This window comes from Triplophysa dalaica, chromosome 25, assembly GCF_015846415.1.
Source record: "Triplophysa dalaica isolate WHDGS20190420 chromosome 25, ASM1584641v1, whole genome shotgun sequence".
NCBI lineage: Eukaryota > Metazoa > Chordata > Actinopteri > Cypriniformes > Nemacheilidae > Triplophysa > Triplophysa dalaica.
Genome location: NC_079566.1, coordinates 15,987,205 through 16,055,310, shown reverse-complemented (window position 1 = coordinate 16,055,310; position 68,106 = coordinate 15,987,205). Strand labels below are relative to the sequence as shown.

Below are 68,106 nucleotides of genomic sequence, written 5' to 3'. Positions count from 1 at the left end.
GCTCTGATCAACTCCATTCAGTCTCTGATAGATGTCATCAGTCAAATACAGAGACACACACAGGTGAACTCTCATCACAAAACTCAATCACTCAATAACCTTTGAAATGAAACCTTGTGTTTGTGTGTGTGTGTGTGGTGATGCTCACTCTGCTCATGTGTGTGTGTGTGTGTGTGTGTGTGTGTGGTGATGTTCACTCTGCTCATGTGTGTGTGTGTGTGTGTGTGTGTGTGTGTGTGTGGTGATGTTCACTCTGCTCATGTGTGTGTGTGTGTGTGTGTGTGTGTGTGTGTGTGTGTGTGTGTGTGTCGTGTGTGTGTGTGTGGTGATGTTCACTCTGCTCATGTGTGTGTGTGTGTGTGTGTGTGTGTGTGGTGATGTTCACTCTGCTCATGTGTGTGCACAGGTTGATGGTGACTGGCGTGCAGATCTCCTGTCGGCCATTCAGCAGGTGTTTGTTAGAGAGCGAGACGTGCTGAAGAACTTTCTTCACTCTCACGTGGAGCGTCTGGACTCAACTGATGTAGTCATTCATCTCAACCAAATGCTGAGAGAGATTACAGAACAGGTCACACATCACTCACACCTCTCACAATCATCAGAATACAAACATGACAGATGGACAGACAAACATAGAGACAGGTGTCATGAGGTGATAATTGTGTTGTGTTGTGTGTTCAGGATGTGCGTCACAGGGATGTGATGGGTTTGTTGTGTACTGCGGACAGAAACAGTCTGATCACAGAGATCCATCAGCTCAGAGCTCAGCGCCACCCTGTGGACACCAGCGGTATGACATGTGATGTGTGATGAGTTTCTCCAGTCATCCACTGCTGTTCTCTCATCCTCACTCTCTTCAGCAGGAAACAGAGAGAGAGAGAGCGAGTCAGAAGAGCTTCACACTGAACTCAAACAAACTCAACTAGATCTGGAGAGCTCACTGAAGTCTCAACACAGACTCATGAAGGATCTCGACACAGTCAGGTAACAACATTACACAAAGAAAGATGAGAAGACATGATGAATGATGTGTGTGTTTGTGTGTGTGTGTGTGTGTGTGTGACTGATGCGTGTGTGTGTGTGTGTGTGTGACTGATGCGTGTGTGTGTGTGTGTGTGTGTGTGTTTGTCTGTCTGTGTGTGTGTGTGTGTGTGTGTGTGTGTGTGTGTGTGTGTGACTGATTCGTGTGTGATTGATGTGTGAGTGTGTGATTGATGTGTGAGTGTGTGTTTGTGACTGTTGTGTGTTTGTGTATCAGGGCGGAGGTGTTGCTGAAGACCGCTGAACTGGACACACTGAATGACACGCTGGCGAGCGAGCAGAAGAGAGTCAGAGAGCTGCAGTGGCTCTATGAGAAAGACAAATGTAAAGCTGACAGGAAACAGGAAGCAGAGAGAGAGGAAGTGGAGGTATGAGCGGCCTGTCAATCACTCATGGTTTTATTCTATATACAGTATCTCACAGAAGTGAGTCCACCCTCACATTGTAGTGATATTTTATAATATCTGTCATGTGACAACACTGAAGACATGACACTGTGCTACAACGTAAAGTAGTGAGTGTACAGCTTGTGTAACAGTGTACACGTGATGTCTCCTCAAAATATCTCAGCCCCTTCTTCTGGGGTGGTTCTCATGTTGGAATACTCTCTGAAGGGAGGAGGTCATGCTCTGCTTCAGTATGTCACACTACATGTTGGCACTCATGGTTCCCTCAATGAACTGTAGCTGTGCAGTGCCGGCAGCACTCATGCAGCCTCAGACACTCCCACCACCATACAAGACTGTAGACAACACACACTAGTCTTTGTACTCCTCACCTGGTTGCAGCCACACACACTTGACACCATCTGAACCAAATAAGGTCTCATCAGACCACAGGACATGGTTCCAGTATTCCTTGTCTTCAGCAAACTGTTTGCATGGTTTCTTGTGCATCATCTGTAGGACGACAGCCATGCAGAGCGATCTGATGCAGTGTGGGGCGTATGGTCTGAGCACTGACAGGCTGACCCCTCACCCCTTCAATCTCTGCAGTAATGCTGGCAGCATCTCCCAAAGATGACCTCTGGATATGACACTGAACACATGCTCACAACTCCTTTGGTTGATCATGGCGAGTCCGGTTCTCAGTAGAACCTGTCCTGTTAAACCGCTGTGTGTTCTGAAGCTCACTTTTAGGGTATTGGGAATCTTCTTCTAGCCTAGAACCTTGTAACTCTAACAAATCACATGACACCGGGGAGGGAAAATGGCTAATTGGGCCCAATTTAAGATATGTGGGCCCAGCGGTCTAAGCCGCTGTCACGCTTGAATTAACCCTCCATTGACTCAGATTCATACGCATGTGACAGACCGCAAACACAAGCCTGTGCGAAAATATTTTGCATTTCGCTGCGTAGCAAAGTTAAAGTTTGGTGAATTTTGACCTGCAAATATATCACGTGAGTGCGTGAGACCAAAAGAAGATCAAAACATCATAGCGTGACCTCTTGGTGCCAAAAATGTCCTAAATGGAGGAATCGCTCATAGAAAAAACGTCTTCAGTGTTGTCACATGATAAGATATCATCAAATATTGACTGAAATGTGAGGGGTGTACTCACTTCTCTGAGATACTGTAGATCACGTGTGACTTGTGTCTCTGCAGGACCTTAAACTGATGCTGGAAGAACAGCGAGCTCGTGTGTCTGAGCTGTCGAGTGCTCTGGAGAGAGAGACACAGATGAGCAGAGACCAGACAGACGGAGAGCAGGTGTGTGAGGTCAGCATCTCCTGACATCCATCATCATCATCTGTCTATACTCACGACTCATGACAGCAACATCTACATTTATAACTACACGCGTGTACTTTCATGTTTCATGTGCAGGTGCAGTTAGAAGCTCAGAGGTGTCATGCTGCTGAGATCAGCAGTGCATTAGAGAGAGAGAAACATCTGAACGCGCAGCTGATGCAGCAGATGCAGACCAGCGTCACTCCTGCAGCTGGCACACATGACACACTCATGCAGGCTGAAGCCACCTGCAGTCAGGTAACACACACACACATTTACATTTATGGCAGACGCTTTTATCCAAAGCGCCATACATTGTATTGTCCTATACATTTTGTGTCTAAGTATGTGCAATCCCTTGGGATCAAACCCACGACCTTGTGTTGTTAATGCAATGCTCTTACCACTGAGCTACAGGAAAGCAACACACACACACACACACAGACACACTGGACTGCATGTGTGTTTGTATGACATGACATGTGTGTGTGTGCAGGTGGAGTCTCTGCTGCAGACGCTGCAGTCGCAGCTGGCCGAGAAGCAGACGCAGGTGGTGCAGCTGATGGAGCAGATGGAGAAACAGAAACTGGACGAGCTGCAGCTCAGACGACAGTTTGAGGAGGAGAAATCCTCTCTGACCCGCTCCGCCACGCAGGACCAGAGCGAGATGAGGGCGGCTCGAGACTCCGCCACTCGTCTGGAGAGACAGACGGACGACCTGCGCATGCAGCTGGACGCAGAGAGAGACGACCTGCAGAGGCTGGAGACAGAGCGAGACGGACTGCAGGAGAGAGTGAGACAGCTGGAGGAGAAATTAAGACTCATGGAGAATAAGGAGAGTGTGCGGTCAGACGGTCAGTCTGCAGATCGAACTCTCGATTGGGTGTTACAGCAGAAGACCAGTGAGACGCAGGACTCCAGCACACCGTCAGGAGCCAATCAGAGTTCAGATCCTAAACATGTCAACAACATCCTGAACCGACTGCAGCTCATCGCTGCTAAAATCACCAGTCTGACCAGTGACATGTCTGACAGGTGTGACATCACGCTCAAACATCACCTCACCTCAGCTCTGTTTGTGTAACACGTGGTTGTGTGTTTGTTGTGCAGGTTATCTGTTGAAGCTGCGGACCGGGACAGTTTGACATGGCTGCACAATAACGTACAGGATGTGATGTCACTGTTACAGCATATCCCATCAGCCCCCTCTGCCCTCCCGGAGGTGAGTCAAACTGTCAGGAGCATTTATTTCACATACACTTATTGTGTAAATGTGTCCTGATGTGTGTGTGTGTACGTACAGAGCGGTGGTCTTCTGATGGGAAGTTCATCCAGTCTTCTGAATGAGCGTTTACTGAGACAGAATGCAGAACTCACAGGTTTCGTCAGTCGCCTCACAGAAGAGAAGAACGACCTGAGGAATCAGTTACTGAGACTGGAGGAGGAGCTTCACCGACACAGACAGAGGAACTTCAACTCGACCACAGTGAGTGAGAGAAAGAGAGAGAAATAGAATTTGAAAAAATACTTTATTACAAAAATGTTATTCATCAAACATTTGTCCAGTCATTAACAAAAGAAAAGAGAAAAACACACTTTTGAGTGAGAGAGAAAAATAGAGAGAGAGAGAGAGAGAGAGAGACTGAATCACACACACTGATGAGAGAGAGAATACACATTCAGCTTCTCTCTCTCTCTCTCTCTGTCTGTCTGTCTGTCAGGTGTCTCTCAGGAGCAGTGCGGAGCGACACGACAGTGAGCGAGACGTCTGGATTCACGAGAGGAGTCGTTTAGAGAAATCCCTCCGTCGGGCTGAAGCTGAGCTGAGTCGTGTCAGAGCAGACGTTCGTTCTGATGCGCTCCGAGATCTCACAGGATCTGATGTGGACAGCAGCGCTCTGAAGGTGAACCGCTTGACACACATTTCCTGAACAACAGACAGTGAATCGGTTCATGAGTTTATTTGACTCTTTATTAAGAGAGTCGCTTCATAAGAGTGGGTTTGTGTGTCTGCAGAAGATCTACTGCAAATACCTGCGTGCTGAGAGCTTCAGGAAGGCTCTGATTTATCAGAAGAAGTATCTTCTGCTGCTGCTGGGAGGATTTCAGGAGTGTGAGGAGGCCACGCTGTCTCTCATCGCCCGCATGGGCGGCCACCCCACACACACCTGTCCGGAGTCTCTCGGCCATCGACGCAGAGGCTTCACTCGCTTCCGATCCGCTGTGCGCGTCTCCATCGCCCTCTCCAGGTACTGATGCGCTACTGCAACATGATTCACTTCACCGCAGATTAACAAGCTTTATATGTCGAGTACACTGTGACCAGACACATCTGCTGTGCGTTGGGCTAGAAATGTAGGTTTATTCAATAATGAGTGAGCGACTTGTTGTTCAGGGAGCTCTTGGCTTGAAGCGTTGAGTTGTGTTTGTGTCGTGCAGGATGAAGTTTCTGGCGAAGCGGTGGCAGAGAGCAGCTGGTGGTTCCCTCACGTCTCAGATCATCAGCAGGAACGGTCAGATGACAGGTGACGATCTCACTGTAAACAGCACTGATACACATGTACTGTCACTTTCTGATTCCTTCATGAGGATTCGCTCAGAAGGATAACGCTGTAACCATTCACCATGAGCCGGTTGAAAATAGATTATAATACGTGACGATTTATGTCGGTCGAGACGTTATAAAAATGTGTTTACTGCAAGCTTGGTAAACGTGGATAAACTGATATTTCTTAAAAAAGTGAAAGTTAGGAAAAGCTCAAAGTCTTAGTTTGTTTATATTAAAAAGATTTTGTATTATTCATTTTTTATTTGATTTGGATTTTGTTTTAAAAATTAAATTTAGTTTAGATTTTTTACATAAAATATATTTTTATTGTTCATTATATTGTTAAGTAATAAAAGGGCAGTTGTTCATTTAGAATTTTCCTCAACTCATTCTGTAAAGACATGGGTATCGTTAAGATTTTATTGATACCGATATTGATACTACGCTCTATAATTTGATGCAGAAACACATGGTGTGAAAAGAGGAAGTTTCGTTATTACATTAGAGCTTTAGAACTGCGGTTTACAAATGCTTCTGAGCAAACAGTAAGTATTGCTAAGCAAGTAAAATGTTTTAATTAGATGTACTATTTTTATACTTTTACTAGCACATTTACTCCAATTTAATAAAGTGATTAAATAGACTCCGTTGACTTGTTCTCAAATAAAGGACTTTTATTTTGACGTGTTGCCGCAAAGGGGAGTTTGACAGAAGGTTCCTTGTTGTGAAATGCAGATGCTGAAAGCTCCACAAGCATGCCACTCTTTCACTCATAAATATGATCAGCTTACATATACATTGGCAGAAGTCATATGCCTGTAGATATCACACATACCACGAGCAAACTTCAGCCATTCAGACATTATTCAGAGCCTCTAATTCACCCTAAAAGAAATCGGGATTAAATCGCGGCGTGAGATCAGAACCGTGAATCACATGCCATCGTGAGCTGAGGGAATCCTTACATCCCCACCGCTGAGGACATGTGTTTGTGTTGAAGGAGCCGACGTGAGGAACGAGTCTTCATATCTGCATCCAGGCGGTGTGGATGTGTTCAGAGAGAGACGAGCGGGCAGCCGCGGGCGCACAGGACGAGAATCACCTCGATCTGCAACGTCGGTCACACACAGGTACAACAGCCGAGCGCTCACCATGACATCACAACACCAGGACTGCGGAGAACTGACAAACTCTCTCCTCTCTGCAGGTATCACAGTATGGCCGGTGACTCCGGAGGTTTGTCTTGTTCTCACCTGCAGAACTACGACCCCGATCGAGCCCTCACAGACTACATCTCTCGTCTGGAGGCCCTACAGAGACGACTAGGAAGTGTGCAGTCAGGTAACCACCAACAGATGTAGAATGAAAGCGTGAAGTGAGCGGGGTCAGGGGTCAGTCATGTTTGTCGTTTCACCCGCAGGTTCAAACGCTCAGATGCACTTTGGAGTCAGAAGATAGATGATCTGCGTTCACATTTATAAACTGGGTTGCCTTCTTTCCTGCTGAGCTGCTGTGCTTTTGTATTCTTCACTATGATGTGGAATGCTTCGTGGGACCAAAAAGGCGTTTTGTTTGCGTGTCGTCTTATAATCAGGCTTTCTGGCAGCAGCTTCAATGTCTGTACACTAGTTCTGTTTGATTTGTTGTTGATGAAAACCAATCCTGCTGTTGATGTATATTTGTGGAGTTGATTTATTTAAGCGTTTGAGAGAGTTTGGTGGATCAGGTGGGCTGCTATCGGACTCTTGATAACACACCTGCGTAATAAAACACTAAGAGAACGTGACGTGTGAATGTTATTTATATCTGATGAAGAGCGCCGTAGTGTTGTGTTATCAGATCCTCTACACACTGTGTTTTATTCGCTCCCATGAACAGACCACAGAGGACATTTGTAGAAGACATATTTTTGTAAAGGTAGGAGCTTTGGATTTTATGGGTATTTTGTCAAAACTGAAATAAAGATTAATATAATATTGCAAAACTGCGTTTGTCTGTTGTCTTTTTACATCGAGTCATGTAGCAGATGCTTTTATCCAAGGCGACTTCCAAATGAGTTTAACAATGGAAGCAATTGGAACAGGAAAAAGCATTAGTGCAATAAAACTGGTCTCACAAAGCCTACCACAGTATACAGAGCTGAGTTTTTGATTTTTGATTTAGAAAGAGTAGAAATGAGATAGAAGTAGGGCTGGATGATAAATCCAAAAGTAATTGAAACCAACACTAAGAAGCTCTAACTCAGGTCATTTTTTAATTGTCGGTTATTTTGATTACTTTCCCTTAAATATCCATGTGGACGTGTGCGCTGCCTCAATTTTCTTATCAGAGCAAAATAACATAAAATATTCAATTTATTTGGGTATACACATACATTATTTAAAACTGTAAGTTGTCCACTTAAACGTGTGTGTACGCTTGCAATAATGTCAAAGCGTTGTTATCTTGTAAAATAAACGGATTATTTTCTGATTTGTGTTGAAATGTTTCATTAGAAAAAAACAACACCTTTAGTTGGGCATATTTACACTACAAACACTTGTTTGTCAGTGATCTACACGTGCAAAAATTAAATTTAAAATAATCATTCAGTAATCGTAATCGAGAGAAAATGTTCAATTAATCGAAATTTCAGGCCAAATCGCTCAGTCCTACATAGTCAGAATTGATCGGACAGGTGCGGACGAGTGATGTGTTTTCAGCTGTTTTCATTCACTTGTTTTGTGTTTGAATCAAGAACCTTCTTTATGCTCATTCATCAGTGAAAAGACACAAACATTTCTCAATCGTTTAAATTCCTTTTACTTGGAACATTTTATCAAAATCATTTTCTCTGTCCACAACAGTACAAGTTACAAAGGTTTGTAGCTCATCACACTGTTGAAAGCGTGACATCGTGACATCGACACACACACAGTCATGAAAGGTGTGATATGAACACAGCTAAAAGCAATATTATGGCTTGTTTTAGAAGAACTGCAGTGTAAACACCATTTAAGATGTATTATCTCCTCTTTGCACCGCCTCTCTGAAACAAAACTCATGGCTCTGAAAAGCGTGGTGTGGTGTGATTGGTCAGTTCACCAGTGTGTAGTGATTGGTGGAATACTGCAAGCTTGTGAGGGAAATGTAACGCCTCTGACCATATTTGGAACATCAGGTTCCTCTTCAACTGTACTGACAGGTACACCAACTTACTTGAGTATACATTTGGGCGGTCTTAGTCACATCTACCACACTTTCATTTCTGCTATTTGACGTGTCTAATACATGCATGAGCAACTTATAACACACCAAAAATAAATGCCACATGCCATGTGACCCCTTTAATATTTACATTTAGGCATTTGGCAGACACTTTTATCCAAAGTGACTTACATTGCTTTATCCTATACATTTATACATAGGTATTTGCAATCCCCTGGGATCAAACCCACAACCTTGTGCTGTTAACGCAATGCTCTTACCACTGAGCTACAGGAAAGCTAATATTCATAACGTGAACTGCAGCACTCGTGTGTGTTCACTTTTGTAATGAAATCCTGAGACGTCTGATGTTGTGATAATGTCCACAGAAAAAAAAATCAATTGTATTTTGATCTTTTACAGATGATTCTTCAGTTTTTAACATTTTAATTTTGTTAAATTTGTGACATTGTCAAAACATTGTGTGCTTTTACAATCATCAGAAACTTTACCAGATCACAGAAGTATCAAGATGAGATCTCAGTTATTTCTCCTAGACATCGAATGATATGATATTCGAAACTTCTGCTGAAGTCTCATGTGTGTCTCCAGAAAAAGAGTCAGAAATCTGACAAATGTGTCTGTCATGAGAGTTTGAGAAGAGATGTCAACAATGTGATCTCAGATTTGTCTCGTCTAAAGTCGACATTATTGAAGATCTCAATGTGAACTTATTTCTCATCACATTTACTAAAATCCAGATGATTTCCCCTCTAGAATCTACATCATTTACACCTTCAGACTCTTCATGTGTTCACACAATCACACTCTCATTTGATTATCTTTATATTTCTCCCATAATCGATCTAAAGAGAAACACATGAGACTAAATTGATTCTTGAAATAGAACACAACAGAGAACTCCCAGGAATCTCCCGAGCCATGAAAGAAAAACCTTTGAGTGATACCTGGAACAAAAACAAAACTTATTTCCTGTTCACACGCTTGCTCAGGTCAGAGCAGAATAAAGAAAACAGAGAAGAGTTTCTACAAACGCATGAATGCGCAGCTGACGTTTCTTTAGACCACAAGAGTAATATAAGACCATCTGATAGGTTTCTTTACAGTCTGCTGTTGTTTCTCTCATGTGTTTTTGTCTGAATGTTTGACACGAGATCCCAACGACCGTTGAGTCAAATTCAGTATGATGTCAGTCCTGTTATTAACCCCAGTACCATGTGTTGAGATCATTCACTGTCTGGTAGTTTCTGTTTCTTCTGATGTGATCACAGGACCGGCACGCCTGCTCAAGACCGAACAAGGTTCCTCTCACAGCGTAACTTCCTCTCCAGCCGAAATACTTCATGTACATGTCTGTGTTTTGATGGAGGACTTTGAGATGTTGTGCAAGTTCTCCGGCGGTTTTGAAGTCGTCCACATGTATAAACGAATCTGCTGGTATGAATCTCTCATAGTTCTTTCTGGATGGACCGAGGACCACCGGTACGGTGCCGAGCGTCATGGGGTTGAAGAGTTTCTCTGTGATGTAATCTTCATGTTTGGAGTTCTCGAAAGACAGATAGAATTTACAGCTGGACACCAGTTTTGGATAATCTCCATCACTGATGTATCTGTTGAAGGACTCGCCGAAGGTCTCCACGCTGACGTGTTCCTTCAATTTGTCGTAGTATTTCGAGCGCTCATGGTCTGGGTTCCAGTTAGACACAATCCAGCAGATGAATTTCTCCTTCTGCGGTATTTGATATGTTCTGTCGTCAGCGCTTCTCTCCGAGGTCTGACCGTACGGGACGGTGATATCAGAATCTCTCCTGTAAGATGTCGTCAGGTTAAACAGATCATTCAGACGAGGTATGAGGCCAGAGTTGCTCGGAGACTCCATGTTCATCCAGACCCATTTCTGGAAGTAAGGCCGCGGCAGCGTCGGCATGTTGGATAAGTCCTGGTGGATATCTCTGTGATGAAATAAGATGCCATGTGCTGTATTAAACAGACTCCTGTCTTCCGTTAACTGACATCCCTCGATCTGAAACAGTGAACTACAGGATTCCAAAGCAATGCTCCGCCCGAACGGAGGCGTCCAGATCAACAGAAGCGTCTCTGTTTGTGATGGACTTGATGGTTTAGCTTCTTTGAGTTGGTTGTTGAGGACGGTCAGGTTCACATCACAGGTGTTATTTCTGATCTGGGTGTGGTTGATGCATGCGTCTGCACAGTCGTTGTGTTTGGAAACTTGAAGCGCTGGACAATGTAGACGGTTGATTGTCGGGCTGTGGTACATGTAGAAGATGGCAAAGACACATGACAGAAAGACGGCAGCGATGAGGATGTGCTGACACAATCTTTGAGTCTCCATCATCTGCCCTTCAGAAAAAAACATAAAAAAAATATATATACTGCTTTTATGACAAAGCCGACTTGTATTGTAGATATTAAAGCAATAAACCCCAAGAAGCCGTGGGTTACAGTGCATTTTATAACAGCTAAGGGAAGTTGTTAGGCACGACGCCTAAACCCCCTTAGCTGTTATAAAATGCACTGTAACCCACGGCTTCACGGGGCTTATTGCTTTATAAAACAGTTACTCCATATGCTTAGCAAGGTTTCACTAAATAAAGTAAATAAAAAGATATTTAGTCTATGTGGTGCAGTCAGCTGTTATATATCGAGGTATTTTATAACGGCTTAGAACTCCGCTCAGCCAATCAGAATCAAGGACCAGAACTGACCGTTTTATAATTTAAAATATATAATAGCTTTTAGTATGGGGCTCATATTTTAAAACATAAAATTGTACATAATTTTTTTGTACATTATGTATGTATATGAGTGTGTCTGTAAGCACTTTGGGCCTCATTCATGAAACATTCATAAATTGTATAGTAAATTCCGAGTCATTTGTGCATAAAATAGACCTTCCCAAAAACTTTCCTGCGGATTCAAAAATACTACAAAACGTCAGATTTGGTAGTGAAATGTGTGTGTGCTAATGAATTACAATCATTCGTTTACAGGGCGCCTATCTACGCTCATTCACAATTAGCATAATCCCCATCTATGAATTACAGCTACGCAAATAAGTGTAAATATGATGCATCAAAACGCAGCCTCAAATAATCTAATATATATTACACAAATGTGTAATGACTTTACAAAGATTTTAATCAAAAAGTGGTTCTCCGCGTGTGTGATGAATAAAGCCCAATGTTTTTCCATCACACCCAGTGTGCACATGCTATAGATGAGTCATAGATGTAGCTATGTAGTCATAGAATATAGCTCAGTGGTAAGAGCATTGCGGGTTTGATCCCAGGGGATTGCAAATACCTATGTATAAATGTATAGGATAAAGCAATGTAAGTCACTTTTGATAAAAGCGTCTGCTAAATGCCTAAATGTAAATGTAATAAGACACTGAAGTCACAGCTTTAGAATTGGGTTTTTAGGTCATGAGTACAATTAACCAGTGATTCAGTCTAGTTTTTTGTAGTGTTTTCTCCCCACCCACACGCCTGATCCAGATCGACCCATGAGCACCACCGCACTCATTTCATCGATGTCAAGCCGTGTTGAATGTTTGGCCATCTTTGGGGGATGGCTGCTAGTGTGTTCAATGCAGTGATCTGTTTTTCTTGTTTGATAAGGAAATATAACTGTGATAGGTCGATCTTGCTGTGTTAAAATCTCCAAAAGCATTATTCACAGTCGTTAAGGGAGTGTGATCCTTCCAAGATGGCGACGGCACCGAAACATGCAACATAGGGTGTGACGTCATCTTCACATTCTCTTAAAGAAAGATCTATTGCGATCAAGACTTGCTGGTTTTGTTAATCACTGTCTCTCAGCCAGTTAAGAGTTACATTTAGCCTTTGATGGTATATGTATACAGTCCATAAAGCACGTTTTTTATCAGCTGGCAATTTTCAATGTACATTTGAGATCCAGTCTCATTTGAGAACCCAGCTGTAAAAACATTTATTAGTGATATACTATTTCTACATAAACCCTCACATAAATTCTAGTGGTTTCACGGCTGTGTCGTTTCGTTTCACATGGGACACAAGTTTCGTATATTGTTGACATTGATCTTTAACTATAATAATCAACAATGAACATTTGATCAGTTTTATTAAACATCCGTTGCACTTCTTGATGCTGTCAGTGTCTCTAGACTGTCACAAGTCTGATCGTGAGTTCTCATCTCTTAATAATAAACATTGAATTGTACGTTTTCTCTCCCTTTCTCCCTCGTTTATTGATTCAGCACACAAAATAAGCTTTGTGCAGTTGGGTAGTTATATACAATTTAATATGCCAATAATCCTCTTTTAGAGTCCTGTGGTAATGTGACCCAGCGCAGCTGTACTCACAAAAACACTGAAAAGGTTTCACATCTCCCGATTGCACCAATAGTCTAAAAGTAAGTGTGTCTGACATAAACAATGTTGTTACGTATCTTGTGCTTTGTTTTAGTGGGTATACGGAAATCCTTGATCTTTTCTAGTAAGCATACGGTGTATACCTGCATCTCACGTAGACTCCACTGCAATAAACTACAATGAATGATTGCTTCAGGGTTTAGATTTACATCACTTTCCAAAGCAAATATCAATTCAACACAGATGATGAACATTTTGGATGGATGACACAAAGTTACATAAGAATATCAAAAAAGTTCCAGAATCTTTTACAGTTTCTATGTGATTAGTATTAGTAGCAGCAAAGTGTCTCACCTGTGTTATTCTCTACAGCATCATCTTCCTCCGTCTCTGTTTCTATAGCAAAACAGCACCTGAGCGCCCGAATCTACACCCAAAAGAATACAATATTCCACAGGGTAGAAGTGATTGAGGACTGTGATTGTTCGTGTCTCAGAACACTCTCTCTCTCTCTCTCTCTCTCTCTCTCTCTCTCTCTCTCTTTCTCTCTCGTATGCATGCATGTTTAGATGCATTTAATGCGAGTGTGTGGTTGTGTTTTCACCTCAGTGTAGTTTCTTCTCTAAATGTCAACTTGCAAGTGTATTATTCAGCCACACGGCATCACAGAGTCTGTCCCAACCTAGCAATTTACTTTTGTAGGTTTAGCAACATTTCAGACTTACTGACAAAACCTTATTTTCAAAATGCACCTACAGCAACACATTTTTCTTATTTCTAGCAACTTTTGAAAGTTGACTCAAACAACAGAATCAAGCTTTTTGTCCTCAAACTGCAAAAAGTGTTTTATGTCTCGTTTTCAGGTACAAAGGGGTGAGAAAAATAAACTTGCGTAAGGTAGTTGAGAAAAAGGTCACACTAAATTAAATAAAGTGTATTTTTCTCTCCCCATTGGTAGATTTGTTTGCTTAATTTTAAGCAAACATTTTACAAAAATGGTCGAAAAGATATTTTTGACAAAAAACAAGAGAAAAATGCTTAATAAGAATGTTTTTTTTTTGCAGTGTACTCAAAATAATAATCCTCAATGAAGTCTCTTGTATGTTTGGCTGTAGAGGTCTGTAGACACGCGCTTATCAAACAAGTCCTGGAGGACTGTCAGCTGTCTGCAAAATGGAGAAGAGGTTTAAGATAAAGCATGCTTACACTGTTAAAAGAACTTTCTTAGTCTTTTTTTCTTGTTTTATGGGAAAAAAATAAATAGAATCTTGAATTAAGGATGCTCTTTTCCTTATTCACTCAATTCAAGATTCATTTTCTTACCCTATTGGGAGATTTTTTTGCTTGTTTTAAGCACAAATTCACTAAAATTTCATTTTCTTAACTAAAATCAAGACTTATTTTCTTAGGTCAGTCTCAAAAAAATGCTTCTTGATTCAAGAATGTTTAGACATTTCAACTGGAAAACAAGACAAGAAAGAATGTCATTTTTTGCAGTGTAAAGATATATTAAGGTATAATAATGTTAATGTGATTTTCTGCCATCTAATGCAAATAAATATAACTCTAGTAAACATTACATATGAAAGAATGAGTCAATAAACACTTCAATGGAAAGAAGATCTGTATTTTGTCGCATGAGTAGGACAGACAATGGCCACAATGCTGTCTGGCCACAGCCGCCACTTCTGCTTCCTGTAAGTTTGTCTCAGTGCAGGTTTTGCCTACACACTTTTCTATAACAAAAAAACTTTTAATGCATAGTAGAAGTAGAAGAATTGGGATGCAGAAAATGGTTTTACTACAATTAAAACTGAAAAACCATGGTTACTGTGGTAAACCAATGATTTTTACAAAATAACCATGATTTTGAAAACCATGTTCTTTGTAAATACAATTGTAAACAATGATTACTGTAGTAAAACTATTGTTTTACCCCAAGAAATCAATTCAGCAAAAAACATGGTTACTTCACTTATACCCCAAAAACCATGGTTATGTTCCATAAGCGTTCACTACATAATTTAGCAACAAGTTGACCTGTCTTTAGTCATTTTTGCTGAAAATGAGCTTGCAACAGTGCTCGGTGTGAAGGCGGCACGCGCGGGGGGTGAAGGGTAATGTTCTTTGGCCGTAGGGGATGAAGTACGTCAAATGATTTGTGTTAGTGTCATCCAAAATAAATATATAATGCTATTGTTCTTTTTTGAGTAGATAAAGTGACTTGTCAGGCAGTGGTACGGGCAGAAAGCCCAGAGGGTGATTTTTTACATTATGTGCAAGTGAAACCTGAGGTGAGAGCTGTGGGGGAATTCTCTCTGTCCGTTCTTGGTGTGTGGAAGGGTAGAGGTTCCGTGGGTGATGGGTTTTACCCGCCGCTGCTCTCTAAAACAAATCAACAGCAACACGTTCAAGTGTGCTTTATTGTCAATTCTTCCACATGTACAGTACATACATACAGAGAATCGAAATTGCGTTACTCTCAGACCCGTGGTGCATACAAATAACATTAAACACTGACAGTAGACGTTGAAATAAAGATAAATACGATTTAACCATATGTACATATAAACTATATGGATATACAAATGAGGACATTGTAGAACAATAAAAAAATAAAAATAAAGAGAGATAAAGTGACAATTGGCACATGGCAGATAAAGTGCAAACCAGTTGAATAAAAATAATACTGTGCTGATGAGAGTAGTGCAAGAAAAGTCTTTTTATCAGACTGTCAGAAGACGTTTCAGACAATGCTGGATGAGGTAGAGATTCAGGCAAAAGTGACTGGTGCGGGTCACAGTTGTAAAGGGGGGGGGGGATCGTAGAGTCAGAGTTCAGTGTTGCTTGGGGTTAAAGAGGGGAGGGGGGGCAAGGACGGGAGGGAGTTCAGCTTCCTGACAGCCTGATGGATGAAGCTGTCCTTCAGTCTGCTGGTCCTCGCCTGGAGACTCCGCAGTCTCCTCCCTGATGGCAGCAGACTGAAGAAGCTGTGTGTCGGGTGGGTGGGATCGCCTGCAATGCTGAGGGCTTTGCGGGTGAGACGGGTGCTGTAGATGTCCTGGAGGGGGGGAGAGAGACACCAACGATCTTCTCAGCTGCTCTCACTATCCGTTGAAGGGACTTGCGGCAGGACGCATTGCAGGCTTTGCAGCTAGTCAGGATGCTCTCGATGGTGCCTCTGTAGAAAGTGTACATGATGGGGGTCGGGGCTCTGGCTCTTCTGAGTTTGCGGAGGAAGTAGAGACGTTGCTGTGCTTTCTTGGCCAGTGCTGCAGTGTTGTTAGTCCAGGAGAGGTCCTCTGTGATGTGCACACCCAGAAACTTAGTGCTGCTCGCTCTCTCCACAGTAGCACCGTTGATGGTCAGAGGAGCATGCTGAGTGTGCGCTCTCCTGAAGTCAACAACAATCTCCTTCGTCTTCTCCACATTCAGAGAGAGATTGTTGACCCTGCACCACCCAGCCAGGCGGCTCACCTCACTCCTGTAGTTTGTCTCATCTCGGTTGCTAATGAGACCTACCACAGTCGTGTCATCCGCAAACTTGATGAAAAGGTTTGAGTTGTGTGACGGTGTGCAGTCGTAACCAGTGGAGAACAAGCTCACCCTCTCCTCTTCTTCAGCCGCTTCTATCGGGCGAGCTTGATGGGGAGCAGGTGCCAACGATTGGGCAGTGTGGGGGCTAAATTGTGCCGTTGCCTTGGCAACGCTTATTTGACATTGGCCCACTCGCCACAGTCAGACAGGGTGACCCAGTCCAGAAATGTGACCTCTGAATGTGACCCATCCAGAGAACGGTGAACACACACACATCTGGAGCAGTGGACAACTATCACTGCAGCGCTCAGAGAGCGAGTGTGTGTACAGTGTGTAGAGCAGCTCAGTGTTTACCCGTCAGCGCTGAGAATCAAAGCAGAAACATTCTGATCACGAGTCTCACTCTCGAACCATCAGAACACGACTGCTTGTCATTGGTTAGCTGTGAAGAGGTGCTTGACGTAGGGCGTTGATCTTTTTTCCAACTTAAAAAGTCGCCGCCGTTTAAAAAGGTGCTCAGGATGTTTTTTAAAAGCACTGTTTACTCCACAGGATTATAATGTAAAACAGACGCCAGCAGCTTTGAAAAAGAAGTCAAGTGTGAACATGGCCTTAAAGAGTTATATCCTTACTTTCCAACATTACACTTTGTGTTGCGTAAATGTAAAGTTTTCTAACCTTAGATGAATATAAACAGTGTTGGGAAAGATCCCCTATTTCTGTTATCTTTCTCAGCAGGTAAACTTCATACAAACTTTAGAAATACTCATGAAGGAAGCAGTGGTGGAAAGTAACTAATTACAAATACTTTCGTTATAGTACTTGAGTAATTCTTTCTACTTTTTTATGTATAATTCAATTGTAGTACTTTTACTTTTACTGAGTTGTTAGAAAATAAAGCATTCAGCTTTGTTACATTTGCTTTTTACAGAGTAAAAAATATCTACATTTATTTGTGAGATTTATTAGCCAATCAGGTCGCTTCCAGGCTCCAGCAAAAAATATCTAGATCTGGCGCCAGTTCACGTGAAGTGTCAGTTGAGTTCAGAGATCATCAAAATGTCTGCAGAGGATTCCAATCAGTTGAAATAATGAATTTTGTCAACAGTCAATTTGTAAATCAGTAGATCCAAGTCTGATTTATCTGTTAATGCTTATGAACACTCTTCGTCAGGGGTTATCATGCAGTGAAACATGACATTAGCAAATCCAACATTTCTATAAGTAAAGAAAAGTCAAACCCCAAAAAAATTTATGGATTTATTTGAAATATATTCATTTAAAAGGCGTATTTGACATGACATTTTGGACATGTAACTGTGGGACTAATGTTTCATTCTCTAGCTCTGTCACAGCACAACTTATGTGTGGTTATGACAACTGTAACAGTTTCCACAATGATCAGATTATGAGGGACTGTTAAGAATAATTTCATTGCAAAATCTGCTTCTCAAATCCAACAAAATTGGCTTTTTTAAAAAACAAAATATATAGTAATGAAATACATGTCAAATACACTGCATAAAAATATAGTCATTGGAAAATAATGCTTAAACATCTCAACAAATCTTTCATTGAAACTGAAAAGTTGTTGTTTCTCTTTAAAAGCAGCAGCACATTTAAACCTTGTGTTGACATTAAACACAGAGAACAGCTTATTGCACTTGCACATTGAGCTTTAACCAATGATTGGTTCAGTACTGTCATGATGACCAGAGCCATTGATAGAGAGAGTCACGTCTTCTCCGTTGACTTCAATGGTCGAGGTCATAGTTACCAGTAACTCATGGAGCTGTGACTAAACAGACCAGCTGAGGTAAACTTCTAATCCATTTAATGAAGAAAAAATGAAAGAAATAAAAGCATTTAAAGAGAAAACATCACTTCCTGCAACTATCTGAAGGCTGCATGAATCACATGACACTCCAGTATTTCGTACTTCTGTTGGCAGAACTCTCTCTCTCATTGGCTCTGTCAGTGACCGGATCACCGACTTGTCATTTTCAGTTCTGTTTCTATGCTTTTATTTTGAAGTAACGAACATGCTTAAGGAAATGTATCAAAGTCAAAGTCTGCAGAAATATAAAGACTAAAGTAAAGAACATGTACTTCCAAAGAATACTTATATAGGGTACTTAAGTATTTTTGCTTTGTTACATTACAACACTATTCACTTCCATCAGCACACTGGTTCAGATAAACATCAACAAAGAAATGTGTCACTGAACACAAAATCTAGATCCGGGGGCTGTTTCAGAAAGCAGGTTTAGTGAAAACTGAAAGAGTATATTAATGAGGGAATCTCTGCTTGTGAGGCATGACTGTAATGTCAAACATGAGCAAGGGGTTGTTACTCAAGTCCAGAGGAAGAAATTGACTCAGAGGTGTTTTTCATGCGAATGAAGCTATAGAAAGTGTTGAATACAAGATCGCCGATAACAGCGGAGGGCACTGTATATATATCAATATTATAATTCAGTCAAACATTCATTCCAAGAATAAAAATAATTCTAAGGAAATAGTGAAGAAAGCAGGTCAATGGGAAACACATTTCATATTGATTTATTTTCTCAACACAGATCTGATAATCACGCTTTTCTATTACATTTAACCTGTCAGTGTTTCAGTAGATGTGGCAGATAAAACAATATCTCATTTGTTTAGACGTTTTAGAACTTTTGATTATAAATTCCAGATTTCCTTCAGTCCCTGATACAAACGAGAATCATGTGAATATTTTTCAAGAATGCTGTAGGAGTTAATGTTGTTGTGTTTGTGAGTTTCTGAGTGTGTATCTGATGATGGGATTGTACGGCGTGTGTATCATGGTTGTGTAGTTGACTGCAGGAAAGTGTCCGTCCACCAGCTCAAAGTCAAACAGTCTCAGTAAAGTCGACCAGATGGTTTTAATCTGAACGTAAGCAAAGTTTTCCCCGATGCAGCGATGGCGTCCTGTCAGACATGAAGCACACACACACACGTCAATCACTTCAAAGCTAAATGTCACGTTTATAAAGTGCCTGACGCTCAAACTCACCTGCTCCAAAAGGAATATAAGCAAACTTCTCTCCAGCCGCAGGGTTATCATTCAGATAACGGTCAGGATTAAACTCCAGACGATCTGACCAGGTGTCCTGAAGACGATGGTTGACTGTGGGAGACACACACACCTGATGTCCTGGAGGAATGGTGTATTCACCTACAGTCTGACCACAGAGAGATTTCAGACAGTTGTCACATGATGAACACAACATTAACAACGGTGTGTATAAAAAACACACAATACAATCTGTGTGTGTGTGAGAGAGAGAGAGAGAGAGAGAGAGAGAGAGACAGACACCTGTGGGGTTTTGGCCATTCTCATCATAGTCATGATAGGAGGTCGTAGCCGGAGTGTTTCCTTCAGACAGCGATCCAACAAACTCAAGTCTTTCAGCTGCGTCACAAAACCACAAACACAACATGAGAGTGTTTAACTGCATCTTTACAAAAAGAACACACCACCTTACTTGAATGTACATTTGGGCGGTCTTAGTCAAATCAGACCACCAACTGATGTAGATTTGAGGGGATGTGGTTACACCAGGCGTCTCATTACTGTTACATAGAATGCATCTTTGGTTCTCACACTTTAATTTCTGCAATGTCACGTGTCTAATACATGCATGGGCAACTTATAACACACCAAAGACACAGAAAAACACCTGTTCACGCCATATGACCCCTTTAAATTGTAGAACTGAGACTTATATTCTGAAAATTCTGATCTTGAGAGAGATTTTATATATATTATATTTCATATGTTTTCTATTTGATCCGTTACTTAGCCCTAGAGTTATCGAGAATATTTAATTTGACTGACAATTAATTGTCTAATAAATCATTGCGATTGTGACAATGAATTGTCTGTATTAGGGCTTTGACATGTAATTCTAATAGATTTTTTAATTTGGCTTTGAAATGAACATATTGTTCTAAATATAAGACTTTTTTGGAAATACATTGGAGAAAATTAGGTCAACATCAAGGTGTAGGCGTTTACGTGTGAATAATACAACCGCCAAATACTTGCAAAGTGAGTTGAATTGAAGCCGCCATTAAAATGTTATGAGTCATAGAAAGTTTCTTTCTCACTTGCAAGACCACAATAGCATTTTCCTTCTTTGTTGAAATTTTGGTAGACTGGTTTTCAAACTGAGAATATCTTAAATAATATTAAATTGTACTGGAGGTTATTTGTATGGTATGTGGGCAATTCCAGCGTTATGGACGTGACATAAAAATGCTTAGAGAATGAATTTGTTACGATTATATTGAATCATCTGTTTATATTTTACTGAACCCTTGTTGATAGAATCTAAACATAAAAAAATGTCAGTCTGTGAAAAAAATATATATTTTAAAAAGGGAAATAAACATGCTTTAAAGTGAGGGTATCACCATACTTCAGTTACAATATACAGAGTAAATGCAGGCACTACAGCTCCCCCTTGTGTCTTCTATGGAGATGTGCAATAATTGTGATGATCTAAAACCATGGATGAGACGATTATTTAATAATGGAGACATCCATACTTAACACCTTATTTCAATTCCACTTTAATGTCTTATTGTTTGTCTTTTGTTAGATGTTTTAAAGAAAGAGAGAGAGAGAGAGAGAGAGAGAGGACGGGTCACCTGATCATAGTCAAGAGGTGGCAGATCTTCTCCACAGATGGTTTTCTGTTCGTTATAACAGCATTTCTGCAGCGCTCTGTCTCGAGCGAGGAAGAAGCCCATCCACGCGCTGGTGGTGGAAGATGTGTGCTGTCCCGCCAACAACAGACCGATCAACATCCCTGCGATCTCATCGTCACTGAGAGGACGTCCATCTCTACGACAGACACAGACACGTCACTCCTGACTCCTTTCTCAGATCAACAACACTTGATTTAATGTAATGGCTGTCTTGGAGAAATCAGTAAGATCTGTGATGTCGTGTGTGACTCGACGGGTTGACATGAGTGCAGATGTTGAACAGGTTGATGTCAGCGTGTGATGTCATGTGATGTACTTGTATGTGGCGTCTACGAGCGTCTGCAGCATGTCGTCGTCTTTCTCTTGAGCGTCTCTGCGCTTCTTGATGACTTTGTAAAAGATCTTCTTGATCTCTATGTGCGCTTGATCCCTCCGTCTGAAAACAAACAGAGCACAACGCCGTCATGCTTGTGTAAGATGATGACGTGTTTCATGAGGTGTTTGTGTTCGTGCGTGGACCTGAAGCTGGGCAGAGGCAGCCAGCCGGGCAGCAGCCAGGCAGCATGTGTGAATCCTCCGTCCAGATCTGCGTAGAGCTGCGCGACTCTCTCGTCCAGCATGCTGCGGATCTCAGGGCCGTGCAGGCAGCGGCTGGCCGTCAGGATGATCAGTTCTGATAAAGCCTCGAACAGATCTGATGTGACACAGACCAACGCTTGAAACATCTGAAACTAGTCAAGCTGATTTTGTCAAACCATTCAGAGACGGAGTTGTTTTTAAACTTGTTACCTCTCTCTCCACTGCGTCCCCATCGCTTGAAATACTCTTGAGTTTCTTCTTCGATTACTTCCACGTGCTTCTTGAAATGAGCGATGTTCAGTCCTGTCTTTAACATTTTCTTCTGCTCCAGGAACAGCTGAGAGTTTACAAACACACAACATGTTGTTATTACTTTGGATAAAAGCGTCTGTTAAATGTAAATGTAAATGTATGTGATGTAAATGTCTACACTTAAAACTAGAGATGCTTTAGAATACTGTCAGGTGGGACACGCCCACAGTCTCATCACGTGATCTTACAGGATTGGGCACGTCGTAGGCGACACCCTTGCCGAACACAGGTGTGGTGAGGCGCGCGTACACATCCTCGGCGTTCAGATCTTCATTCTTACTGTTGAACATCAGCGCGGCGGTGTCGCTCCCCAGCAGATACGTGAAGGTTTTTCCAACCATGGTGAAGCTGACCACAGGACCGTACTGAAGACACAAACCAGACTCAGATCATCATCATCATCAGGTCACATGTCAATCATGTCACTCACCTTCTCATAGGCCTGCTCCAAAAACTCGATAGGACTCCGACCAAAAGCCACAGCGTGACCCAGAAAAGGAACACTGGACGGAATATGAGGAGGATATTTCTGAAAAACACACAAACGATTATTACAGTCAGATTTAATGAAGCAAGATTATTTTATACTATGTCTTATCACGACTCTTAATGTGTATATCTTGTGTGATACATGTGTGTGAACAGCATTTAGAACTGAAGCTGCCGTTATTGTATAACTTTATTATTATTATTATTTAATGCCATAAAGACGAGCTGTAGTACAAAGATGGCAGAAAGAAACATGAATAAAATAAATACAAATAGTTTGCAGCTTTTTAGAGGATTGCTTTTATTTCGTCGTTTTTCTGTTTTTATTTGTTTAGAAATATAATTGAAGTCATTTATGTGACGAATGTGGTTTGCACAGAGCACTCTTCTGCTGGTATTTTCCTAACAATATAAACAACTGCACAACATATTTTGTTCTTCCGTTTTTGGAAAAACTTTCCATTTGTTTAATACTTAACAGATACATTTAAATTTAAAACAAAAGGATCATTAAATACAATCAGTAAAACATATTTTTAATCTCGATAGAAAAATACAAAGATAATATGTTCAGTTAAACTGAAAGGTCTTTGAGCAGCAGCTTTCTTTATTATTATTTAACCAAGTTTTCTTCAGTTTTCAATCATTGTGCAACACAGTCCTGACTGGTCGCTGCATGACGTCACCACACACCGTCAAATCCGTACCGCTCAGTGGAAACGATATTGAATTTCTCACGGTATGAGTGTCAGGTAATGCTGACGTAAGTTACTCACTGCGTGTCCCGCGTGCTGCTGTTTAAACATCAATTTGCCCAAATATCCCACAGTGAGCGTGAACACTGACGTAGCGAGCACCAGTGACGTCAGACTCAACTTCTCCACAGCGCGCTCCAGAACCTGCCCGCTCATTTCAAATAGCGTCATCTTTATCGAAATATTTAATCGAACAAATTGGGGACGCTTCTATCGTGCACGTCCGCGCCTAAATAAGTTACGATACTGGGCAGGGGCTCCTCGCTCACTTGATTTACTTTTATGGATCTCTTTCCTGGAGCGCACGGGGTTGCGCGCTGGCACGGTCCCGCCCCCGCGTGATGTGAGCAGGTCGGTCATTGGAAGTCTGAGTGTGTCCATCAAGTAACTCCATGCGCTGCGGCCGTTTTCTCGTACGCTGATTGGCTGTCGCTATCTGAACCGATGTCTGCTTATATGATGTCACCAGAGCCGCTTTTGGTCCAGGTGTATGTTGCACGAACATTGTCTTCCCAACCTTCTTACTATTTTATATTCTACTGTATATGTACTCTTGCTTGAAATGTATAATTACTTTACTTCTGCTTTTTTGTATTTACACTTGGCAATAAAAAGAAGTATCCTGCACCAGCAGGCATTTTAAAGGTAAACACCTGAAGTGAGCCGGACAGTTAAATCTTATGGTAAAATTGCACTTAGAAACTAAGATTTTATTACAGTATATAAGCCTTTATGATTAATATATTTAAAACATTAACAACATTTTATCTTATCCCGAAAATCAATAAATACGCGTAGAGATATTCATATCACCCAATTTTATTGATATTTACATTTAGGCATTTGGCAGACGCTTTATCCAAAGCGATGTACATTGCTTTATCCTATACATTTTACATAGGTATTTGCAATCCCCTGGGATCGAACCCACGACCTTGCGTTGTTAACGATATGAAGAGTTTGGTTCCAAAATGAGATAACTACGTTTTATTTTATTTTTTTACTCATGTTTTTAATATGTTATCATGTGTTTCTTGTGTTTTCTTCTTTTATTTATCCCATTTTGCAACCAAACTCTTGGGCTTGGGACGATAGCACAATAGTATCCAGCTGCACACGCAGCATCAAACTTTTATTTTGAAAGTGTTTCACGTCGAAATTTGCGTTTGACGTCACACCGGTTCCTAGTGTTTGAGGAAGTGCGTTGGGAGCAGCAGCAACAGCAGCACATGATTTGTTTGTAAAGTATAAAGATGACAGTGTGCAGTTTCTTTCTTCAAGGCCGCTGCAGATACGGAGATAAATGCTGGAACGAGCATCCGAGAGGCGGAAGAGGCGGAGATTACGGAGCAAACCACCATCATCAGCAGCAGCAGCAGCACCACCAACAGCCGCAGCACCACCAGCACAGCAGAGGAGGTCAAACACACATCCATCATCATGTCTATATAAACGAACAGTGTGTCAATGATGTAAAACAGCATTAAGTTCCGTATTATACTCCAGTGTGTACTGATGTTTATCAATCTATGTAGATAAAACTACAAAATACTGTAGAATATACTGTAAAATGTACTTTACGTGTCCTGCCGATTTCAACAGAACCTCTCCAGTCTGTTGACACATGTTGGATTTTCTCTTCAGGGTTCGGGAATCGTGTGTGGGTGAACCCATCTCAGCGCTCCGGTGGCGGTTACATCCAGCCCTCCACCTTCTCTCGTGATGGTTCAGACTGGAGCAAAGGAGACGTGAAGAGCTCTGAATTCAGCTTCTCCAACCAGAACAGATTCTCAGCACTAAACCCTCAAGATAACAATGATAAAGGCGGACAAACACCAGCCGATGATAATAATAATCATGTGTAAGTGCATCTTTGAAGGTTATCTGTTCATTACTTAGGTTAGACCATGGCAGCACATCATAGTTTCATAACAAACCAAAAATATTTCACACTTCTCATGATAATACAAAATATAAATGAAGTAACATTTGCTTCAACTCCAGCACTGTTTCCACAGACTGCTGTAGTGTCGTAAAGTCCTGTGGGAAACACAGATTAAGATTATTTTGATAGGACGTGTTAATTCTCTGGTTTGTGTGTTCTGTAAATCAGTGTGATTCCAGATAAATGAACGTCATGCAGAGAGTCAAGGGTTGAAGCTTTTCGCTGCTCATCTACATCTAGAGAACATAAATGCACTGAGTGTGTTTCAACATTTTTCTTCTGTATTTTTCTAATGAAGTGATACCATTCAGAAGGACATGGAGGTCTGGCAGAGTTCTGGCCAGTGGCCGTTTTCCTGTTATTCTCTCCTCACCGTTCAGATCTCAGGTAAGAAAACATATTGGCCAGATTTTCTTTTTTCCATATCATGACATTTTTTTAACTGAACATGATGAAATGGGAAAAAAATCATGTGTCTGTGGGCTGCAACAATCAGAACAAAACACTTTTTATTTACGTGGAATTTAATTCATTTCTATTTCTGCTGAAATTCTCATAACTAAAAGCATCTTGATTTGTCTGAGTGCATAATATGATGTAATTTAAACAGAGTAAAATTCAAATATTCTAAAAAAGACAATTTGATGTTCTGTGTTCTCAAATGACAAAAGACTGTACAGTATTAAAAAAATGAAGAAATAGTTAAGAAAAGACGTGTCAATGACCTTTATTCTTATCCTCCGCAACATTTGTAAAAGAATGTTTAAACACACAAGTATATTTACACTCAGTTTGATTAACCTATAAGGTTTCTTAAATGTTTACTTAAAGGAGAAATCATACAAGCACTTTCAACAAGTTTGTATGATTTATTAGGGTCTTCATGAAATGTCTGGAACATATTTTGCTTTAAAACACTCTATGGCTGTGTAAACAAAGCCCTTATCAGTGGAGAAGCCAGAAAAGAGACTCTGTGTGAGCATTTGAAGAACTGGGTGTGCCACATTTATTAACAGATTAAAGTGCAAAAAACCCAACTCTGCATATAATGTTACAGAATACACTGGGCTGATGTGTAAAACTAAACTTGTCACATATAAATAAAAACTATATACATTTTATATTTATATAAATTATCAAATATAACTATTCATTACATTCAACAACAACAACGCCATGACACATAAACAGTACCGTTAATAATGCCTCAAAGGGGGGAGGGCGTGGCCTGACCGTGAATTATTCAATCATGTGATCTGAGTCCAGTGTTTCTGTGAACTCTCGTTCAAACGGGCTTTTTACTCAAAATAATTAAGTTAACATCTCTGTGACATTTTGCTCGCTAGTAACGTTCAGTCAAGGACTCTATGCGCGCGGATGACGTCTCCCAGGGGGCTAGGGTGAGGTCACGTGAGTCAGTGCGTGTTTGCGGAATGGGGTTTAATTGACTGTCCGAATGCTTTTTTACCAAAATAATTAAAATTAACAAATATTGTACGTAAACAAAATGAGCACGAGTATAATTTTTTTGTTAAAACCCTTTCACACGTAAGTTTAACATTTTTCAGAATGACTCCCTGGCGTGAGATGCTTTCAAGGCAACCGTTAAAACGTATCACTTTAATATCTCCATGGCGACGCGGGACTGCTTATCACGTGACCGACACACCTCAGAACGACAGCAGCTGTATGACTGATGTATTGCTTTAACGTATTTTTTATTCAAAATATTCACAAAATTGTTATCTATGATATGAACTATCTGATATTCCGATTTTTAAATGTGTATATGAACGTGTTTTGTTGTTTAAACACTTTTATAATGACCGCGTTAGTTGATATGACAGTTATAAGCGGGCGCTGTCATGTTTGTTTGTGCCGCATTTACAGGACGTGAATTTAAATGTATGAAGCCTAAAATGAACATTATGTGATTGATAGGACTGCATACATGTGATATATGTGAGAGGATTGAGTAAGTCTGTCACTGGCTCAGTCCCGGCCAAAGGGCCGAATATTCTACACCGGTGTGATCGTAAACGCGCCAAAGGCTTAATTTAAAATCTGCATTTATTTTTTGGCTCCTCTGCGCTTATTGTTTCGTCATAAACAGCTCTGCTCACAGCAACCCGTTTTAGTGCCTGTCTCTTTAAATGATAATGAGTAACAGTGAACTCCACCCCCTTCCGTCCGGCTTGTCGTCACACGTGTAGTCCTGACCTGCACTGGTTTAGCTAAATTATATTTCCCGAATTCCTCTGCGGTTAGTTTCGGCTTAAACGTCTCAAATCATTCGTCCGGAGACAAAAACATCTGTCACAGCAGACAGCGCTCACGACCTGCGTGTATGTTTGCATTATATTGACGGATCGCAGCGGAATAACGTGGATTTAAGCGCTTGTCGTTGACATGTTACGTTACACACACAACGTGAAAGTTTATCTAGTTGGCTGTGAATTATTTTTCGTCCTAAGCACGAGTGATTTGAGACGTTTGAAACGAAACTAACCTGCAGTGTTCGCACCTGTTCATTAATAAAACAAACAGCTTGCCGCAGCTAAACATATTAACGAACATAATGTTTTAACATTCATACAGTTAAACTCCAAGTGTCCATCTGCACTTTAACTATAGCGTTATCCTCTATAACGTTATCCTCTAAGCACTATAACGTAAGTTTAACACACGGTTTAACACCGTGACTGACTTGGGTCCCTTCGCTAATAAGCTAACGTTATCCTCCTATATGTACGCTAAATTTACGTCAATTCAGACTGTTGATAAATATTTCTCACATCGGCAGTTTTGTCTCGTTCAGTCGGTCTCGATCCCTCTTGAAGAACAACTTTGAAGCTAATCCTGCTTGTACTTTCCCAGGTTGAAAAAGCACTCCGGCTTGAAGTGATTCGGGCAAACAAGCTTGTTTTTACTTCTGGTTTCTGAGGGATTTCCACTAAAAATAAAATAAATCCACTCCTGTCTCCTCCTAGGTTGGACTCTGTGCAGCGACTACGTTGCATGTTGTCACGAACTTTAGCCATGACGTCACGTACATCGCGGTCGCTTGTGAAAACAACAATGGCGTCAGCGCGGTGGGCGGTACTGTGTAGATTAAGGGGCGGTAACATTTTAATAAAATCTGCTTTGGACATCACAACCGGAGCGAAATCTGAACTACTCGATTTCTCACATGCTTACAGGGAAAGGCACACTAAAACAAACTTACTGGGTTCTTAGTTTTCATGTTTTCTGGGTTGATAGATGCACGGGGCCCCCATTATAGCACTTCAACACAGAGCGAGTGGGTTTTTCATATGATGTCTCCTTTAAAAACCTACATTTCTTTGTCATGCTGTGTGCGCTGTGTTTTCTATCCTCATGACTGATACAGGAAGTTTTTCTTCTTTTTTTTTACATATTGAATTCATATATTATTCATCCATGTCTTATTATAAATGATTAATTAAAACTTTCTTAGATGTCATGGCTTCAGTTTTTTTTTCCACCAAAAATGCTATGGAGTTGACAGTTTTAAATGGTTATGAGGACTTTTAAGGCCTTTTTTTACTAAATTTGTTACACATTTTGTTAAACTGTCGGTAAAAGTTAATGTTCTTAAAACTTTGCTTTTAATGAATAAAAATGAAATTTATTTTAAGAAAATCATGTTTGACATCTTGAAATTGATCGTGATGACATGTGGTGTTATTTAAAATGTCATTGTTTTAATAGCTTGATGAAGTGTCAGTGTGAGGCTGAGCTGTGTTCACTGTCTCACAGGGTTTGTGGAGCTGAGTCCTGAAGAACTGAGACTGGAATATTACACCCACAGAGCATCTGGAGATCTTCAGCCGTATGTAAGACAGTGATGTCACTTCCTACATAAACATGATCATATGTAAAACGCATCTTAAAAACGGCTTTGATCCTCATGATGTTTTGTTTGTTACAGGTGAACTCTGTACAGCAGCTGTCCAACCAGTGGAGCAGCAGAGTTCAGGAGCTTCAAACCATGAACAGCTCCACTCAGATCAGTGTGGTGAGATGATGCTCATACGTGTCTGATCTGCATGTGTGTGTGCACCAGACTCACAGAGAAATACGCTGACTGCTGTTCTTTAAAACATGTTGTTGTGACTTGATTCTCAGATATCAGAGCTCAATAACACAAGTCCTCAGACATCATCACAGGGATTAGGCTCCAACTCTGGGTTCAAATCAGCATCCGGGTTCGGATCCACAGCGGGATCCGGGTTTGGATCCACGTCAGCATCCGGGTTTGGATCCACATCAGTGTCCGGGTTTAAATCAGGAGGTGAGTTGGCAACATGTAAAACTAAACTTCAAAATTATTTTCTTCAGAAATGCAGCATGCAACACATAAATTCATCAACCTTTTTGCTTTGGTTTATTCCCAGGGTTTGGTTCCAGTTCTCAGAGCAGTAACACTTTCAGCTTCGCCTCATCCAAAGCTGGTTTTGGATCATCTGATACTCAACAGGCCCTGGGTTTCGGCAGCGCATCAGTCGTTCAGCCTCCTTCAGGCTTCGGTACCGCTCCCCCGTCCGCTGCCACCTTCTCTTTCGCTGCTCCAGCTGCAGAGAACACACCTAAAACCGGCGCATTTGCCTCCGCTGCTGGCTTCAGTTTCAAATCATCCTCATCCAGCTCATCCGCAGGTGGATTCAGCTCAGCGTCAGCATCAGTAGCGGGCAGCGCTGTCAGTGGAACTGGAGATGTTGGGGACCGATTGTTCAGTGCTCACAGTGATCTGACAGCTGAAGAACTGGAAGAGTTCAGAGCCAAACACTTCACATTGGGACAAATCCCCCTTAAACCACCTCCCGCAGACCTGCTCGTGGTCTAACACTGACTCTGGGGGTTTTGGAGCGGGCTCATATTTTAATGCAATGTGAATAAACATGTTTATAGAAATGATACATTTGTCCTTGAGTTTTAAATTAAATAACTTTAATAGAAATTTAACAGAGCTGAACTAACCAGTCATTTAACCCAAATATGTATTACTAGTTACAATAAGTAAGGACAGATAATATTATTATCCTTTAAATAAATAATAGGATGTGAGGCACTAAAAACGTGACAGAATTTTAAATAGTACATTTTTATCAAGAATATCTTTCAATATGGCTTTAAAATGGAGCAAACTATTTTACACTAACCGCAAAAGATTGTCTTAAAGTTTATTTCAATCTTCGTAGATTTACATTACAGCATGTTAAGGCGAAAGTAAGGGCGGAGCTGTGACGTTAGAGAGGAGGAGTGGTATATCCGTGATTTGTGCTGTGATTGGTGGAAACTCATCCCGAGCGGCGGGAACAGTGGGGCCATAGATATAGATAACTAGATGCCGACATTAGCAGCTTTTTCTGTGGGCCGCCATATTGGCACGGTACGAGCCGGCCTGTGTTGCCTAGTCTGGTTTTCCCCTTGGAATTGGGTTCGTTTTTAACCGTTGCTGTGTGGTAGTCTTGGAGTGGAAGGATTTTGTTACTTAGCTGTCAATCTTAAAATGATTTTATTTGTGAACGTTAAATTCTGTTATTTGGACTAGGTGCATTAGGCTCCTGATGAGTGATTTTGTTTCACAGGTCTGGAAACCTTGGCAAGCCGGTCCTTAACGATCAAGAGGAAGCTGACAGTCGGTGCGTTCCAAGAGGGAGATATATTTCCCATACAAAACTTCACTCCGAATAAAGAGAAGATGACGTTGATTTTATTGCTCATTTTGCCAAGAAAATTTTAAACTGACAGATTAGGAGATACAATTGAGTTTTTCCCTATAGAGTTTACACATCAGAAGCTTGAGTCTTCTAACGGAATGGGGCCGAAATGGAACGCGGGGTGTGTGTGTATATGAAAACTAATATACTGTTGTATGAACTTAAACATTGTATTTGCTACAATAACACATTTCAACAACGAAAGGGTATCTTTCGGGAATTTAAATCCCGTGCTTTTCACACTCAACCCATGGCTGCGCAGTGTTGTGGCGTTCTTGCCAACTGTGAGTGACGTAAGCGGACCGTTCCAAGATGGCGGACACGTCTACGTGCCTGGAGCGCTTGAATGAGGCATCCTTGTCTAGTTATGTGTGTATCTATTGTTAGGACGCCAGTAGCGCGAAACATGAACAGACGCAGAGACTTCATGGCTCAATGCGACGCGACAGCCTCCGGTTTAAAGCACGCGCTGGATATTCTGCGCTCTTTATATCCGCTCGTGCAGACGCTCGAGGAATTAATTAAAGGAATCGTGTTTTCTGACGGCCGGAAGCCCGTTCTGACGGATGACAGTGACGGCGCGCGCTTTCAAACCCTCGCCAGAGGACTGATGATATGCGCGATCACGCCACTGCAGCCGGTGCGCGCTCCCGTGCAGGTACTGTATGATTATTACGATACGTAGAGTACAACTTTATTATGTGTCTAGTTGCTTCATATCTCGATAGTTATAGCCTACTTTAAAATGAATGGTTGTCATAAGGAAATGTGAAATCCATTATTTGTGCCTGTTGTTCGTGAGAATCCACCAGATGGGAACATGTTCAGTTAAAAGTTATAGACAAGGCAATCATCAGAATAAATAAGTACATTACAAACTAGTCGAGAGTAAAACACTGACATGTAGAGATTGTTTCTGAGATGTATTTGAATCGTCGAACAAAGCACCCAATTTACCTTTTATATATAAATCGAATGTCTTTCACTATGGAAATGGCTTTTCTGTAGTAATTTGAGACATCTTCAAAGATTAAAGATGTTCCTTTATTGATCCAATAAAACTGTTACAGCAAAATTAAATCCGGAAACAAAAGACACACGATTGTAAAACCATGAATGTGAGGAGGTAACTACAAGCAGCTGACATGTTTTATGAATCATTTCCATTAAAAGTTCTTATTTTCTTTTGTTCAGCTCGGCACGCTGCCGGAGGTTTTGGCCTTTTCACTGAATCACATCAAACGTAAGAAGCTCAGGAACGTTCTGGGATTCGGCTATCAGTGCAGTGACGTACCGGCCTGCTCGGACCCCTTCAGATTCCACGGCGATATTTCCCAGAGCGCCGCTTACATCAGCACCAGTCAGCTGTGGAAGAGGATCAATCAGAGACTGGGGTCAGAGGTCACCAGGTATCTGCTGCAGGACTGCGCCGTGTTCATCACCGTCCCACCGTCCTGTCTGCTGCAGGTGTGCGGTGAACCCGTGTATGACCTGCTGCGCTCACGACCCTGGTCTGGATTCAGTCTGAGTCAAAACTCCCTTCACGTGCCCATCAAGAAACCCACACGGAAAACGCCCGTCAGGACGGGTCATGGCAGGAACAAGAGGAAAGTAGTTCCGAACAAGACTTCGAAGAGAGCGAGAGATGAAGATGTGGCACGTGATCACGTCCCTGTGATGAAGAGGAGGCGTCTGAGTGTTGAATCTGAGCGGGGCGACGAAGATTCGGGTCAGCCGGCCAATCAGCCCTTGAACGCCTGTCCACAAAGTCACGGAGCTCAGAGCTGGAAACCTGGCGATCAAACGCCTCCTCGCCCATCTCACTGTTACATCCGTGTTCCCAGCATGCTCTACAACGGGCGGGGCATGCAGGGCTTCCTCCTCAACAGGAAGTTGAAAGCAGGCGCGGGTGGGCCGAGGCGTCTGCAGGGGGCAGATCTGGTCCGTATCGTTTTCTTTGGAGGAAAGTTGCACCCGTCTGATGAAAAGGCCAAACCCAAGAAACTTCCCAAGCGCTTCTTCAACACCGTGCCAATGTTCGCTCGACTCCTGCAGCAGCACAGGAAGTGCCCGTACACCCTGTTCCTGCAGACCAAGTGCTCCGTGAACACTGAGAGCGAGGAGATGGAGTCTTTACTGAGAAGTCACTGCTCACCCTACAGGGTTTATCTGTTCGTGAGAGAATGCTTGAGTTACGTTATTCCAGACGAGCTCTGGGGCTCCCGTCAAAATCAACTCCACTTCCTGTCCAACGTCAAGGACTTCCTGCGGCTCGGCAAATTTGATAGCGTCTCATTGGTCCAGCTAATGTGCAGGATGAAGGTTAATGACTGCCATTGGCTGGGACTCAAGAAACGTGTGTTCTTCCTCTTCCTCACGTTCATCTAAACCTGAACGGCTGCCTCTCATTAGAATGATCGTACAATAAGATCAAAGTCATACGTGTTTGAAGTGACATGTGTTTATTTGTGTGTGGTGCAGGTCAGTGTGCGAGTGAGCACAGGTATCGTGAGTGGATCTTTGCTCAGTTTCTGCTCTGGATGTTAAATGATTTCGTGCTGGGTCTGGTTAAAGCTCTCTTCTATGTCACTGAGAGAATGGGACAGAAACACACGCTCACGTTCTACAGGAGGGAAATCTGGACCAAACTACAGCAAATGGCCTTCAGGTAAGATGGTTTCCATTAAAAGTCCATTATGAACCATTAGCTTTTCCATTAAAACCATTACAAAATTCATTTTTTGATCATTATTCCACTAGAATTTAACATCCCACCAATAGAATCCATCACATACCAGTCAAACCATTACAGTTTCCATTAAAACCAATACAAATCCCATTAACACACAAAATATTGAGTAAGGACTGCAGTGATCTGAAGTGTGATGATTTGAAATCTTGATGTGCTGTACAGTGTAAACTCAGGTGTGGATTTGTCTTTTCTTGTATAGAATGCACTTGTCTAAAGGCCAGTGGAGGGCGCTGTCTGCTCCTGAGAGCATCAAATCCCCAGAGACCACCATAACATCACGCATCAGATTCATCCCCAAGGTGAACAGCATGAGACCCATCACACGCCTCACAGGACCCAGAGAATCACTGCAGGTGTGACCCCTAAACTCATGCTTTCATCATGTGATGTGACTCTATCATATATTAAGAGTTAACACCCGTGTTTGTGTGAGATTGTGTCATGTTCTGTGTTTTGTGCAGCATTTTCAGAGTTGTGTGCGAGTCCTGCAGAACGTGTTGAGCGTGTGTGTGAAGGAGACTCCGGGACCCATGGGCTCAACAGTTTGGGGTTGGCAGGACATCCACAGAGTTCTCAAAGACGTCACCCCTCAACAGAAGTGCTCACCGCGACCGCTGTATTTCGTCAAGGTATGACACACACGTGTATGAGCTAACGTTCCACATGAGCTGAAACTGTGTGTCTGTGTCAGGTGGACGTGAGCAGAGCGTATGACAGTCTTCCTCATGTGAAACTGGTGGAGGTGTTGAGTGAAGTGTTGGGTCCGTTCGCTCAGCAGAGCTTCTTTCTGCGTCACTACGCTCGCCTGTGGCTCGACCCAAACCAGGGTCTCCGGAAGCGCTTCTGCACGAAGGTAAAACCCCACCTCACACCAAAGTTATTTTACTTGACTAAAGTTCTAACTTTGAAATCGTCTCTGTTCATTGAAATCAAATCAAATATTGACCTAAAAATAATTGGAAACACTTATCTTAAGGAAAATTGAAAATGTTGCCTAAAAAATAAACTGAAATAAGTTTATAGCACTTAAATTATAAATAATATAATAAAAAATCACCAAAAATAAATATAGTTAAGAAAAAGCAAAAAATCAGGCTTGTCCTTTATATGGTTTACTCGCACACTTTATCCTCACAGACGAGCAGATGTGTTTCCTCTCTGGAGACGTGTTCAGTCTTTGTTCTTGCAAATTTCCGCCGTGTAAATAGCGCGAACGCAACTGTTTCTTTAAGAGAAAGAGAGATGGCGCACTGATTGGTTTACCTCATGTAACGCCCAAGAAACGCCAATTACTCATTAAGAGAATCAGGATGACCCGTTTAGATCATGCGCCTGAGCTTTTTCCCTTCGTTAAATTAGAAAAAGTGGATCCGGACACGCCCCGAGTGCACCTGCACCGTGTGCATTAGACCATGTGCTTGATCCTTAAAACAGGTCCGGCGTCTCTCCTCGTTGTGATGCAGGAATGATGTGTTTTCAGACCGAGATAACCGAGCCCATGAACATGAAGAGTTTCGTTCTGGATGAACAGGCCGGCGGCACGCTGCACAACGCCATCCTGGTGGAGCGGGTCAGTACCCATCACGAGCACAGAGCCGGTCTGAGTTCATCTCAGTGAGTGTGAGACGTTGTGATGTTTGTGTCTGACAGCACACGTCTGAAGTCCGAGGCGCAGACGTCTTGCAGTTCTTCAAGAAGATGTTGAGCAGCTACATCATCCATCACGAGAAGAAGTGAGACGACTCCTGCGCTCTTCACGTGTGTTTCTCTCGTGCTGTCAGATGTTCAGCGCTGCTTGTGTCCGTGTTCTAGAATGTTCCGTCAGGTGTGTGGCATTCCGCAGGGATCTTCAGTGTCGGCTCTGTTGTGTAATCTGTGTTATGGACACATGGAGAACTCGCTGCTCAAGGGCTTCCACAAGGGCGGGTGAGATCATCTTTAATGATGTCAGATGTGTGGAACATCACAGCCAGAGGTCAGATGTTCATGAGCTGTGTGTGTGTTTGTGTGCAGGTGTCTGATGAGACTGGTGGATGATTTCTTACTCATTACACCTCATCTGAGTAAAGCCACTGAGTTCCTGACGTATGTTCTCAACAAACACTTCTAATGAAAGATCACAACAAACACCAGTCTGACACTGATCTCTCTCTCTCTCTCTCTCTCTCTCTCTCTCTCTCTATCTCTCTATCTATTTCTCTCTCACACTCACTCACTCTATCTCTCTATTTCTCTCTATCTCTATCTATCTATATCTCTCTCACACTCACTCACTCTATCTCTCTTTTTCTCTATCTATCTCTCTCTATCTCTATCTCTATCTATATCTCTCTCACACTCACTCACTCTATCTCTCTATTTCTCTCTATCTATCTCTCTCTCTCTATCTCTCTCTCTATCTCTCTCTCTATCTATATCTCTCTCACACTCACTCACTCTATCTCTCTATTTCTCTCTATCTCTCTCTCTATCTCTCTCTATCTATCTATATCTCTCTATTTCTCTCTATCTATCTCTATCTCTCTCTCTATCTATATCTCTCTCACACTCACTCACTCTATCTCTCTATTTCTCTCTATCTATCTCTCTCTATCTCTCTATCTATCTATATCTCTCTCACACTCACTCACTCTATCTCTCTATTTCTCTCTATCTCTCTCTCTATCTCTCTCTATCTATCTATATCTCTCTATTTCTCTCTGTCTATCTCTATCTCTCTCTCTATCTATTTCTCTCTCACACTCACTCACTCTATCTCTCTATTTCTCTCTATCTCTATCTATCTATATCTCTCTCACACTCACTCACTCTATCTCTCTTTTTCTCTCTATCTATCTCTCTCTATCTCTCTATCTATCTATATCTCTCTCACACTCACTCACTCTATCTCTCTCTCTCTATCTATATCTCTCTCACACTCACTCACTCTATCTCTCTGTTTCTCTCTATCTCTCTATCTATCTCTCTCTATCTATCTATATCTCTCTCACACTCACTCACTCTATCTCTCTTTTTCTCTCTATCTATCTCTCTCTATCTCTCTATCTATCTATATCTCTCTCACACTCACTCACTCTATCTCTCTCTCTCTATCTATATCTCTCTCACACTCACTCACTCTATCTCTCTGTTTCTCTCTATCTCTCTATCTATCTCTCTCTATCTCTATCTATATCTCTCTCACACTCACTCACTCTATCTCTCTATTTCTCTCTATCTATCTCTCTCTATCTCTCTATCTATCTATATCTCTCTCACACTCACTCACTCTATCTCTCTCTCTCTATCTATATCTCTCTCACACTCACTCACTCTATCTCTCTGTTTCTCTCTATCTCTCTATCTATCTCTCTCTATCTATCTATATCTCTCTCACACTCACTCACTCTATCTCTCTCTATCTATCTATATCTCTCTCACACTCACTCACTCTATCTCTCTATTTCTCTCTATCTATCTCTCTCTATCTCTCTCTCTATCTATATCTCTCTCACACTCACTCACTCTATCTCTCTATTTCTCTCTATCTCTCTCTCTCTATCTCTCTATCTATCTATATCTCTCTCACACTCACTCACTCTATCTCTCTATTTCTCTCTATCTCTCTATCTATCTCTCTCTATCTATCTATATCTCTCTCACACTCACTCACTCTATCTCTCTCTATCTATCTATATCTCTCTCACACTCACTCACTCTATCTCTCTCTATCTATCTATATCTCTCTCACACTCACTCACTCTATCTCTCTATTTCTCTCTATCTCTCTATCTATCTCTCTCTATCTATCTATATCTCTCTCACACTCACTCACTCTATCTCTCTCTATCTATCTATATCTCTCTCACACTCACTCACTCTATCTCTCTATTTCTCTCTATCTCTCTCTCAGAACCTTGTTGGCTGGCGTTCCCGAGTACGGCTGTAAAATAAACCCTCAGAAGGTGGCGGTGAATTTCCCGGTGTGTGAGGAATGGGAGAGGTCAGGGGTCAGCGTGTTTCAGTCTCACTGTTTGTTCCCGTGGTGCGGCCTGCTGCTGGACACGCACACGCTGGACGTGTTTAAGGATTACTCGCGGTGAGGTGCTGTAATGTTATCAGACTGTAAATCACAGATGGATCTTATCTGTCACATGATGTGATGTCGTGTTTTAAACATTAAACCCATTCCAGGCAGCATTGTAAAAAAATAAAACATTGTTTTAAATCAAACACTTAAAACTGTGAATGTGATGTTAAACACTAATCTCACATTTATTCTGCTTAAATGCTTTTTTCAAAGAAAAGAGAGAAACGAAACTTTAGCCACAGATGACAAGGTGAATATGTGAATGTTTCTTTGCTCCGCCCCTATAGTTATGACGGCCTATCACTACGCTACAGCCTGACGGTCGGCTCCGCCCACTCACCGGCCACACTCATGAAGAAACTGCTGTCACTTCTGAGACTCAAATGTACCGACATCTTCATAGACCTCAGGGTGAGAGAGAAAGGAAATGTCATGAGAAACAACATGACTGAACCAACAAAAACATGTCAAATACACAACAAGACACATCCGGTACACAAACTACAGTACAGGTGTGAGCTGTGAGAGACTCACTTTGTGTTTGTGAACATAGATGTGATGTGTTTACAGATGAACTCTGTGGAGTCCGTTTACAGAAGCTTGTATAAACTCATTCTGCTGCAGGCTCTGAGGTAAAACACACACAAACACGCTTAACACACACATGCTACACACACACACACGCTACACACACACGCTACACACACACACGCTACACACACACTCTACACACACACTCTACACACACACTGCACACACACTCTACACTCACACACTCTACACACACACACACACTCTACACACACACTACAAACGCACACACACACACGACACACACAGACGCTTCATACACACACATGCACGCTACAAGCACACACTCTACAAACAAAAACATGCTACACACACACAATCTCTACACACACACACGACACATACTTCACAATCACTGTATGTGCATTTACATTGAGAGATTTGTTTGTTAATGAATAAATAGTCATTGTGAATAATAAGTAAACTGAAGCAGAAATTTGTGTGATTGAGGCTGATGTGTAACCTGACTCAAGATGTTTGAAGAGTCAATGATTGTGGAAAAAGATTCCATTCCCTGAGACAAACACAACACATTATAACCAACTGTGTGTGTCTGTGTGTGTGTTGACAGGTTTCACGCGTGTGTGAAGAGTTTGCCGTTGGGACAGAATGTGGAGACAAAGCCTTCATTCTTTTTAAAGATGATCTGGACGATGGCTCGAGTAGTTAACAAGCTCATACGACACGCAAATAACGGCAAGACACACACACACACACACGGACACACAAGTTGTGTGTAGTTAAGCTGGACAGTGTTGTATAAGGTGTAGTACACACAAACTGATGTGAGCGATTCCATACAAATGTCAACCCTATCATGAAAAAAAACAGTTTTTAAAACCTTTTTCATACTGGTTGATGTTGCTAGTAAACTATTACTATGTAATTATTTGATGTCTGTTTTCTCTTCTCCAGTTGTTTGATATTATTGCGTCAGGTTTATGCACTTCAGTTTACACTCACAGAAATCCTGCAAAGAATGTTGTCTATTAAAAGCATCCATCCTTTTTATCACAACAATGCATGTTTACTTTATTTCTTTAAAAAAATAGAAAAATGTCCCGTCCAAAAGCTGAATGTGTAATACCACAATGCATAGCAACATGACAAATGAGATCAGAGAAATGAGCAAGTTCAGTCAGGTGTAAAAGATGAGTTTAGTCTTATTGATTGTGTGTGTGTGTGTGTGTGTGTGTGTTTGTGTTGTGTAGGGTTGGTTGTATGTTTATCGGATGTTTGTGTTATGTAGGTCTGGTTGTGTGTTCATATGATGTGTGTTTGTTGTCTAGGTCTGGTTGTGTGTTAATCTGATGTTTATGTTGTGTGTGTTTATGTGTGCTGTGTTGTGTAGGTCTGGTTGTGTGTTTATCTAATGTTTGTGTGTCTTGTGTGTGTGTATTGTGTTTTGGAGGTTTGGTTGTGTGTTCGTCTGATGTATGTGTGTGTGTGCTGTGTTGTGTAGGTCTGTTTGTGTGTTTATCTAATGTTTGTGTGTGTCTTGTGTGTGTTTACTGTTTTGTGTAGGTCTGGTTGTTTGTTCATCTGATGTATGTGTGTGTGTGTGTGTGTGTGTGTGTGTGTGTGTGTGCTGTGTTGTGTAGGTCTTGTTGTGTGTTTATCTGATGTATGTGTGTGTCTTGTGTGTGTGTGTGTGTGTGTGTTTGTGTGTTATGTAGGTCTGGTTGTGTGTTCATCTGATGTGTGTGTGTGTGTTGTGTAGGTCTGGTTGTGTGTTCATCTGATGTGTGTGTGTGTTGTGTGTTCATCTGATGTGGGTTTCATGCAGGTCTTGTTGTGGGTTCATCAGACGGTGCGGGTGTGCTGCAGTATGAAGCGGTTCAGTTGTTGTTCTGTTTGGCGTTTGATGTTATCTTCAGACGTCACAGACTTGTGTATCGCTCTCTTCTCCCTCCACTGCACAAACGTACGTCTGACTGCACACATCATCATTACTGCACAACTATACAGTTCCGTATGTTGAACTTTCAGTAGTTGCTCATAGATGCATTATGGGTATCATGCAGTTATTGTGTATACGAGTGAAGGTTTGTTCAGTTCTGTTAATGATTGACAGTTATATTTTAGTTATAGTTATATCACAAATATATTCATTCATGAGTCATTTCAGGAATCAGACTTATGAGAATTATCTTAAAGAGACAGTTCACCTGAAAATAAAAATTCTGTCATCTTCTATTCACTCTCTAGTTGTTCCAAACCTGTATAAAAGTCTTTTTTTCTGATGAACACAGAGAAAGATATTTGGAAAAATGCTTATAACCAATCAGTTATTGGACCCCATTGACTCATATAGTAGGAAAAATAACACAACAGTAGTCAAAGTGCCTCAGAACTGTTTGTTGTCCTACATTCTTCAAAATATCTTCTTCTGTGTTCAACAAGAACAACATAAAGTATTTCTCCTACTATCTGAGTAAAATATGACAGAAGTTTTATTTTTGGGTGAACCGCTTTAAGCCGAATCTGTAAAAATATATGTAATACTATGTTATTATTAATAGTAGGATTTAATTGATAGTTTGTTTGTTTATTGGTATAAAGTAACAAATGAACACATCATGAATCTAATGTGATTTAAAAATGAAACAATAGAAAATGAAAGTTAATGTTCTTTACTTTGGTCTGTGGTAGATGAGCGATTATCACGATCACTGATTGTAATTCAGTTTGTGTGTCAGTACAGTGAAGACGTGGTGTTGTGTTGTTTTGTGTGATTCAGGGAGAAGACGTCTTCAGTGTGCACTGCAGGGCATCAGACTGGCTCGAGTTCATCAGGCCTCCACACCCAGAATCCCTCAGGATTTCAAAACCATCAAAACTTGAAGGTGGATGATGATGCGTCACACGACAGACTGTTTCATTTGATGCGTCTCATTCAGGATCAGACCGGAGCTGTAAATGTTTGATGGTTTCTCATTAAACTCAAATCTGTGATAAGAGAAGCTTGTAAAGTTTGTTTTTGTCAGCTGTCATCTGCTGTTTATCACAAATCACTTCAAGACCGTTGTTATGTTCATGTGTTCTGTACAGAAAATGAATGAAGAATGTTGTTCAGACGACTGAAATCGCACAAACATCTGTTTTTGTTCTGATCAACATGATTTGTGTTGTTCACTTTCATCTCGTTGTGTAAACTCAGAACTGTGGATGTTTTGTTTCTGTGATGTTTGAACATCTGATGTCCTCCACAATCTCATATAGTTTGACTAACTTTGTAGACAAAATGGTTTGTGTAGTAAAATGTTATAACCACAAATGTCCGACTTTAATTTTATTATCAGTTTATACATCAGTTCAATGTTAAAAAAACGCAATAAAAAAATAGAAAAAACAAACAGCACACATGAGTTTAATTGATATTTGAGGAGTTTGATTCCAAAAGAGATAAATACCGTTTTTAAAAATGTTCATAAATTTTAGTTGTGTTTTCAAATTAATAACATCAAACCGCAACTGGTACAAAATACAGCAAACTAACAATAAAAACACAATAACAAAATAAAAAACATCTCATTTTGGAACCAACTATGCACTAATATGTCTCTCTTACTCATTTCTTCTGTCACATTGTGAAGTTGTTTCTCTTTGTTAAGTCACTTATACTCCATGCAGATGTGTTTATAATCCTGTCAGTGAGTCTCATCCACAGACACGTGACGTGATGAGCAGATGTTGTGTTAGGTCTGGTTGTCTGTTGTGAAGGTGGGGTTGTTGTACGGGTTCGGCAGGTGTTCACTGTTGTGTGACCGTGTTTGTCCTCTCATCAGTCTGTATGCGGCCACGATGGGTATAGAGATCACCGGCACAGAGCTCAACAGCACACAGATGGCGAACACCCAATCAGAATACGGCTTCTGCTCCATATCCGGGAAATTCACCTGCGCGAGAACGCACATAAAATACTGACTTTACACTGAGTGCGTTTACATGCCTAAAATAAAGAAATCAGCTTAAAAAGAAACCCGTTTACATGAATAGTAATAAACCGCGTTTACACGCCTGCCGGGTTTCTCGCGTGCAGTGACGTCATCATCGATGGTCTGTTTAGTCATTAAAAATGCAGCGGGAAAGCGGTCGCGGTGTTTTTATATCTCTTCTCTTGTCCGCAGAACCTGCATATGCAACAATAGTTCTTCATTTTGACGTTTCTACGTCAACTACAAGATTTGAGAGAGGACTTTTATACGTTATTTTACTATTACTTCCGTTTGGGACTTTTACTACTGCGCTTTCAGACATGCGCACTTTTAAAAAACTGAGAGAACCGGTAAAGGTGTTCACATGCAGCTCGACGTCAGAATGGGCAAAACACGATCTCTGACGATCTGGTTTTGCTTAAACCGTTTATGAGCTTTTACGCGTTTACATGACCTTTCATATATCAGCTTATTAAGCAAATTCGTTGTAAGACTGTGCATGTAAACGCACTCATTGACAGGTGAAATGTTCACATCATATGTAATATTCCACTGAGAGTGAAGAATCATTTTCATTTCTTCTTCAATGATTTTGCAGGATAAATGTAAAGGAATCAGTCTTGGGCAGATCAGTCATCTGTGTGGGATGCAGTTTTAAACTCCTTTAACTCACATATGCAGGGTTCCAGGCGGGGTACGTGGGGTGTTCCTGCACCTGGACGATGACGTAAGCCACCAGAACGACCAATAGCAAGAGAGGACTGACTCCCATCCAGCACACACGCCAGAAGATGTTTGGTCTGCGGCCCGTCATCATTTCAATATCATCACAGAAACTGAAACACACTTCTGATGTCACTCACACGCTAGCGTTCATTTCTCTCAAAAGTGTGTTTAATGAGTTTAATTACCGATCCATTCCGTAGAAAACCACAATCCCGACCAGCTCGAAGAAAGCGATGACGAGGAGCGGAACAGAGCCAACGTAACTGTTGAAGATCTCCAGCCAATAATTCCCAGAACCAAGTGTGAAGATCAGAGCCACCAGAAAACACACAAAACAGATGATAGCTGAGGAACACACACAAACACACACAGATCAGAGCTGAGGAACACACACAAACACACACAGATCAGAGCAGAGGAACACACACACATAAGAGTCATGAGAAGACACACAACACAGATCAGAGCTGAGGAACACACACAAACACACACACATCAGAGTCATGAGAAGACACACAAACACACACAGATCAGAGCTGAGGAACACACACAAACACACACAGATCAGAGCTGAGGAACACACACACATCAGAGTCATGAGACAACACAGATCAGAGCTGAGGAACACACACAAACACACACAGATCAGAGCAGAGGAACAAACACACACAGATCAGAGCTGAGGAACACACACACATCAGAGTCATGAGACAACACAGATCAGAGCTGAGGAACACACACAAACACACACAGATCAGAGCAGAGGAACAAACACACACAGATCAGAGCTGAGGAACACACACACACACACACACACACACACTTGATGAGCACAAACACACATCACACCTGAGGAACACACACAAATCAGAGTCATGAGAAAACACACAACACAGATCAGAGCAGAGGAACACACAAACACAACACACACACAAACACATATCACACCTGAGGAACACACACACACTTGAGGAGCATAAACACACATCACACACACATAACACCTGAGGAACACACACACACATATCACACCTGAGGAAGACACACACACTTGAGGAGCACAAACACACATCACACACACATAACACCTGAGGAACACACACACACTTGAGGAGCACAAACACACATCACACACACATAACACCTGAGGAACAGACACACACTTGAGGAGCACAAACACACATCATACACACATAACACCTGAGGAACACACACACACACATCACACCTGAGGAACAGACACACACTTGAGGAGCACAAACACACATCATACACACATAACACCTGAGGAACACACACACACACATCACACCTGAGGAACAGACACACACTTGAGGAGCACAAACACACATCACACCTGAGGAACACGACACACACACATCCCACCTGAGAAACTCCAACGCAACAGACGTGATGAATGTTGATGTGTGTAGTGTTGTGAAGATTGTGTCGCTGATGTTTGTGTGCAGTACCTGTGAAGAGTTCTTTCGGGATCCATTTGGGAATCATGTGGAGATCCAGCAGAGGAGTCAGAACTCCCTCCAGATTCCCAAACATTGAGGAGAGACCCAGACTGAAGAGCATGATGAAGAAGAGCACGGCCCACACCTGTGAACCCGGCATCTCGATCACAGCCTCCGTGAACACAACAAACGCCAGACCCGTTCCTGAGGCACTCTGGGTAACACCACACTCACACATGACTGATCCACATCAAACCAGTGTGTAGAGGAATGAACGTTCTCATGATGTACCTGATCCAGGAAGGTCTTGAGGACGCAGAGTTTCAGGTTCAGACCCGACAGCTTCTCAGGATCTGATGCGTTCAGAGTCTTCAGCCAGTGGTCGTAGTTCTCAATGGTGACGTTCTGATCTCCGATGTCGAAAGCGTTCGTCAGATCCAAGATATTACTGTGACATCAGCAGCTCACGTGTTACTCACACTGCAGTCAAACATCAGAGTTTGTGACGTTTGTGTGTGTTTGTGTGTGTGTGATTCACCTGTTCACACAGCTGTTGTAGTTGGATGTGGCTTTAAAGCCCAAGATGGCGAATATGGGAATAGAGGCGTAAAGAGACGTCGCGCTGTTAATACATCCCACAAACAGAGCATCCCGCTCACAATCATTCCTGACACACAAACACAATCAAACATTCATTACACATGGAGTGTTGACCGTGTTGTGTTACATTTATTCATCTGAATGTGTAAGTGATTGTTAAGTGTATCATTCTGATTGTATGAAACACATTTTGTGAAGGAAAGGACCCAGAGATCTGGAAACATCTGCTTAACATCTCAGAAAGAGCAGTTGTACATCGATTCTGAATCATGAACATCTTACAGACGTCTACTGGATGTCTGACAGCAGACGTCTCATGGACACATTACAGAAGAGAAGAAAATGTTGTGCAGATGTAAATACAGACATCAAACAGACGTCTGGCAGATGTGTGTGAGCTGATAACCGCTCATACTTTTTGGGGTTGTAACTGGAGAATGCGATGAGACCTCCGAAGGCCAGAGACAGTGAGAAGAAGATCTGAGTGGCAGCGTCCAGCCACACCTTAGGATACATCAGTATCTGCCACTGCATACACAACATCACACTCATTACACCTGTGTGTGCCCGTCTGTGTTTATGCATGTGTGTGTGCATGTGTGTGTGTGTGTGTGTGTGTGTGTGTCTGTATGTGTGTGTTTGTGTGTCTTTTCGTGTGTGCATTTTCATGCATGTGTTTGTGTCTCTGTATGTGTGTGTTTATGTGTCTGTGCACGTGCACGTTTACGTGTGCATGTGTGTCTGTGCACGTGTGTATTTGGTTGTGTGTGTGTCTTTGCGTGTGTGCGTTTTCATGCATGTGTTTGTTTGTCTGTATGTGTGTGCATGTCTATGTGTGTGTGTTTGTTTGTGGGTATGTCTATGCGTTTGTGGCTGTAAATGTACATGTGTGTTTGTGTGTGTGAGACTCACATCAGGTGTGAACAGATACAGCAGACCGTCTGTGGCTCCAGGCAGAGTGAGAGCTCGGATCAGAAAGATGGTCAACACCAGGTAGGGGAATGTAGCGGTCACATACACAGCCTGCACACATCACATCAGTTTGTGTTGTATAATAGAGTGATGTTCAGACACACTTGTTGTGTTCTCACCTTGCCGATGGTCTCAATACCGCGTATGAAACAGATGTAAACGATGCTCCAGGCCGAAGCCAAACACAGCACCAGCCACCACTGCAGAGAGCCGTTCTCCTCGATGTCTGGAGTGATGTTCAGAGTCTTTCTGTACCAGAAATAATTCACCGGTGTGCTGAGAACACACTCCTCCACTAAACCTGAATCACACATCACGTCACATTGATAAACACTTTCACTACAGAAGAACAGAATAAACACTCCTGTTATTATCATCACAGTTAAATCTAAGATTCTCTAATGCAAACATCAATAATACAACAATAGAAGATCACAATACATTTCATTTGTGTGCGTGTGTGTACTTGTGTGCATGCGCGTGTGTGAGAGAGAAAGATGCAGTAATGGAAATATTACGTTACAGTCTTGATTCTCTTGTGTGTTATATTTGTGTGTTTGTGTACCCGTGAGGTTGTCGTTTACAGGACACTGACTCCAGGGAAGAGGTTCCTGAAAGGAGTGAAAGAAGTACCACAGAACCCACGCCAGGATTGTGTTATAAAACAAACCCACCAGGAATGAGATGATCATTGATGCCACACCTGTTGACATACACAACACCTTCATCATCATCATCATCATCAGTTTCCTCACAGCTGACAACAGACTCACTGAGGACTGGAGTTTGTTTTCAACTCTTGATAACATCAACATGACGTGTTTCCTCTTATGCAAACATTCCTGAAAACATTCACACTTGTGTTCTCTTTGTGTATGTGTAGATTTGTATCTGTAGAGAAGCATTATTGTGTGTTTCAGGATCTCTTGTGTGTTTTTCTTAAGATGTTCTGTGGGGATGATTTTTACTGGCTCCTTTGGGGTATATATATCCGAAGAGTTTTGGCTCTGTTTATTTTTATTACATTTTATTGTGCTTTCCAATTAATATCAATTAATGATTAGATTTCTAATTTTGGAACCAAACTCATCATATATGTTTGTGGGATTTCTTTTTGTTTCCATCTAAAGAATGTTGGCAGTTTGAGGTAAAACAGCATCTGTCATGATAAAAGCAGAATGATTCTGTGAGTTTCTCATTGTAAACGTCTTTTCACGAGAAAATGTGCAACAATGATTCACAAAACATCCATCCCATTACAGTCAGAGTCTGTTACTTTGTATTATGCATTAACATGAGCTGACAGACTCTGTTTTCTTTCTCTAGTTCTGGATCTACATCATTCTGTCACGATGACATCACACGACTCACCCACTCCACCCAACAGAGGAGAGATTGAGTGCCAGACCCCGATACTGCCCATCCTCAGACTCTGACCTATGGCCAACTCCAGATAGAGTAACGGCAGACCCTCAAACACCAGAGCGATCAGGTACGGGATCAAGAACGCACCTGACACACACACACACAGAACAGAAAACTTGATGCAAACTAACAACTTTGCAAAGACAAAATGAGCAGCGCTTGAGGATTAAAAGAAGACAAAAGCACGCACATTAACCTTAAGTGGGCGTACCAAAGCTCCTAAAATCTCAAAAAAAATATTATTTAGAAGCCTGTGTGTCTCGAAACGTCACACGCCAGGCGGAAGTCTTTTAGTTAATACATTTTTTATCAGGAATGTTTGGATTGTTTTGGTACTCGGCCCCACTTTGTCTAATCAAGGGTCATACAGAAATCAAACACCCCGCCTTTAAACTGGTCATGTGCTGGTTTAAGCTGGTGAGGGACTAGCACATGACCATCTTAAACCAGCAAACCAGCCTCAAAACATGACCCAGCATATGCTGATTTTCTCAACAGTCTTCAGCATTTAAGGATTGAAACATATTTGAAACATTGCAAATAAACACATGCACACATGTAATAATAATGATAATCATCAGAGAAGAAGAAGAACCGGCTGTAGATTCTGTCAAACTAAACTTCTTTGCAGTGGAAAAACATTAAAACATAAAAAGGTCTTCTCTGAGGAACTGAAAGTACACTGAAATCCTTATTAACACAGAAATATTTTAAAGTTGTAAGAGTTAAAAAAACATAAAGAATACCGTAACATCAACTACAGTGTTTATTCTAGAACCTTTAACAATATCTGAAGAGTTTGGTTCCAAAATGAGATAACTTCATTTTAACATGTTTCATAATCATGTTTTTTTATTGGTCATTCCAAATAATATCCATCAAACTGCAGTTGGTTTGTGTTGATTTAAGCCATAATAACCCCAAGAATACAGCTGACTAACACAATAAAAACATGATGACATCATAAAAAACATGATTATTTTCTATTTATTGTTTTCAAATCTGTAATTGTGTTGATTTAAACTTTAATCCTGAAATGAAACGCACCTCCTCCGTAAATCTGACACAGGTATGGAAATCTCCAAACATTCCCGAGTCCAACAGCAAATCCAATACAGGTGAGCAGATACTGAACCTTATTGTCCCATTTGGGTCTCTGTTGAGTGTCATCAGACTTGATGCTGGTGACGGTGCTGGACGTGTCCATCCTGATGATCAGATCTGTGTGTGTGTGTGAGCTGTGCTGTGGCTTATATACTGACAGTGTGTGTGTTATCTATGACACATGTCATTTAAATGTGCTGTTGTGTCCTGCAGTTTAATGTGTAACCCCTGTGACTTCACCCAAAACACTCTTTAAATCTGTGCGTTTACTGTAAAAACACACAACTCCAGATGCAAAGGTTGACTTCTATAATATTTTATCATGCAGAATCAGTTTTTATGTGGATAATGTTATGCTGTTAAAAACAAAGTCCTTAAGCTGTAAAAAGAAGAGGACTCGCTCGTTCAGAGATCCTGATTTATTTATGTAAAGTAACACATTTACAATGTTTCATTGTTTCAAAGCAATTTTACATAAAAAAGAAAACACAAAAGTCTGCTAAATGAATAGAACCCATGTGTAAAATACAGCAGTACATAGAAAATAAACACAGAAAAGAATACAGCTAATGGTTTTAATGGATGTTTTTTGTCAAATGAATGATTCACTCTTCTGTGAGGTTGGGAAATTTCCAGTTCTGGTTCCATGAAGTGTACTTATGCTTTTACATCCGTGACATGATGTTTCAGTGATATTCTGATTAAAAAAAGTCAAACCAAGCTGGTATAACTTCCCCAAGGGTTAAGCGTGTTGGTCATTATACCTAAATAAATAAAAATACAATGAAATATTTGGCTAGAAACATACCACAAACATATGATGATGATGAGTGTCAGTGCAGGCGTGTCACAGCGCCAGTTGTCTGTGAGTGCAGTTGGTGATTAAATCAGTTTGTCTCTCTGAAAGACATCAAGAAAATCAACACAACTGTATTTAACATGCACTGAAATATAAGTGCTTCATCTATAAAAAGTGTCTTGGAGAGAATTAATCCCACGAGTACAATTTTATATTTATAGCTTGTGCAACTCAAGACGGTAATAAATCAATATGACAAACAGTGAACGTTAAGACGAGAATCTCTGTTGTTTGATCCTCTCCTGTGTTTCATTCATCTTCTGCATCATTAAAGTGTTCAGAGTAAACACTGACTGTAACCATTGATCCTCATTCAGTCTGTTTATAGATGTTTAGTAGAATCATAAGTTAATGTGACATGACTGGAAATCACCCACTGGTTAATAATTAAGTAATTAAACCTTGAGTTTGTGAAATATTACTTTTTCAGTTTGAATTGTACATCATTTTGATCATTGTTTAGGAGTTATTTGCATATTTGTGTGTGTTAACAGGTTTGTGTGAGTGAGTGAGTGAGTGATTATAAACCAGTACCCCTATAATCCATCACTAGAGTCTTTCCCTCTTGTCCAGCACACAGGGACATTGACCGCAGATAATCTCTATTTCAACACAATCTGATCATCATTTATTAATGAAAGATAAGAGCCATAACATGTTTAATAAAGACAAGAGCATCTGTATTGTGATTGGTCAATAGTGACATTCTTCAATCGAACCGCTCATGTAATAAATTTAAATAAACAAAATGAATTGATTTATGCGTAGCTTTGTGCAAACACATGTATAGTAGAAGAGATATTGCATGATCATCTGAATGTCCATTATCCCACAGATCACAGGAATCCAACATATTCTCTTCCTACTTCTACATATACATAAAGGAAGACCTAAGAGACGTCAAAAGAGCACAATGTCTGACATCATTCAGATTTTCCATCGGTTGGTTTGAAAGTAAAGCCTCAGATCCACAGGTCACGGTGTCAGAAACATTGAGTCAATCATTGAGATGTTTTAACACTCATCTGAAGTCTCTCAGAAGTGCTGGCGGTCATCTGTGCTTTGAGTTCATGTTCTCTCGAGCGGAAGCAGTTCCACAGATATTTAAAGACGGCCACTCCAGGGATGAGCAGACCGGGAACACCGGCCAGTATGAAGATGATGCCATTGATCCAGTCAGGGTATGTCAACCTTTTAAGGGATGGAAAATTCATCTGGAGAATTAAGAAAGAAAGGTGAGTCTGTTTACTGAACTAACGTTCTCTCTGTAGCTCTTGAGTTCACACAGATGTGATTGATTCTAGAACATCAGTGAAGAATGAAAGTGTGATGTACCCAGTGAGGATCCCAGACCGCATACGTCAGCTGTCTGTTGACTGTAGTCATGAAGTAAAAGATGAGAATGATCAGAATGATGAGAGGACTGACAAATCTCCAGCACATCTGCCAGAATAGATTGGGTTTGTGTCCCACCATGAACTCTATGTCTCCGTTGAACCTGAAAGAGAAACAAGACCACAGACTTTTGAGTAGAAGGGAAAAATGTTACAGACCCAAAACTAAATTGTGTGTTGCTTTCCTTCACACAAAAGATGCTTCCAAAGGTTCTCCGATGCCGTGGAAGAACCTTTTGGTTGCAAATAGAACCTTTAACATCTGAAGAACCTTTCTGTTTCAATAAAGGTTCTTCAGATTATAAAAAGTAAGAAAGAGATTCTTTGAAGAAGCATTGACAGAATGGTTCTTTGTGAAAACAAAAATGGTTCTTCTGTGGGATCACTCTGAATAACCTTTTAAGCATCTTTATTTTCAAGAGTGTATGATGAGTAAGTTTACAGACATCATCTCAGTTTTATATGTGATTGAGGTGAAGATGAGTTAATGACGAGAGAAGTTTTATATTTGTGACCCTGGACAACAAAACCAGTTTTATGGGTCAATTTTTTTAAATTGAGATGTTTACATAATCTGATAACTGAATAAATAAGATTTCTATTGATGTTTCAGGATATCTTAAAGTGGCTGTACATCAGTGTTTCATGCATTCTGACTCTTTACACTGTTAAAGTTCTCTCTTCTCATGCTTAACATGGGCAACTTGTCAAAAACCGAGTCGGGTGTATGACGTAGTATTTCTGTGCTCGATACACACCCCCAGCGATTGTACAAGTTTCAGAATGTTTTTTTCAAACATATAAAACTGTTTTGTAACAACTTTTCTTAGTCCCTAATTGGACAATTCTCCCAGAAAAGCACTCGACACGCCCACATGAGAGCAGGAGAAGGAGCAGACGTCACTTTCACTTGTAAGCAGGAGAGAGAGAGAGGGAGGGAGGGAAAGTTCCGTACTGTACCTGTCAATGCCATAGATGTAAACCACAGCGATGATCTCACAGAGAGCGATGACCAGCAGAGGAATAGAGCCGGCGAATCCATCAAACAGAGTCAACCAGTAGTTTCCAGACGACTGAACAAATATAAGAGCCACGAGGAAAGACACCAGACACGTCAGACCTGAAACACACCACACGAGAGAGCTCAGAAAACATTCATGAGACATCACACTCGTGATCATGTGTGTACCTGTGAAGATCTCTCTAGGCCACGTCTTAGGAAGAACATTGAGGTCCTGAAGCGGCACCACCACACCTTCCATGTTACCGAACATGGTGGAGAGTCCCAGACAGAAGAGCATGATGAAGAAGAGAAGAGACCACAGAGGAGACACCGGCATCTTGGTGATGGCCTCCGTGAAGACGATGAAAGCCAAACCCGTGCCCTCCACACCCTGAACAAGCAAACACACTCACGTGAACACAAAACTCAAGATGATGAATGAAAGGGATTGATGTGTGTGAACACCTCGCTGAGAAGAGTCTGCAGGTCACAGGTCTGCAGCTTCAGTCCAGCGATCACTTCTGATGATGTCATATTGAGATGATGGAGGACGTTACCATAGTTACCGTCTGTGAGGTTTCCCTCCGGAAGATCAAATGCATTCATTAACGTCAACATGTTCCTGTGAGAGGTTTTGAGAGATTTACTTTCAACATTCAAAATGCTTACTACGGAATCAAGAAACGCAGAGAAGTGAATCCAGTCCAACTTTATTTATGACGGATGAAAATATAGAAGGCATTTTGTGCAAGCGTGCAGTTGAAGTGTATTTGTCATAAGGGATAAGATGTTCTTGACAGGTTTGTGTGATGCATACTGGCCTCTTCAAACAGTCGTCATATTTCTCTGTGGCTCTGAAGCCGATGATGGAGTAAATGACAGTGGCGGAGTACACAGACGTCAGGCCGTTGATCACAGAGATGGTAACAGCGTCCTGCTCACAGTTGTTACTGTTTGAGGGTAAAACATGTGACACGTGAAGTTGTGGTTGATGTTAGGTGTCATTTCTTTCTTTCAGACTTACTGAACAGGGTTATAACTGGAGAATGAGATGAGACCACCAAACGCCAGAGAGAACGAGAACAACACCTGAGCTCCAGCGTCCAGCCACGTAGACGGATTCATTAACTCATTCACCTGAACACACGTGTGACATGACATACATCAGACTTCTCTGTGTCTGTGTGTGTGCCCGTGTGTATGTGAGACTGACTGTACACAATCACTGCTTAAACTGATGGACATACATCTGGAGTGAAGAGGAAGATGATTCCGTCCTGAGATCCTTTAAGAGTCAACGCTCTGATCAGGAAGATGGTGAGGACGGCGTACGGTAATGTGGAAGTGATGTACACGGCCTGGACAGAGCAGGATCAGAGTTTACACGTGAGCAAGATTTCATCATACGAAGGTCATGTGTTTCTTACCTTTCCTGTCGTCTCGATGCCTCTGATACAGCAGACGTACAGCACGGTCCAAGCACACAGCAAACACAACACCAGCCACCACTGCAGACCACCCGAGTCCTCGATGGACGCCGAGCTGTTCAGAGTCTGTCTGTACCAGAAATAATCCACCGCTGAGCTGCTGGAACATTCTGACTCCAGACCTGCAGAGAGAGAGACTCAGAACATCATCCATACACATCAGTACAGTATGCATACAACAACACCAATGAAAGACACTTGTCATCAGAACATGATTTTGACGTGTATGTACCGGTTCTGTTGGCATTGACAGGACACTGACTCCACGGCAGCGGATCCTGAAGAGAATTAAAGAAGTACCACATGACCCAGGCCATGATAGTGTTATAGTACATCCCCACCAGAAACGACACCAACATAGACGAGATACCTGAAGAACACATCAGCATCACATCTATTAAATGATCAGAACGGTTTAATATCGGAGTAAAGTCTCATGTGAGTCAGAAATCCCACATGTGTGTCTTTCATGAGAGTTTGAGGAGAGACATGCAAAAACCGATGCACTGTAAACCCGGATGAGTTGGCAATGAAATCTTTCAGTTTTAGAGGTCCGCAGAGAGAAGTACGCAGAACTTTCAAATTTTGATAACTGTTAAGTTAATGTTCTTACCAAATCTTAGCAAGTGCGACTTAAATATTCAATTTATCCTTTCTATGAAACTAAGTAGACAGAACTTAAATAATTACTGCAAATAATTTTTTGAGTTTAACTAACAACTTTAAGTTAATCCAAAATAATCATAATACTTTTATACTTTACTTAAAAGTTAAAAAAAATTTTAAGTAAGTATTACTTTTTTATAACATTAAGTTTACAGTACTTTATCTGTTTGATTATTTTATTGAAGATCTCTATCTCAACATTTTTCAACACATTGCCTCACATCCAGATGATTTCACCTGTACAATCTACATTCATGTACACCTCCAGACTCTTGATGTGTTCACATCTGAGACTTAAATCGATGCTTTAATGAAACCCAACGGTCATTGAATCTCCTGAGCTGTGAGAGAGAAACCAATAATGGCTCACCCACTCCGGCTAAATAAGGGTTAATAGCGGTCCAGACTCCAACGCTGCCCTTCCTGAGTCTCTGACCGATGGCAAACTCCAGATGAAGAAGAGGAATTCCCTCCAGCACCAGAAGAATCAGGAACGGAATCATAAAAGCTCCTGAAACATCAGAAAAATCACACAACACCATTGATCGGATATTACTCTCTAGATTGTGTCACCTTTTCTTTTAACATGAGTTAACGGATCACTATAAATAATCAGATGTGCTTGACAGATTTTTATTTATTCAAAAATTGTTTTGTTATAATAATAATTTATTATTGATCTGACATGAGTGATTTCTTAAAGGTCCAGTGTGTAATTGTATTGAAGATCTATTGACAAAATGCAGTATAATATACGTAACTGTGTTCAGAGGTGTATAAAGACCTAACTTAATGAAGTGCTATGTTATTATTGTCTTCAAGAGCTATTTTCTATCTATATACACAGCAGGTCCTCTTGCATGGACTTCACCATGTTGTTTCTACAGGAGCCCTAAACGGACAACCTGCTCAACAGAGTAAAGTTGTTATGGTAAATATATCACGGTATCTAGTCGTATTGCGATACTGTGTACGTTCATAATTAAAATCTACACAATTCCTTAATACACAGATATAAATGAAACACAGGGTATTAAGTGAACTGTATTATACCACACACTACTTTGCAGTATTAACTATAGAGATTGGATAAGATTTAGCAATTCCTGTAGAACACTATAATATTTACTGTGTTAAGATTTAAAAACAAGAATGTCTAGTCATTTTAGCAACGTTTACTGTCGTAACTACAAAGATTTTTTGACATTGGAACTAATTCAATCAATGTGGAACAAATTGCATTTAAAGCAATGCTTATAACGGAAAATGTAAGGTTTACTTTAGATGTGACTAAAATGGCCAGTATGTGGCGACATTTTTTTTTGTGTCAGTGAATCATTTAACCAACTCATTCAAAACAGCTGAGAACGAAGCAAGTTTCTTGATGAATGACTCACTCTCGTCCGAGTCTTTCAAAATACGGCACTAAAATACCACCGATAAAAAAACAGTGGGTCATCGTGGGAATTTTGAAGCTTTAGCTTCACGAATATACCAAAGCACCGGTACACCATGCAACCCAACAACAGAGCATTTCATAAATACGTTATCTCCTGCGGCAAAGAAGAAAGAATGTGCCCACATGTTTGTTTGTCTTGTGTTAGTTCCCAGAGTGCTTCGGGAGAGAGGTGGAGTGAGCCGTTGGTTGCAATTCGAAACCTCTCCACTAGATGCCGCTATATTTACAATTACATTTATGCATTTGGCAGACGCTTATATCCAAAGCGACCTACATTCTTTATCCTACACATTTATACACAGGTATGTGCAATCCCCTGGGATCAAACCCACAACCTTGTGTTGTTACACAATTCTCTTACCACTGAGCTACAGGAAAGCTAAAATCTTCACATCGCTACTTAAAGTATTATTCTGTGATTTAAGGGATATTTTACCCCAAAATGACAAGTCTGTCATCATTTACTCACATTCTAGTTGTTCCAAATCTGTATAAATGTCTTTGTTCTGATGAACACAGAGAAAGATATTTGGAAGAATGCGCATAACCAGACGGATTTGTCCCCCATTGGCTCCCATAGAAGGAAAAATACAACGGTAGTCAAAAGTGCCCCAGAAGTTTTTGCTGTCCTACATTCTTCAAAATATCTTCTATTGTGTTAAACAGAACAAAAAACAATAAATTATTTTTCCTAAAAAAAAGAGTAAATGGTGGTCGAGATCTGTCTGGTTATAAGCATTCTTCCAAATATCTTTCTCTGTGTTCATCAGTACAAATACATTCACCCAGATATGTTACAGGTCGAGGTGAGTAAATGATGACAGAGTTTACATTTTTGGGTGAAGTGACCCTTTAACTGATGAACTCTAGCAGGTTATTAAATGACTGTTTAACCTGTTAGCTAATCATTCAATGACACGTTTCTTTCTCATTTCACTTCTTTTAGAAAGTTGTGCATGTCTGTATAGATTCAGATTCATCTTTCAAACTTTTGCAGGAAGCTGTTTTTGGTTGAACTCATTATCTGACAACAGTTTTGAACATCCTCACATATACATCTGACATGAACACACTGTTGTTGTTTTATATGCTAACAGGATTAATATGATGCAGTGAATAATAAAAGTAAACGAGCCGAACCTCCTCCGTGACTCTGACACAGGTACGGGAATCTCCAGACGTTCCCCAGACCCACACAGAAGCCCACACAGGTCAGCATGTATTGAGTTTTATTGTCCCATTGAGGTCTCTCTCCAGCATCCTCTTTCTCAATCCTCTCCAGCTCAGCGTGAGACGGGATCCGCTCGTCCAGACCTGGGTTTGGAAGCTTCATCCTCATGTCCTCTGTCTGTGAGTGAATGTTGTTCAGTGTGTGTTCTTCAGACGAGTGAAGTGTTTGTTCAGCAGATCTTCACTGATGCTGGTTAATACATAATGATCATTAATGCATGAGCGTCGACTCACCCTTCCCACATTAACCACCATTAACCATTCACTATGATCTCAACAGAATCACCATCATTTTACCAATAATCAATAAACATTTCCTATGTTAAAACCATGGGTTTCTGTATCATGGAATGCTTATTGAATCAAAAACAATAAATGAAATTTACCTTTTGTTTGTTTATAATAGATGTTGTTTACTAATTCATGGTCAGATTAAATAAATGTGACCTGCTTCTCTTACATGACAGTGCAGTTGTGTAGCTGTTCAGATCTGATTCAATGTTAAACATGAGGGATCTTAAAAATAATGACATCACACTTTGATACACTTATATTGAATTTATCACTTATTTTTTACGGAAAACTTTCTCATCAGAACAATAAAATACATATTGTTCTTACATATTTAATGTCATTGAACATTTCTGCATACAACGAAATTTGTATATAAATGTGTATAATATTTCATTATAATATGTTCATATTTCTACATTATATGTTCATTAGAAAGTACAGAAACACGGACAGGTCTCTTAACCCTCAGTTTAGTGTCAGCTGGATGTTTTGTGGTGGATTTCTTTACAGAACACTGTAAAACTTTGCTGTAGTTTTGCCGCAGGTTTGCCAGCAACTTACTGTAGATTTAATTACGACTTAAAACTACTTTCCTATTAGTACTGTTTTCAGTTTGATTAAACTTTACACAAAGACATGGCAAATAAAGGACATTCTTATAAAGCATTTTTGTCTTAATTTCATGTAAAAACTTTTTAAATTATGATACAAACAAGAAAACTGTTTGTTTTATGAAAGAAATTGTAAGAAATAGGTTTATATTACTGGCAGCAAAGTTTTAGAGTGTAGTTATTCAAACAATGAAAGATTCTTAGATAGTTTGTGCAAAAGTGGACTCTGGTTTGTAAAAAAAACAGATGCATGTCGACAACAAAACAGAAACACATTAGTATCATTTACAGCTCAGTGCATTATTATGTTTGTAAACTTGTGTACATATCATTTATCAAAGAGAGAGACACTGTACACACAATACTGTTCAAAACTCTTTACACCCACCAAACCACACAAATGTCACTTTGTGACTGAAGAAATACAAAATATATACATCTTCACCTTCAATTATCTTTAAAATACACAGACTTTTTTTCATTTTATGAGCAGTAAATCTCTTATTAATTGTTTCATAATTTAGTCCAAGTTGTCTGTTAACAATTTTTTATTAAATAAAATAGAACATTAGTTTTGTCTTGAGAGAAAGTTTATATTCAGAGGCATGGTTTTGAACAGTAGTGTTTCGCTGATGTCAGATCAGTTCTGTGTTTCATGTCATGCGTGTTCTCTCGTCTGAATTTAAAGGGCTGGTGAGATTGAGCTGGTTTCTCTCTCTGTCATGTGTGTGTGTGATTATGAGATGTTTGTTTAGTTGTGATTGTCTGAATGAAGTGTATTAATGTTTGTGTCGCTCTTGTCTGCTTCATCACTCATGTGGATTCGAGCAGACGTGGAGCTGATGGCTTCTTCTGTGTGTTTCTCTTTCTTGCAGCAGCGTTTCTGGATGAGTTTGTACAGCGCCACACCGGGAATAAACAACGCTGGCACTCCAGACAAAAGGAAGATGATGATGTAAACCCACTGGGGGTAATTCAGTGTGACCAGAGCGGGAAAATTCACCTGTAGATATAAACACAACACAACATCTTAGAGAGAGGAATGCTTTATAATGTCTGATGTTTAAAGACCCTGTGAACAGGAAGTTGAGATCAACTGTGAACAGCCGTTGAATTTTTAAATGAAACTCGAGTGACAGTGAAAGGGGAGGAGTTAATGGAAGCCACGCCCAAGACGTCAAACTACGTCATTTCAAATGCCGGAAGTCCATATTCAGATTTTAACTGCAGATTATGAAGGTACATGAATTTTAAAAAGAAAATGACCCAAATTGATAAACTATTTACAATAAACGCTGCAATATTTCATGAAAAATAAGAATAGCCATTTTTTATTTCACTGGGACTTTAGAACCTTTTGGACAAAGTTGACAATAAATATGCTAACTGTGCTAAATTGATTGATTCTAGTTTACCATTAAGTTCACATAGCTTTATATATATATATACAGTGTCAGGTGTAACTAGTTACTAAGTAATTAGTTACTGTAATTTAAAAATTGTAATTTCCTTAGGAAAAGTAAAGTAAGGGATTACTCTTTTTTTATATAACTTTAACTGCAGTTACTTCAGATGTTATTGAACTAAATACTCTGTAATATATTCAATAGTGGAAATGACATCAAAATTCTAACTTGAAAATGTGTGCTTTGATGTATCCTTTTCACATTTGTATACTTTGATCAGTTAATAAAAATCATTTATTAAGTTATTTATTAAGTATTTGAATGAATTGAGACTCGTTTCATGTCTATGCTTGAATCACTGAACTAATCGGTTGATGTAGGATATAGAAAGTCATTAGTAACTAGTTATTCACTTACCCAACACTGGTTATATATATACATTTGTGTTAAGAGGAGATTTTATCTACAGACATCTTCTGTTTGTTACGATGTACTGTAGGACACACAGTCTATATGACTGAAAGTGTGTGAGGTGTATGAGATGTAAGTGATGTGTACGTACAGATTCAGGGTCCCAGGCGATGTAAGTGAGGTCTTTGCTTATAGTGGTAACAAAGTAAAAGAGAAAGATGACCAGCACCACCAGAGGACTGATGAATCTCCATGTGGCCTGCCAGAAGATGTTGGGCTTGTGTCCGATCATGAACTTAATGTCATCATTGAATCTGCTCACACACACACACACACACACATCTGAGTATGCCTTGAACATTTCTTTCTGTTTATTTTTTACTAAATCTGTGAATGTTCTACTTTTTTTATTGAATTCCAAGTATTTGAAACGTAAAAGTCAATTTTTATATTGACCTGTCAATGCCATAAATGTAAGACACGGCCATCATCTCACAGAAGGCGATGATGAGCAGAGGAATAGATCCAGCGAAACTGTCGAACAGAGCCAGCCAGTAGTTACCAGAACCCTGAGCGAATATAACAGCCAGACCAAAAGAGGCGAAACACACCATCCCTAAACACACACGCGTGTTACATCATGTGAAAACTTCTTCAATGGAGTGGGGATTTCTTCCGTGTACCTGTGAAGATCTCTTTAGGCCATCTCTTTGGGAAGATGTTGAGGTCCTGAAGCGGCACCACCACCCCCTCCACGCTGCCGAACATGGTGGAGAGTCCCAGACAGAAGAGCATGATGAAGAAGAGAACGGACCACAGAGGAGACACCGGCATCTTGGTGATGGCCTCCGTGAAGACGATGAAAGCCAAACCTGTGCCCTCCACACCCTGTCATCACGTCAGACGTGAAGCAAGAAGATTTACACAATGACCCGTACAGAAGCATTGTGTTACTGATGAAGAACGCAGACCTGACTGAGGAACGTCTGCATGTCGCATGTCCTCAGACCGAGTTCCTGAAGAGCGTCTGGAGCTGTGCTGTTCAGATTCTGAATGAACGAATCATAGTTGGTCTCTGTGATGTTTCCCTCGGGAAGATCGAACACATTCAGCAGCGTCAGAATATTCCTACACACAAACACACAACACGGCGCTGCTGAAACAGAACTTTAGTTCACCTTAAAGGGGCGGTTCGCTCAAAAATGAAAATTCTGTCATCATTCACTCATGCTCATGTCATTTCATACCTGTGTAAATAAGATAAAGAAATAAAAAAAGATATTTGGAAGAATTTTAGTCTTTATCAAATCTGTGACATCAACTACCATAGTAGGAAGAATTAAAGGTGCCCGAGAACTCTTTGTTTTCCTAAATTCTTCAAAATATCTTATCATGTGTTCAACAGAACAAAAAACGTTCCTAACATGGTAATGGATGATGTCCCAGAATTGAAAATTGCAGACATTCTCTCAAATATCTTCATCTGTGTGTTCATTGGAACAAATACATGTATACAGGTTTGAAACAACGTGAGGGTGAGTAAATGATGACATATCTTTCATTTTTAAAACACAACAGATGGGAAAAATAATAATAATAACTTTATTTTCATATAGCGCCTTTAAAGCAGCTTCTAATGAAACACAAACCCATTGAGACATTCATCGAATCGCTCCGTCGCCCTGAAGCCGATGATGGAGTAGATGACAATGGCAGCGTAGATGGATGTCAGACCATTAATTATTGAGATGATAACAGCGTCCTGCTCGCAGTTGTTACTGTAATGACACAGATAAGACATGTGAAGATCAAGAGAAGAGAATGAGTTCAGACTGATGTGTTTACAGTACTCACTGTACAGAGTTATAGCTGGAGAAAGAGATGAGACCTCCAAACGCCAGAGAGAAGGAGTAAAACACCTGCGCACCTGCGTCCAACCACGTCGACGGGTTTAACAACTCGTCCAACTGAACACAACAAAACCACCGGAGAATAGATGAAGAGTTTTTAACATATTTCAAAAATCATGTTTTTATGAGGTCATCATGTTTTTATTGTGTTAGTGTGGCTTAAATCAAAGCAAACCAAGTTTTGATTGATTTGAATGATGCACAATAAAAACAAAACAGAGTTATCTTGTTTCTCATCTCTTTCAATAACTCTTTCATCTTTTATGTAAACAACCCTGAACAACATTGACTTCGGAGACATTTCTCTAAATATCTTCTTTTGTGTTCCACTGGCATACAGATAAAGTGTAAATGATGACCGAATTCTGCTGATCTTACGTCTGGTGTGAACAGGAACTCGATGCCTCTGACGGAACCTTTGAGGGTCAGACCTCGGATCAGGAAGATGGTCAGAACCACATACGGCAGAGTGGAGGTGATGTAGACGGCCTGAAGAGAATGAAGGGTTGAGATAAACATGTCAGATGGTTTTATCTCAATCTGTTTATAATCACGACGTCCACCTGTTCTTTACCTAAACATCCGCATGCAGACATCACTCATGTTCACTCAGGGTCATTTCAGATGAATGTGATCTGAACATACCAAACATATCAAGTTTGGTTCCGAGATGAGATAAAAATGTTCAAAAATCATGTTTTTATTGTGTAAGTTAGGTGTGTTTTTATGGCTTAAATCAAAACAAACCAATTAATTGGAATGCACAATAAAAAAAACATGATTTTGAAGTTCTTTTTAAACGGAGTTATCTCATTGTGGGACCGAACTCTTCATATAGACTTTATTCTGGGTTAGTCTTATTGCTCATTTACAAACCTCAGGTTTGTGTTAGTGTCTGTATATTTACAAGGTTAATGATAATGACTGAAGTGATGTTTTCTTGTCTGTTAGTCAATGTGCTAATAAATGACAGCGTCACGCGCACGCGCACGTGCCACACACCGTCACCGCTTGACACTTTGAACTGTTTTCCTTTCCATAGTGTTAAATGATTATTAACGTGTGATGCTAAACAACATCTACAAACACTAAACTTCTTACGAAACAAACTCATCAAGGTCGATAACACCTGCGGAGGAAAACGTTCAGATCGGGTTTATGCTGTGATTAAAGTCGGCATGAAATTAAAAATAATTATAATTGTTTTACACAGCGGTCAAATATTTCTTATAAATTATTTATCCGTGCTTATCATTATTTATAATCAATAACTTGCACGTGTAATCTGGTGTAAACTTTATAAAAAACGTTAACCGTAAAACGACCTATTCACGAGGAATGGCGCGAGGGGCGGGGCTGCAATGACTGACAGATTGCAAACTGGCGTTCAAAACTTTCACCTTTTAATGATCCAATCAGTTATCGGATGAAATCAAGTCCCGCCCTTTTACTCATTTTAGAAGTCGTTTCACCCTTTTGACTAGAAGGGAAACAGCTACCTCTACTGGGCATGCGCACTTCAAAACTGCATAATTTTTGTCACGCTGAAAACAGTTGACTACAATGTTTTTATTATTTTAAGGTTTCGCTTAGGGTGGGGATAGGTGTAGACGTTAGCTAATGTAATTTATTGTAAATATATGGCGAGAGTTTGCAGCACTTCCGGCCATAGCTGTATCCCTTCTAGCAACCAGAGCCATTGAAGAGAGAGTCGCGTCTTCTCCGTTGACTCCAATGGAACAGTTATATCACAGTTTCAATAGTTACCGGAAGTTACCAATAACTTATGGAGCAGAGGCTAAACAGACCAACTGAGGTAAACTTCTAACCCATTTAAAGATGAAAGCCATTTAATGAATAAAAATGAAAGAAATAAAGCTTTTAAAGAGAAAACATCACTTCCTGCAACTATCTAAAGGCTCCATGAATCACGTGACACTCCAGTGTTTTGGACGTCTGTTGGCAGAACTCTCTCTCTCAATGGCTCTGCTAGCAACAACCTCGTTTCAGTCTGTTATACGTCACGATGGGGATAAAAGACAATCGCTACTCCCGTTTCATGTCGACTTTAAACAAATTCAGAATAATGATCAGAAGAGAAGAAAGAAGCCTTGTTGATTTTCAACATTACAGAACATAAATGCTTGTTAGAGGGTCTGTATGAACCTTGCCGGTGGTCTCGATTCCTCTGATACAGCAGACCCACAGCAGCGTCCAGGCACACACCAAACACACCACCACCCACCACTGCATTCCTCCGGTCTCTCCTATAGATGACGTGGTGTTCAGCGTCTCTCTGTACCAGAAATAATCCACCGGAGAACTGCGTGCACATTCAGACACCAGCCCTGTCGCACACACACACACACAGACTTTTATTTATACACCAACTTTGACGTATGACCCAGTAACCCTGACGTCATGTGCGTCCATCTGTACCTGAACGATTCTCATTGACAGGACACTGACTCCAGGGCAGCGGGTCCTGGAACGAGTTGAAGAAGTACCACATGACCCAGGCGATGATGGTGTTATAGTACATCCCCACCAGAAACGACACCAACATAGACGAGATACCTGTAGAACACACGTGATGTCAGTTTACACGCCTCGCTGTTGAACATACATGTGTTCCGTCTCATCTGATACTCACCCACTCCGGCTAAATAAGGGTTAATAGCGGTCCAGACTCCAACGCTGCCCTTCCTGAGTCTCTGACCGATGGCAAACTCGAGATGAAGAAGAGGAATTCCCTCCAGCACCAGAAGAATCAGGAACGGAATCATAAAAGCTCCTGAAACAGGACAGAAGACAAATAATGACAAACAATGAAAGTGGTTTTGATATTTTGACATTTATGTTTGATTTAGAGGACAAAATCTACTCTCTACTAAAGGATGAAATGAAGAGTTTTGTTCCAAAATGAGAGAAGTCCCTTTTTAAATTTTTTCAAAATTCATGTTTTTATTGTGTAAGTCAGCTGTGTTTTTTGAAGTTATTATGAATTAAATCAAAACAAACCAACTGTGGTTTGATTGATATTTATTGGAATACACAATGCAAAAATATGACTTAAAAAAACTAAGTTATCTCAACTCTTCAAATACTTTATGTGTGGAATGTGAAAGTTTGGGATCCTCATCATGAAGTGTTGATTGTATGTTTTGTGCTTTGTCGTGTGATTTGATTTCAGTTTTATGGCTTTATCTCCACGTGAGCGGCCATCTTATCAAAGTTCTGAGACACTCGGGCTGAAAGTCCACACGTGGATATGAGCGGCTGACATTCAGGGAAAGAGAAACAGGTGTATTCACCTGTCCTATCTGACAGATAAATACAATCTACATCAACATTACAATGTGTGACAACATAAACATATGTTGACAAAACATCTCGTTGCTCAGCGAGGGTCTTTCATAACTCAATGGACTTTAGATGTGTGGCATTATTAGATAGTTTAGAAATGGAAAAAAAAGGTAAATTTGATCAGCGTTTTAAACATTTGTTGAGTTTTTTTTTTCATGAACATGAGAAACAAAAAAAATCCCGTAAAAAACGGATAAAGTTCTTGCAGAAAATGACCAGTACATTTTCATTTATTCTATGGACATTTCTGTTAATACCAAAACAACTTAATGCAGTACAAAATGTGAAATACAGGTAAACAACTGTTAAAATGAATACGGAAAATTCCTTCATTTTAATACAGTATATTCTGCTCTATTTTTACAAAAGAAAATTTGTAAGAAACTGAGAAACAGTTAAGAAATAAAATCCAAATCCAGTTTATCTTTCCTATAGGAGATAAACTGATCTCAGGACTTGTGTTTCTGGATCAGATTTTGTGTAATAACTCAGTTTAATGATTTCGTATAAGTTAAAAGGAAGCTTTATGAAACATGTGAAGAGATGTTTATTGCTCTTCCTAATGGAAATGTTGGGATAAACTTGTGCTGTTTGAATCAGTCGGTTTAGGGTTCATTACCGCCGCACACACCTGGTTTCTGAATGAATGTTTAACTGTAATTGTTTTAAGTGGTCGTAAGGAGCCCATCAGATCCCGTGTGAGGTTTTATGACAGTGGACTCTCAGCGGGTGAGTAACACAAATACAAATCAAACACAACACATGTCACACTCATCAGCTCTGTGTGTGATTTCACTACTTTGACTTTGATTTACAGAAGCTGTGGTCATATTATTATATTTTGCTTAAAGAGTGTGCAGTCATTCTGTCAAATATATTCACTTAGTTCAGTTTTTATTTTCTGTATGTATGAGAAATATTTTGATCATTTTTTCATCTTTATGTCATTTCAAATCTTCTGCAGAACACAAAAGAAGATATTTTGAAAAACATTGATAATCAAACAACACTGAAGAAAGACTGACATCAGTGTGAATACATTTATTTTTGGCTAAACTGTTTCTCTTAACCGTGACTTGACCGTCCACATCACTGTCTGGTTCAATTCATCATCACAGTACGTCTGTCACAGGTGAAGTTTTCTCAAGTAGTCTAGTGTCTTACCTCCTCCGTGACTCTGACACAGGTACGGGAATCTCCAGACGTTCCCCAGACCCACACAGAAGCCCACACAGGTCAGCATGTATTGAGTTTTATTGTCCCATTGAGGTCTCTCTCCAGCATCCTCTTTCTCAATCCTCTCCAGCTCAGCGTGAGACGGGATCCGCTCGTCCAGACCCGGGTTTGGAAGCTTCAGTTTCAGCTTCATGTCTGCTCCGTTTTGGTCCAATTCAACACAAACACACTGATGAGACGAGAGAGAGAGAGAGAGAGAGAGAGAGAGAGAGAGAGGTGGTAATATACCTCAATAAACACTATCACAGTATATACATGATGAACTTTAGCATCCCCTCCCTCACTCTCTCTCTCCCTCTCTCTCTCTCTCTCTCTCTCCGTCTTTCTTTAAAGTTTATTTTTAACACCATTGGGATTTTTTTGCATCCTATTTGCCCCCAAACTTTAGGGTAAGGGTCAGGACTCATTCAGAATATTCATTATAAAATGTGTTTTTAAATCATAGGTGTACATGTTTTTGTGAAATAAACCTTTTCAAAACTCAAAAAATTGCTATTTTGAGGACAACAAGGATTTCTAAAATGATGCATTATTCATTATTTTATTTTTTATTGGCTTTAAGGCACAAAAGAAGTCAGAACAAAAAAACTTTCTCCTCTCACACATTCCCTCCCAAAAAATTATAAATATGACGATGATTGTGATTGTGTAACTCAAATAAATGAATCACAAAAATCATAGTTAACCTAATATTTTCATCTGATGGGGGAGCCGATTAGCATGATTTCGGTTTTGGAGCTGTTTAGAGAGAGAAAAATATCAAACATCCAGTTCTTGATCATGGTAAAACAGTTTGGCCTGATCTTGAATGCATATAAACCTCTGTTTCATCAGCATAAAAATGATAATTAAGATTGAGAAATTGTAGTAATTCACCAAGAGGATGAATATACGTGCTGAATAGTAAGGGACCCAAAACTGACCCCTGTTGATCTATAGCCACCCATACACACAAATTGCCTGCGGTCAGAAAGATAAGACCTGAACCAGTCCAGGACTGTTTCTGACAAACCAGGTACAGATTCAAGGCGATTAAGTAGCACGACAAGATCGATGGTATCAAAAGATGAGCTAAGATCCAAGAGAATGAGACGGGATAGAGCCAGAAGCTATTAGCAAAGCGTTAGTAACTTTGACCAACTCAGTCAGTTCTTGTGCAGTTTTAACCTCTAACACAACATCTGACATTGTGCTTTTCATGTTCTGTGTGTTCAGGAGTTTCGTCTGGTGAATGATTTCAGATTAACAGTGAATAAATTGTTGTAATCATTTTCATGCGCGGGGTAAAGGTGTTATCCGTGTGACACATTGACAGATAATGGACTGAATAATGATGAAACTCTCTAAAAACCATTGTGTTAAAAACACCACATCACTGTGGTCTTTCCGGGAAAACACACAACATGTTCATCTTAACATTGTGTTTTTGTTGTGTTGTGTTGTCTCTTTCATACGTAATCAACAAAAAACATTTTAATAGCATGACACAAACAACGTGTTTAATTATGAACCTTTTCCTTCATGAGAGTGACGTCAGATGTTCTATAGGGACATACAGACAATCTTGTGCGTATACATCCAGATAAAGATGATAAAGATTATAGTCATGTTTACAACATTGTTTATCTGCTTTGTTTGTCATTAACTGAAAATGACTCTGCAAATACTGCGATGGGATTTCTGATGATAAAGACTCAACACATCATTCTCTTCAGTTATCACCAGTGTTGGGTGTAACTGGTTACTAAGTAATTACTTCCTGTAATTAAATTACATTTCCCTTAAGAACGTAAAGTTTTTTTTGTTTTTTTTAGGCATTTGGCAGACGCTTTGAGTGACTTACATTGCTTTATCCTATACATTTTACAAAGGTATTTGCAATCCTGAGGGATCGAACCCACAACCTTGCATTGTTAACACAATGCTATTACCACTGAGCTACAGGAAAGCTGAAAGATAGGGATTACTCTTATTTTTCTGTAATTTAATTACAGTTACTTCTGATGTAATTGAACTAAATACTAGAATTGACATTAAAATTCAAGTCTAACTTTAAAATCCGATCTTCAATGCATCTTTCTCACATTTGTAATACTTTAATCAGTTAATAAGAGTACTTTATGTAGTTACA

At 40.5% G+C, this 68,106-nt stretch overlaps 8 protein-coding genes and 1 long non-coding RNA gene across 22 annotated transcripts in view; 4 read left to right on the top strand and 5 right to left on the bottom strand.

The window, feature by feature from the left end:
- The window catches only part of akap9 (A kinase (PRKA) anchor protein 9), a 48,860-nt gene extending 41,947 nt beyond the window's left edge, over positions 1 to 6,913 (top strand). For 7 of the 9 annotated variants that reach the window (XM_056740782.1, XM_056740780.1, XM_056740776.1 and 4 more), the window contains 16 exons: positions 1 to 63; positions 407 to 568; positions 682 to 790; positions 861 to 984; positions 1,259 to 1,409; positions 2,649 to 2,762; positions 2,871 to 3,032; positions 3,271 to 3,809; positions 3,885 to 3,996; positions 4,078 to 4,260; positions 4,496 to 4,678; positions 4,791 to 5,023; positions 5,214 to 5,299; positions 6,323 to 6,452; positions 6,530 to 6,663; positions 6,743 to 6,913. The exon at positions 1 to 63 is cut by the window's left edge and continues 111 nt beyond it. In XM_056740782.1, coding sequence (XP_056596760.1) covers positions 1 to 63; positions 407 to 568; positions 682 to 790; positions 861 to 984; positions 1,259 to 1,409; positions 2,649 to 2,762; positions 2,871 to 3,032; positions 3,271 to 3,809; positions 3,885 to 3,996; positions 4,078 to 4,260; positions 4,496 to 4,678; positions 4,791 to 5,023; positions 5,214 to 5,299; positions 6,323 to 6,452; positions 6,530 to 6,663; positions 6,743 to 6,780 — 2,523 coding nt within the window. In that variant the 3' untranslated portion in view covers positions 6,781 to 6,913. The remainder of the gene's footprint in view (positions 64 to 406; positions 569 to 681; positions 791 to 860; positions 985 to 1,258; positions 1,410 to 2,648; positions 2,763 to 2,870; positions 3,033 to 3,270; positions 3,810 to 3,884; positions 3,997 to 4,077; positions 4,261 to 4,495; positions 4,679 to 4,790; positions 5,024 to 5,213; positions 5,300 to 6,322; positions 6,453 to 6,529; positions 6,664 to 6,742) is intronic. The other 2 variants (XM_056740774.1, XM_056740778.1) reach the window with 2 other exon arrangements.
- A 1,318-nt stretch (positions 6,914 to 8,231) lies between these two features.
- On the bottom strand, positions 8,232 to 13,378 carry si:ch1073-440p11.2 (4-galactosyl-N-acetylglucosaminide 3-alpha-L-fucosyltransferase 9). Of its 2 annotated transcripts, none has more exons than XM_056741665.1 (2): positions 13,260 to 13,378; positions 8,232 to 10,890 (listed from the first exon to the last, which is right to left on the bottom strand). In XM_056741665.1, exon 2 carries the CDS (start codon positions 10,883 to 10,885, stop codon positions 9,731 to 9,733), a length of 1,155 nt encoding a protein of 384 aa, XP_056597643.1. In that variant the 5' UTR covers positions 10,886 to 10,890; positions 13,260 to 13,378; the 3' UTR covers positions 8,232 to 9,730. The 2 variants fall into 2 exon arrangements, with proteins under 2 accessions (XP_056597643.1, XP_056597644.1); XM_056741666.1 differs by having other exon boundaries at positions 8,232 to 10,885.
- A 5,610-nt stretch (positions 13,379 to 18,988) lies between these two features.
- LOC130415226 (lanosterol 14-alpha demethylase) lies at positions 18,989 to 23,661 on the bottom strand. The gene is made up of 10 exons (XM_056740771.1): positions 23,336 to 23,661; positions 22,501 to 22,599; positions 22,259 to 22,435; positions 21,969 to 22,095; positions 21,699 to 21,873; positions 21,496 to 21,615; positions 21,120 to 21,315; positions 19,783 to 19,878; positions 19,480 to 19,648; positions 18,989 to 19,394 (listed from the first exon to the last, which is right to left on the bottom strand). Exons 1-10 carry the CDS (start codon positions 23,483 to 23,485, stop codon positions 19,201 to 19,203), a joined length of 1,503 nt encoding a protein of 500 aa, XP_056596749.1. The 5' UTR covers positions 23,486 to 23,661; the 3' UTR covers positions 18,989 to 19,200.
- Positions 23,662 to 24,448: 787 nt separating this feature from the next.
- nup42 (nucleoporin 42) lies at positions 24,449 to 30,197 on the top strand. Its single transcript, XM_056741326.1, has 7 exons — positions 24,449 to 24,733; positions 24,959 to 25,175; positions 25,558 to 25,646; positions 29,040 to 29,116; positions 29,212 to 29,298; positions 29,409 to 29,574; positions 29,678 to 30,197. Exons 1-7 carry the CDS (start codon positions 24,568 to 24,570, stop codon positions 30,124 to 30,126), a joined length of 1,251 nt encoding a protein of 416 aa, XP_056597304.1. The 5' UTR covers positions 24,449 to 24,567; the 3' UTR covers positions 30,127 to 30,197.
- Positions 30,198 to 31,371: 1,174 nt separating this feature from the next.
- Positions 31,372 to 41,538, top strand: tert (telomerase reverse transcriptase). 3 transcript variants are annotated; one of them, XM_056741878.1, is made up of 16 exons: positions 31,373 to 31,661; positions 32,198 to 33,359; positions 33,485 to 33,671; positions 33,955 to 34,108; positions 34,217 to 34,384; positions 34,447 to 34,608; positions 35,236 to 35,325; positions 35,406 to 35,488; positions 35,568 to 35,681; positions 35,769 to 35,840; positions 37,648 to 37,833; positions 38,112 to 38,235; positions 38,395 to 38,456; positions 38,987 to 39,111; positions 40,223 to 40,339; positions 41,156 to 41,538. In XM_056741878.1, the coding sequence occupies exons 1-16, from the start codon at positions 31,410 to 31,412 to the stop codon at positions 41,257 to 41,259; spliced, it is 3,162 nt and encodes a 1,053-aa protein (XP_056597856.1). In that variant the 5' UTR covers positions 31,373 to 31,409; the 3' UTR covers positions 41,260 to 41,538. The 3 variants fall into 3 exon arrangements, with proteins under 3 accessions (XP_056597857.1, XP_056597856.1, XP_056597855.1); XM_056741877.1 differs by having other exon boundaries at positions 40,202 to 40,339; XM_056741879.1 differs by lacking the exons at positions 38,395 to 38,456; positions 38,987 to 39,111; positions 40,223 to 40,339; positions 41,156 to 41,538 and having other exon boundaries at positions 31,372 to 31,661; positions 37,648 to 37,838.
- A 141-nt stretch (positions 41,539 to 41,679) lies between these two features.
- slc6a18 (solute carrier family 6 member 18) lies at positions 41,680 to 48,771 on the bottom strand. Its single transcript, XM_056741883.1, has 12 exons — positions 48,587 to 48,771; positions 47,486 to 47,626; positions 46,680 to 46,817; positions 46,234 to 46,415; positions 46,055 to 46,165; positions 45,558 to 45,670; positions 45,081 to 45,209; positions 44,834 to 44,990; positions 44,552 to 44,756; positions 43,265 to 43,424; positions 43,027 to 43,189; positions 41,680 to 42,314 (listed from the first exon to the last, which is right to left on the bottom strand). Exons 1-12 carry the CDS (start codon positions 48,744 to 48,746, stop codon positions 42,114 to 42,116), a joined length of 1,860 nt encoding a protein of 619 aa, XP_056597861.1. The 5' UTR covers positions 48,747 to 48,771; the 3' UTR covers positions 41,680 to 42,113.
- Positions 46,849 to 50,472, top strand: LOC130415897 (uncharacterized). 2 transcript variants are annotated; one of them, XR_008905979.1, is made up of 4 exons: positions 46,849 to 47,095; positions 47,245 to 47,606; positions 48,609 to 48,657; positions 50,338 to 50,472. It is a non-coding gene; the product is annotated as an uncharacterized LOC130415897 (long non-coding RNA). The 2 variants fall into 2 exon arrangements; XR_008905978.1 differs by having other exon boundaries at positions 46,849 to 47,606.
- On the bottom strand, positions 50,114 to 56,917 carry slc6a19a.1 (solute carrier family 6 member 19a, tandem duplicate 1). 2 transcript variants are annotated; one of them, XM_056741881.1, is made up of 12 exons: positions 56,652 to 56,915; positions 54,423 to 54,563; positions 53,619 to 53,756; positions 53,327 to 53,508; positions 53,147 to 53,257; positions 52,924 to 53,036; positions 52,721 to 52,849; positions 52,365 to 52,521; positions 52,086 to 52,290; positions 51,857 to 52,016; positions 50,838 to 51,000; positions 50,114 to 50,716 (listed from the first exon to the last, which is right to left on the bottom strand). In XM_056741881.1, exons 1-12 carry the CDS (start codon positions 56,848 to 56,850, stop codon positions 50,504 to 50,506), a joined length of 1,911 nt encoding a protein of 636 aa, XP_056597859.1. In that variant the 5' UTR covers positions 56,851 to 56,915; the 3' UTR covers positions 50,114 to 50,503. The 2 variants fall into 2 exon arrangements, with proteins under 2 accessions (XP_056597859.1, XP_056597858.1); XM_056741880.1 differs by having other exon boundaries at positions 51,857 to 52,290; positions 56,652 to 56,917.
- A 1,259-nt stretch (positions 56,918 to 58,176) lies between these two features.
- slc6a19a.2 (solute carrier family 6 member 19a, tandem duplicate 2) lies at positions 58,177 to 66,172 on the bottom strand. The gene is made up of 12 exons (XM_056741882.1): positions 65,904 to 66,172; positions 64,027 to 64,167; positions 63,813 to 63,950; positions 63,540 to 63,721; positions 61,752 to 61,862; positions 61,318 to 61,430; positions 61,113 to 61,241; positions 60,435 to 60,591; positions 60,147 to 60,351; positions 59,920 to 60,079; positions 59,615 to 59,777; positions 58,177 to 58,649 (listed from the first exon to the last, which is right to left on the bottom strand). Exons 1-12 carry the CDS (start codon positions 66,106 to 66,108, stop codon positions 58,398 to 58,400), a joined length of 1,956 nt encoding a protein of 651 aa, XP_056597860.1. The 5' UTR covers positions 66,109 to 66,172; the 3' UTR covers positions 58,177 to 58,397.
- Between the last annotated feature and the right edge of the window lie 1,934 nt (positions 66,173 to 68,106).

Coding starts and splice junctions, on each gene's coding strand:
- LOC130415226 (XM_056740771.1), bottom strand. CDS start 23,485: ATGACGCTATTTGAAATGAGCGGGCAGGTTCTGGAGCGCGCTGTGGAG. Junction 22,600..23,335: donor AGCAGCACGCGGGACACGCA/GTGAGTAACTTA, acceptor TGTGTTTTTCAG/AAATATCCTCCTCATATTCC. Junction 19,879..21,119: donor CACCTCTTGACTATGATCAG/GTGACCCGTCCT, acceptor TTTGTGACGCAG/CTGAAAGACTTGAGTTTGTT.
- tert (XM_056741877.1), top strand. CDS start 31,410: ATGAACAGACGCAGAGACTTCATGGCTCAATGCGACGCGACAGCCTCC. Junction 33,360..33,484: donor TTGGCTGGGACTCAAGAAAC/GTGTGTTCTTCC, acceptor TGTGTGGTGCAG/GTCAGTGTGCGAGTGAGCAC. Junction 37,834..38,111: donor GTGTTTAAGGATTACTCGCG/GTGAGGTGCTGT, acceptor CCGCCCCTATAG/TTATGACGGCCTATCACTAC.
- nup42 (XM_056741326.1), top strand. CDS start 24,568: ATGACAGTGTGCAGTTTCTTTCTTCAAGGCCGCTGCAGATACGGAGAT. Junction 24,734..24,958: donor CCACCAGCACAGCAGAGGAG/GTCAAACACACA, acceptor TTTTCTCTTCAG/GGTTCGGGAATCGTGTGTGG. Junction 29,117..29,211: donor CTGGAGATCTTCAGCCGTAT/GTAAGACAGTGA, acceptor TGTTTGTTACAG/GTGAACTCTGTACAGCAGCT.
- slc6a19a.2 (XM_056741882.1), bottom strand. CDS start 66,108: ATGAAGCTGAAACTGAAGCTTCCAAACCCGGGTCTGGACGAGCGGATC. Junction 63,722..63,812: donor TGTCAATGAGAATCGTTCAG/GTACAGATGGAC, acceptor TGTGTGCGACAG/GGCTGGTGTCTGAATGTGCA. Junction 60,080..60,146: donor GCCTAAAGAGATCTTCACAG/GTACACGGAAGA, acceptor GTGTGTGTTTAG/GGATGGTGTGTTTCGCCTCT.
- si:ch1073-440p11.2 (XM_056741665.1), bottom strand. CDS start 10,885: ATGATGGAGACTCAAAGATTGTGTCAGCACATCCTCATCGCTGCCGTC.
- slc6a18 (XM_056741883.1), bottom strand. CDS start 48,746: ATGGACACGTCCAGCACCGTCACCAGCATCAAGTCTGATGACACTCAA. Junction 46,818..47,485: donor TCCTCTGTTGGGTGGAGTGG/GTGAGTCGTGTG, acceptor GTATGTCAACAG/GTGTGGCATCAATGATCATC. Junction 44,991..45,080: donor TACAACAGCTGTGTGAACAG/GTGAATCACACA, acceptor CTGATGTCACAG/TAATATCTTGGATCTGACGA.
- slc6a19a.1 (XM_056741880.1), bottom strand. CDS start 56,850: ATGAGGATGAAGCTTCCAAACCCAGGTCTGGACGAGCGGATCCCGTCT. Junction 51,001..51,856: donor TACATCTATGGCATTGACAG/GTACAGTACGGA, acceptor TTTCTCTTTCAG/GTTCAACGGAGACATAGAGT. Junction 50,717..50,837: donor CGGTCTGGGATCCTCACTGG/GTACATCACACT, acceptor TTAATTCTCCAG/ATGAATTTTCCATCCCTTAA.